The sequence below is a fragment of the Acartia tonsa genome, chromosome 5 (assembly GCF_053477335.1).
Source record: "Acartia tonsa isolate MP-2025a chromosome 5, ASM5347733v1, whole genome shotgun sequence".
NCBI classification, from domain to species: domain Eukaryota; kingdom Metazoa; phylum Arthropoda; class Copepoda; order Calanoida; family Acartiidae; genus Acartia; species Acartia tonsa.
This window is the reverse complement of record NC_137264.1, coordinates 1,846,666-1,918,754: the sequence shown is the minus strand read 5'-3', so window position 1 is coordinate 1,918,754 and position 72,089 is coordinate 1,846,666. Positions and strand designations below refer to the sequence as shown.

At 32.5% G+C, this 72,089-nt stretch overlaps 1 protein-coding gene across 1 annotated transcript; it reads right to left on the bottom strand.

The window, feature by feature from the left end:
• Window positions 1-24,888: 24,888 nt before the first annotated feature.
• Window positions 24,889-49,682, bottom strand: LOC145318512 (proton-coupled zinc antiporter SLC30A2-like). Its single transcript, XM_080159811.1, has 12 exons — window positions 49,552-49,682; window positions 47,952-48,054; window positions 37,820-37,898; window positions 32,205-32,358; window positions 31,490-31,542; window positions 31,062-31,123; window positions 30,804-30,888; window positions 29,660-29,761; window positions 29,089-29,165; window positions 28,055-28,144; window positions 26,265-26,431; window positions 24,889-25,753 (listed from the first exon to the last, which is right to left on the bottom strand). The coding sequence occupies exons 1-12, from the start codon at window positions 49,635-49,637 to the stop codon at window positions 25,669-25,671; spliced, it is 1,143 nt and encodes a 380-aa protein (XP_080015937.1). The 5' UTR covers window positions 49,638-49,682; the 3' UTR covers window positions 24,889-25,668.
• Window positions 49,683-72,089: the final 22,407 nt, after the last annotated feature.

Below are 72,089 nucleotides of genomic sequence, written 5' to 3'. Positions count from 1 at the left end.
GACAGAAAAAAAACACATGGACATCCTATCTTTTTTATACAGGGATATAACTTTTAAACAATAGCAAAAATTTTTTTTTAGATGATATTCCTTTCCCTGCTTTAAAGCACTATTTATGATACAAAATATATTGATGTCTGTTTGTCCATCTTTCTGACGCTTAAGAACTGATATGGTTCTTTTTTTGCTTTACTATGTAGCTTCTCATTGGTCCTTGGAAGGTTTATAACTTCTTTTGGGATGGTACCTCTACCTCCCTAAGAGAAATCGCCCCTTAAAAAAGGACCCCACAACACATAAAAAAAACCTTTTTCTTTTTAAGCCTAAAATAAAAATATAGTTGTTGAATTCAACCCCTTCTTCCCCTCTTAAGTGCCCCTAAAGGCCTCTATGGGCGTAGCTGCTAGTACCAAATAAATATATTCTGTATTGTTTTTATACAGACGGATGAACAAACAGACATACTCTGATTGTAGAGTTTCTGTGTATATATGTATCTTTATAATAAAGTAACAGGTTCTATGTGAGTCTTTGTGCACCAAGGGATCTCACTAACCACTGAAACGACATGGTTCTCCTTTACATGGTAGCTTCTCATATGTCCTGGTAAGGTTTATAACTATTTTGGGAAGGGTACCACCACTATCCCAAGAGAATTAACTCTCCAAAATAAATGTTTTTAACTTTTTCATTAAAAAAAACTTTAATTGTAAGGGGGGGTTCGACTTCCCCCCCCAACCCGAGGGCCTCATACGCCTCAAGTAGATTATCCCTTAATACAAAGTAGTAAGGTTTTTTGTCTGAATCTTAAAATTAGGCAATTAATTATGAAGAAAAAAATCACGCAACCTTTCTTTTAAAAAAAATCAATCTTTAAAGTTAATTAATGTGATAAGTATAAGTTTAAATGGAAAAAAACCTTTAGTAAGTGCTATTTATTTTTGATGATAAAGATTTTGCAAAAGACGTTTTATTGCTATGTTGATCAGAAATATGTTAGAATTTGTTGTTAGGTTTTATCTAAAAATCTTTATATTGAAAGTCTAAATTTAAAAATTGTGATTTTTTTAAAGCTTATAGTATTTATATAAGTTGTTTGTATCTTTTAATAAAAAAAATATTAAAAATTATTTTTTGTTTGTTTTTTTTTAAAGATTTTCATATTTTTTTCAATTTTTTTTCAGAACTTAAAATTGAAAAAAAAAATCAAAAGACCCCGCTGAAATATTTTGTCTCCACCTGGAATCATCAAGGATTTATGTCTATTTTCACCCTACATAGGTCCCAGGGCTCGGCACTTACTTTTGTCTTGATTCAATTGTAGCTCACAGTGTAGCAACTCTATAAGCATTACCAGAATGTCCGTACATCCATTTTAAACATTGATTTTTCTACTTTTTTGAAAACAAATTTTTGATGTGATTTTTGGTATATTGATTCCGATGACAACAAAGAACAATATTCAAGCGAAGCAACTCTATAATCAAGTCCTAAAAATGTAGGAATGTCCATAAACAGTATCCTGTATCAAGCAGTTTTTCAACAAATTTATTTACAATTTTGCGTTGCCTCTTATACATTATATTCTGACTATTCAGTTCAGACACTATACAAGTGTTAATGTCCGTTTGACCTACCGTTTCAGTTCTTCGCTTTTATGGATGTTGTCATCCTTGTTGTAGCAAAACTTCTTAAATACAGAATTCTGACTTGATTAATATATAGATGCTTCGCTTATAATATTGTACCTTTTTTATTAGGAATCAGTATTTCAGTCAATCGGATATGAAATAAAATTATATTATTAAAAAAGATAAAAATCAACATGTTTAAAATGAACTTACGGGCATTCTAGTAACGATTATAGAGTTGCTACGCTTTCTAAATCGTACCTAACTACTACAGGAATAATCATGCAAAGTTTGAAATCGATAGGACAATTATAACTTGCCTAAATTAACGGAAAAAGCTATCAGTTACTACGGACGAACTGACACTAATAATAGACAAGGTTTGCTTTTAAAAATTAAGTCAAGTAGTGCAGATATAATTAAATCTATTTATACATTTATGAACAATTTATCTCTAAGTAGTGAAGTTTTTTTTTGTCTATAAGATGTGCAGCTATATAGAACTAACTATTATATACCCTCCCCCCAAAAAATTTTGAAAGTACATTTAATCCCCAATTTCCTCCCCTCTGACCTTCGAAGGGCCTCATTTTAACCACCCTCCAAAAAAATAAAGCTTGGACGTCCTAGTATTGATGTCCTGAAATAGTCAGGGAACTTAATGGATAAGAGATTGATGTACATCTCCAATTTTAAAACACAAATTTGCCCCTTCTGTAGATTACAATTAGTGGTAAAAGTATTTGGACACTCAATTTAATAACCAACCAATCTAATTTCATTTAAATTTCTCAATATTGTTTGGCCAACGAAAAAGAAAACGTAAATATAAAACTTTGAGAACAAGTGTTTTAAACAGCTCACTGTCCTCTCTCTCTCTCTCTCTCTCTCCCCCTTCCCTTCCTCTCTCTCCCTCCCTCCCTCCCTCTCCGTCTCTTGAAGAAAATCTAGCTGACAATTTTATATTAATAAGGAAAATTATGATCATGATTAGCGAAGCAAAATATTTTAAATAGAATGTCTAATAAGAACTATGAAATCCTATCCATACTAACATAACAATAGCATTCTGTAATTATTTCTGATAGAAGAAATACCGCAGCAATATATGTTTCTTATTTTAATAATATACAGCTATGAAATAAAAGTGCACTTCAAACTAGCTATACTTATTCTAACCAAGTACAATTTCAACAATAAGTAGCACAGCAAAACCAGCCAACTATTTATCGTGCAAAGCTTGAAACTAATGCATTGCAATGGGACAGAATTTATTAAATACGGATGTACAGACCTAACTTAATTACCTCCTAAAAACTCGTGGTATAAAGGACGTCCAAGCTTTTTTTTTGGATAGGGGGGTAGCCATCCCTTTATAAGTAAAGTTTAATAAAATTATAGTATTTTTATCCAACGAATAGATCAACGTGATTTTAAAACTTTGGATACTTTACCCTCCTCCCTGAAGATATTTAAATTGATTCTCTAAGTAATATACTTGAAAAAATAGATTGACGATAATATGTCTGCCAAGGGTATCATTTTAACAGCTATATAGTCGAGTACTATACATATTAATTTGAACTTTTTTCCACTTCTATTTTTAGCAAAGCTACTCTATAATTATCCTTGTCCTTAAGTCTGTTCGTAACTCTATGTGGGCAATGCTAATGTTTAAGATAGACCGCTTAAATATTTGGTACTTAAATTTTTTTCCACTTCTATTTTGTAGCAAAGCTACTCTATGATTATCTTTGTCCATCAGTCCGTCAGTAACTCTAAGTGGGCGATGCTAATATTTAATATTGACCCCTTAAATATTTGGTACTAAAATTTGTTTCATATTGTTTTTCTTTTCTATATCAGCTGACCATCCTCTCTAATAATAAGTTTTTTGCTTTGTTTCTTGTGGATATTGTCATCCTTGTTATTAATGTTGCAAAGTCTAGTATTTACAAACTGGTTATTTCCCCCCTACCTATTTAAATATGCTTGCACGCCCTTGAACAAAAATGACAAGCATGCATCTTTATAAAATACTTGAATTGAATACTACGCTTCTTAGATCGTACCTAACTGTTTGAATTTGATAGGACAATTATGACATATCTAAATTATTCAAAAGAGCTATGCGTTTTGAACGGACATATGGAAAGACCAACCAGAATTATAGGACATTTAACAATTGTTACTTATGCATAGCTAACTTCTTTTCAGGGATCGAAAGGGATAAGACAATGGCCGATGATTTGATGTACATCCCCAATGATGGTACACAAAATTATCCCTTCTGTATATTACAATTATTGGTTGAAAGTCCCCAAAGTTTTCAACGAAGTTTGCAATGAATAAGAAAACATTATCATAAGACTTTGGGGACTATAGTAATAAAGAGCCCAATGTCCCCTCCCTCCCCAACTACTATACTGGTTTTTTTTTCAGAGAAAGAGGGGACAATGGGTTGTTTATTACACTAGTCCTCAAATTATTATAAAAATGTTTTCTTATTCATTGGCTTTTCAACTTTGGGCTCTTTAGTTAATTTTGATTTGTTGTTTCATTAAGTTGAAAGTTCAAACGTTTCAACCAATAATTTTAATCTACAGAAACGGTGATTTTGTGTATAATCATTGGGGAAGTACATCAATTTATCAGCCATAGTCTTATCCCTTTAGATCCCTGGTTTTTTTTAAGCGACTTTGTATAATTGGGGTCGGTCCGGTTAGCTAGAATTATCCTATTGATAATCAACAAGTATTATTTTTTTTTTAAAAATATGTTGTTGGCATAGAGTTAGCGTAAAACTTGTTTCTTGATGTAAATGAAGGGAAGTGGGTAATAACTGCAAAAAAAGGGGAAGGAGATTGTGGGGAAATTTTCACTTAGAATTGTTTGTTAGTATCCAATCCCTTTTCCCTGGTTTTACTACTTTGGAGCTTCGCTTTTGTATGTTTCCTCGTCAAAAGAGAAGCTTTTTATATAGTTAGGGTCTGTTTGTCCATACATAATTGTTATATTTCATTAATTTTACATGTTAAAATGTTCTTTCCATTTCAAACTTTTCATAATTATTCTATAAATGTTATCAGAAAGTCCACACATCCATTTAAAACATTTTATTTTTATCAATTAGTTCAAGTGTCCTTTGATATGTTTAGGTGAAATTTTGGAAAGTTTAATATAAGGGGGGGGGGGGGCTGTAGACTGATTTTTAGATGATGCTCTTACTTGAAGTAGCCTAGCTAAAAGATGACCAATATCCTTGGTCAACTGTCTATAATTAATACTACAATTAATCCTTCACAGCTTAGAATCCACCTGCTTTTCAGAGACGTATAACATTGTCAGTGATAAAAGGGATAAAACAATGGATGATACATCAAAATACCCCTTCTAAATTCTATAATTATTGGTTAAAACGTTTGGACACTGCTGGTATATTAATTGACTAATCAAATTTAATAAAAGTACCCAAAGTGTAGAGCGAATGAACTAAAACTTTGGTATTATTGTAATATACAGTTCAATGTCTCCTCCCTCTCTTTTTGACCAGGTAGGGATGTGACATTGGGCTTTAAATTACGCTGGCACCCAAAGTTATCTTCGGTTGACAACACTTACAGGTTTTTCTTATTAAATTTTGAATGTTTTTTTTTCTACATTAGAAGAGTGCAAATTTTTCAACCAATAATTTTATTCTACAGTAGGATTATCTTGTTTATCATCATTTGGGATATGAATAAATGTTTTGTCCATTGGTTTATCTCTTGAATTCCTGTTAAATCTTTAACGTTTTTTCATTCATTTGCACAACAACTTTAGGGACTTTTTTACTCATTTAGAGTCTCCAAATGTTTTAACTACTAATTATAATTTACAGAAGGGGTAATTTTGTGCATCATCATTGGAGATGTATGTTAAGGCGGGTTGATTTTCCACTTTTTTGTTTACACAATTTTTTTTAGTAAAAGTCCCTAAAGTTGTTAAATCAGCGAATGAGTAAACGTTATTAAAAAACTTTGGGGACCAGTGTAATAAATAGCTCATTGTTCCCTCTCTCTCTGGACAATGTGGTGATAAAACTTTGGGTACTTTCTTTTTCCCTACATTGGGCTGTTTATAACACTGGTACACAAAGTTTTATGATAATGTTTTCTCATTCGTTGGTTTAATAACTTTTACAAAATTATTATTGGTTGATTTATTATATTGAGTGTTCAAACGTTTCAACCACTAATTTTAATCTTCAGAAGGTGTAATTTTGTGTGCCATTGGTATGTACATCCATTTATCTGCCATTGTCTTATCCCTGAGTTTCATTACATATTGCTATTTTCTTCAGGGATCTAAAGGGATAAGGCAAGGGCCGATAAATTGTTGTTGTATATCCCCAATGATAATACACAAAATTAACCCATCTGTAGATTGAAATAAGTGGTTGAAACGTTTGAACACTCAACTTTATGAACCAATCAATAAAAATACAATAAATATCCCTAGAGCTGGCGAGACAAAGAACAAGGAAAGGTTATTAGAAAACTTTGGGGAATAGTGTATTAAAATGCCCATGGTTTTACCCTCCCTGTATTTTATTTCTAATTAGCGGCTACACCCCTAAAAGCCTCTAATGGGGGGGAGGGACGAATCAACTCCCCTTAAAATTTAATTTTAGTTTTATAAAGAAAGGTAAAAAACATCTTTTCAGGACCTATGAGAAGCTACATTATAACCATACTGGTTCAGCAGTTAGAGAGATCCCATTGTATTAACAGACAAGCTGACACTCTCATATAGACATCCTGTTACTTTTATATAAGGAGAAACAAATATATGAATTGTTACTTTCAATAGATAGATAGTAAAGTTTAAATTTTAAAAGGAAAAAAAATATATTAAAAAAACTATATTAAATTTAAACAGTTGGAGAAAATATTTTGTGTTGTATCTTTTTTAGATATCCTTTCCGGTTAGTTTTTTTTCTAGATAATCGTTTTTGTGGTTAAATTTTTGTGTTATATAACAATCAAGTTATTTGCATAAACCACAGAGGGAGTGGACATTGGACTGGAAATTATACTGGTTCTATAATCTCTAATTTGTTGGCTTAAAATCTTTGAATATTATTTAAAAATATTGATTGGATGTTACATGCCAAACATACAGACTGAAAGTTTTAAAAATTTTCATTAAAATTGTGTAAAAGTTAGAAGAACACTTTAGATTATAAGTACTGAGTCATTTAAAAAAAGGTTTTAGTAGGATTATAATCAATGTTACTTTGTGTTTCGTGCAAAAAAATTGGTGACAGCTAGGAGTAAAAAAATTACAGTAAAGGTTGCATATTTGTGTAATTTAAAAAGAAATTTTGTAAATCTAACATTCAAAATAAGAGACAAAAAAACTTTATGGGGGGGGGGGGAGGATATTAAAAAAATATAGAAACTACTTCAAAATATATCACAATATAAATCTTGATCTTAGCTACATTAACAAAAACAAAAAATATTGTTGCATATTCTGTGTTCTTTAGTTTTTTTTTTCTGATATATTATTATTATTTAGTTTAATGTATAATTTGTATAATTGAATGTTGAAATCAAATATTCATAGATATCTAATTAATAGTATTAAATTTTTCCTTATTTTTTGCATCAAAGGGGTAGTTACAAGAATTGCATTTAAACTTGAATTTAGTGAACTGCATATTTTTTTTATGTTCAATAGTTTATCTAGAGGACATACATTTGTAATAATTTCAATTTTCTACCAGGTAGTTTTAAAAATATCAAGACTTGAAAATTATATATGTTAGATGGTATTTTTGTAACTTATGTTTGCCATCAAACTTTTTTAATGCACTTTATGCAACTATCCCTTTAGATATTATATGTTGATTTGTAATCATTTCTAATTAGTATACCTATTGTCAAAAATTAATTTAACACAAAATTTTAGAATCACTTCAATGTCAGGTTGTTATTTTTTTTAGTCTGGTGTTGAGGTGGTTTTGAAAATCTTAAAACTACATCATAACTTATTTTTAAATTGTTGATGAACAGTTTTTGATGCAGTTACCACACAAACAAAGAAATGAGAAACCAAGAAAGAGAAAATTTTCAATAGAATAACTTAATTAAAAGATTGTTACATAAGTACAAAATCGTTTATGATAGTTACTTCTGTTGACCCATTTGCACAACTCGAACAACCAGAATCTTTTGAAGAGTACCATCATTTAATTTTATAGTTTTATATTTTTTAATTAAATATTTTTTAATTTTGTAAAATATCAGAATTATTATTTGTTTAAATAAAGAGTATGACTATTTGTCATTAAGAGTCAGATTAGAGTATGACTATTTTTCACTTGAATTCAGATTAGAGTATGACTGTTTGTCACTAAAAGGCAGTTTAGAGTATGACTGTTTGTCACTAAAAGTCAGTATGGAGTATGACTGTTTGTCACTAAAAGTCAATTTAAAGTACGACTATTTGTCATCAAATATCAGATTAGAGTATGACTGTTTGTCATCAAAAGTCAGATTAGAGTATGACTGTTTGTCACTAAAAGTCAGTTAGGAGTATGACCATTTGTTATCAAATGTCAGATTAGAGTATGACTGTTTGTCATCAAATGTCAGATTAGAGTATGACTGTTTGTCATCAAATGTCAGATTAGAGTATGACTGTTTGTCCTCAAATGTCAGATTAGAGTATGACTGTTTGTCATCAATTGTCAGATTAGAGTATGACTGTTTGTCATCATATGTCAGATTAGAGTATGACTAATTGTCTTCAAATGTCAGATTAGAGTATGACTTTTTGTCATCAATTGTCAGATTAGAGTATGACTGTTTGTCATCAAATGTCAGATTAGAGTATGACTGATTGTCATCAAATGTCAGATTAGAGTATGACTGTTTGTCATCAAATGTCAGATTAGAGTATGACTGTTTGTAATCAAATGTCAGATTAGAGAATGACTGTTTGTCACTAAAAGTCAGTTAGGAGTATGACCATTTGTTATCAAATGTCAGATTAGAGTATGACTGTTTGTCATCAAATGTCAGATTAGAGTATGACTGTTTGTCATCAAATGTCAGATTAAAGTATGACTGTTTGTCTTCAAATGTCAGACTAGAGTATTACTGTTTGTCATCAATTGTCAGATTAGAGTATGACTGTTTGTCATCAAATGTCAGATTAGAGTATGACTGTTTGTCATCAAATGTCAGATTAAAGTATGACTGTTTGTCACTAAAAGTCAGTTAGGAGTATGACCATTTGTTATCAAATGTCAGATTAGAGTATGACTGTTTGTCATCAAATGTCAGATTACAGTAGGACTGTTTGTTATCAAATGTAAGATTAGAGTATGACTGTTTGTCATCAAATGTCAGATTAGAGTATGACTGTTTGTCATCAAATGTCAGATTACAGTATGACTGTTTGTCATCAAATGTCAGATTAGAGTATGACTGTTTATCATCAATTGTCAGATTAGAGTATGACTGTTTGTCATCAAATGTCAGGTTAGAGTATGACTGTTTGTCATCAAATGTCAGATAAGGGATTAACTGGGCAAATTTTGAGGGTCAATTTAATCACAGATTACGATCTTAATCACCTGAACTTTGCTCACATTGAGTCAGATTCGTCAGATTATAATCTGAAATCCCCCCTGACAGATTAAAAATTTGGCGGCAAATCCTGAGTAAATTGAGTTTTAGTACCTTTTTGCGCAAAAACACAGGTTTTGTCAGATTACAATCTGACGAAATGTAATCAAATGTCAGAGTTGATTGATGAGGGGCGGGCAGATTAAAACCTGAGGAAAACCTGTCAAAACTCAGATTAGACAAGGTTTTGTCACTACTTGTCAGATTTAAAAACTACTAGGGATTATATAAAGTACTAAGCGTTTTTGTCTGTCCCGAAGGATCTTGCTAACCGCAGAACCGATATTGTTCTCCTTTACAGTGAAGCTTCTTAGAGGTCCTGGGAAGGTTTTAAACTATTTTTGGGGAGGGTGTCTTCACCCCCCTCCCCCCAAAAAATTATTTTTTTACATTTTTGAATCTCAATTTTAAAATGGGATGCGGTCGACTTTTTCCCCTCCTACCTTAAGTGCCCCTAGAGGCTTCTAGGGGCGTAGCCGCTAGTTATTATATAAAGTAGTAAATTTTCTATGTTTGTCCATTAAGATATCTCGCTGACCACTGAACCGATTGGGTCTTTCATTCAAGTGAAGCTTTACTTAGGTGTAGGTATGGCTTTAGGCTTTAACAAGTTATTCCTTAAAAATTTCAGGAAAAAAATTGGAAATGAATAAAAAACTTTCTGTCAAAAATATTATTAGAATTTTTAGCTTTATTCAAAATTACCTGTATTACATGATACCAAAATCTAAAATGTTATTATCAACTCATAATTCCAACTGACAACAATTTTAAAGTCATCTTGGGGTATTTAAAAGCTTAACACTATACGCTTTTGCAACATAGAGAAAAAAATAAAAGAGAGGAATCGAAGGAACTAGAAGACGAAAATAGGCAGTGGGCATAGAGGCCTACTCAGCGCTGTTGCCGCGCTAAAATTTATTGCTATTCCACTACTTTTCAAATGGGAGCATTAAAAATTATTTTAAAAAATATTTTTTTACTTTTTACTATTTCCATATTTAGGGCAAGAATATTAGATTAGATATTTTCGTTTTAATGTTTTAATTAAAAATTACATAGAATTTTATTTTTATTTTAAAAAATTTGTTCATGAAAGATAAATCCTCTTATTTCTAAAAAGGGGGAAATTTTTTTCATAATGAATATTCAGCTGATTCTGACCGCCCACGGCTGTTTGCTAAATATCGCTTTTCTTTTTATTCACATTATTATTTATGATTGACTTACAGAAAGCCCTGGGCGGCTTTTGATTTTCGTCTGCTTCTAAATTTAGGGATGGGGAAGTAGTATTTTACCATGAAAAAGGGGTGAGTATTCATCCTCTTATCCTTTTTCCTTATGTTTTGCAATTAGCAAAGCAAAAAAAAATTAGTTAACCAACTGTTGATTAGTTCAATTATATATCACAGGACTCTATAAATTACAATACTAATTAATTTCTGAAGTTGCCGCTAAAATGAACCAATAGTGTGCCTCCATAATAAATAACAGCCTATTATTGGATGCCTTTTAACATTACATTACAAGCGATTAATCCATATTAGCAGAAAATTATAGATTATAAATTCCAAAATTTAAAGTTTTATTATCACTAACGCCATTGACGCATTTTTTATTATACCGCAGCTACAGGTAAATTTCAAAACAGAAAGTTTGCAACACAGCCAGTAACACTTTTCAAAACCAGAAAATAGCCAAAGAATAGCTTTTATAGGATATTTAAACGTTTTTTTTGTGTAGTATACCTAAACCAAATTGAGAATTTTTTGTAAATATTTTAGCACAAGTGACTTTAATGATTTAGAAAACAACATCGTTAAATATTGAAACAAATTTTTATATGGAAGAATGAAAAATAAGTGTGACTGCTATGTGGTATTTAATAGATTATTCAAATTTTTAGTTGTAAAGCTACTCTATAATTCTAGATGTTCGTACAGCTGTCAGTTATGTTACTAAGGAAACTTGACCCATGAAAATAATCTATTATTTACTTTGTCGGCGGTATATATGTGTTATTTAAGATAGAAGGCTGATTGCTGATTTGACCAATGCACATCATCTCTTTAAAATAACTTTGTACGTACTTTGTACTAATATGGAAAACATAATTTTTTTTATTCTGATGAAATATTTTGTGTGAAGATTTTTTAATGTCTTATCAAATACTAGCGAGTTCGCCCCTAGCCACTAGGGGCTTTGCCCAATGATATAATTTTTAAAAGAATTTTTTTTTATCTTTTTTTGAGGGGGGGGGGATTTTAAATTTTGGGTTTGGGTTGGGGTTTCCCACCACCCAAAAAATTAGCTTTAAACCACCACAGGACCAATAGGTATATACCCTGAAGAGTAGAATCCGATCGGTTCAGTGGTTACCGCGATCTTAAGGGAAGGACGGACAGACATCATTCTACTTTGTATTATAGATTAATTTTGGTAAAGAAAAGTAGAGTTGTAACAATATTACCATTAGTTTTAAGGAGGCTTACCAGTGCAAATTTAATCACCTGACATTTCATGTATAGGGACAAAAGGACATAATTAAACCTTAAAGTAGTCATTTAGTCATTTAGTCATTTAGTAACCTCCTGAGTAGTAAATATATTGTTAGCATTAGTCAAAGTCAACCAATAACAGGAATTAAGGAAAAGGTAGTATTAGGCAGTATCATCTATAATACAAAGTAGCTTGATGTCTTTCTGTCCGTCCGTCCGTCTGTCCGTCCGTCCGTCTGAAGCTTAAGATCTCGGTAACCACAGAACCGATTGGATTCTTCTCTTCGGGGTATATACCTATTGGTCCTGTGGTGGTTTTAAGCTATTTTCTTGGGGGGGGGGGGGGGGTACCCCCAAAAAATTGTTTTTAGGCAGTTGCTTTACATAAATTGGCAGCACCAGAATTTTTTTTTAAATTACCTCTTGGGGTAAAGCCTCTAGAGGCTAGGGGTAAAGCCACTAGTATATTATAAAGTTATATGATTTTAGTCTGTAAGTTTGTCAAAACGACTGGACTGATCATCCCATAATTTAAATTAAAGCTATTAATTGTTCCATGACATATTTTTGGACGAATATTAAATACAAGCTATCTTGACCTTTTTTACCTAATTATAGAGCTGCTATTTCTATTATATATGTACTAGTGGCTTCGCCCCTAGCCGCTAGGGGCTTTGCCCCAAGAGGTATAATTACATCTTCTATTACTTACCCAGCAGAACGGATCACAAATCACAAGAAAATAGCTTAAAACCACCGCAGGACCAATAGGTATATACCCAATCGGTTCAGTGGTTACCGAGATCTTAAGCTTCAGACGGACGGACAGACAGACGGACGGACAGACATCAAGCTACTTTGTATTATAGATTAACTTAGCATATGAAATATTTTAATTTAATAGAATAATTCTGTCATATTTCGGCCTACCAAAAAACTCAATATTTCCATTTTTAATAATAATTAATTCCTTTTATGCCTGGCAAAATTAGTTGTTGACTAAATTTCCTTTGAAATCAATTTCAAGGGTAAATATAATGTTCAACTACATTAAAAAAGGTTCCTACTAGGGATAGATATAGGCATTCTAAAATCTATGATATACCGGATTATCTGTACTTATAATAAAGTAACAGGATGTCTGTTTGTTTGTACCGAAGGATCTCGCTAACCGCTGAACCTATTGGGTTTTTCTTAACAGGATAGCTTCTCATAGGTCTCGGCAAGGTTTATAATTATTTTGGGGGAATGCACCACCACCCTCATAATTGAAATCAGAGTTTTAAAAAAAATATTCAAGAGACTTGAACGCAACATAAAATTATAAATAAAACACGAAGTAGAAAAGTATTTAAAGTGCCACTAGAGGCCTCTATAAAATAGTTAAAATAGATAAAATAGTTAAAGCAAAAGAAAGCTTGAATTAGAAGAGTATTAGAAGTTATTTCTAAATTGGTATATTCTCAACTAAGACTAAAAATTGTAGAATCTTTTCCCCCATATTTTTTATCGTTTTCACTGTAATATAGTTTACTCCACCATATTTTTATGAATTAAAATCACACTAGCTGATCTCATTTCCCTAATGTTGGCCCAAAAATGATCTTGTCTTAACATTATCCAGAACTTTAAACTAAATTAAACAGAAGGGGATGCAGCTTTTCAATGCTACAAAAGTTTTATTTTAAATACTAACAACTTCAACCCCAGCTTCAGAATTATCATCAGAAAGTTCCAAGATAGCATCGACCACCTCCCTTCTCATTTTTGAAAATAAGAAGACGGGTAGTTTTTTTTACCAATGTTTTACCCTTCGGGTAGCGTTAACCCTTCGGGTCCTTTACCTACGTTGCCCTAACCCTGTAGGGCTAACCAGTATCCAATTTAACCAAACATGACCTAAAGTAATAAACAAGAAAATGAAAATCTATAACTGAGGGATCAGGGCTTTCTCTGCTCGAATGGATACTTTGAGGTAAACTACTTGCTTATTACAGGATGGATCAATACAACAGCCAGAACCTTTACAAGACACATATGAGGCTTCATTGAAAAGAACCATACTGTGCAAGACTTTAAAAAAACACTTTGAAAAGCGAAATTTTGCAGTAATCAATAAACAACTGAAAAACAAAGTCACACAGTTGTTTATTTATGACAAAAGTTTTGATACTGAAATATTAAAAAATATCAATCAAAGCGAAAAATCTAACAAAATAAGATTTACATATCAGACTTAATTACTTTTAAAACCCATGAAATTCTGCTTTTTGTATAGTTTGAAAACGATATGGAAAAGAAAGAATTGCGAATTTTTCAAATTGCCAGTATCTACTCCTTCCCAGATTTTTGTACATTTTTAGTACATTGTGTAATGACAAGAAGATATATTAATGACACTCCCTAACTTTGTTCACTTTTTTTATACTTTTTTTCCTCGATGGCAGCTAGCTTGAAGACCAAGAATGTACCATGTTTAAAGTACAATGGCAAGTAGATAATAGAATATAGATTATTAAAATTATGACGTCACGTGGCAGATTTTGTCCCCCTTTAACTACTTTTGTAAAACTACTTTTAAAATGTATTAAATATGTACAATACAAAATCTGACTATAATCTTTTTTACCTTTTTCCTCCTTGCAGAGTCCTTTTTAGGTTTTCTTTTTTTAGTTTGTCACGCGCTTAACATTTTTTTTATCCCTTTTGGAGCAAAGCAAAAATAAAATTCTAAACGTCCAAAAGTCTCTTATTTGCATAGGTCTTAACTCTTATGTATTAATTATAGTTTTAAAAGTTTAGATATTTTTAATATGAACCAACAATTCAGTATTGAATAAAAGTACCAATAAGGTTTAAGCTAACAAATAAGGGAACGTAATTGTAAAACTTTTACTAAAATTTTGAAGGAGACATGAAATGCTAAAAGCATAATTTTTTTTCTATGCATCTCTACTAATCAATGTTGTTTTTCTTGTTGTAATATCCTTTATACTTTCCTAAGCCAAGTTCATTTCAGTTAAACAAGGATGACAACATGCAAAGACGGGAAGCTTAAACTTTATAATCAAATTAATATTCAATACTAACTTTTTGCTCTATAATAGGTTGGTTTTATGTTTATTTTTACGAATATTATACAATTCATAAAAAAAATTCGGCGATAGTCCATTTTGTGTCAACGCCTTTTAGGGGGTGTTTCGTCGTATTTTTACAGTAGCTTTTGATTGGTTATTTTAGGTTAGGTTAGGTTAATTGTTAGATTAGGTGATTGCCCCGCAGGGTTAGGCATTTGGTCCCACAGGGTTATAGCTCCCCACAGGGGCTAGAAAGGGGAAAAACCACTCTGAAAATACGACGAAACGTCCCTTCAGAGGTGTTGCCACGAAAGGGACTATACCCAAAAATTCACCAAAATGGAATAATCTTAATGGCCCATAATGACAACAATTTGAAAAAAACGCATACATCAAAGCTTTTTTCAACAAAAAAATGTTAATACCAAAATAAATTGAACAATTATTCTAAAAATGTTTTAATAAGTAGATTACGTGTGTTCAAAAGAAACCGGCCATTACTTTTTCATTTTTACTTCAAAGACACCGTGAATAAAGCTTTAAACACCTATTTTGTCAAAAATTGACATTTTTCTTGCTTCGCCGCAAACGAATACTTTAAGTCATTTTTTTTTTAAAGCGAAGCTTTTCTATTATTAGGGTCGGTCTGTCCGTCCGTAACGGATAACTTTTTTTTGTTAATTTAGGCATGTTAAAATTGTCCTATCGATTTCAAACTTTGCATGGTGATTTCTTTAGTAGTTAGGTACAATTTAGAAAGCGTAGCTACTCTATAATCATTACCAAAATGTCCATACGTCCATTTTAAACATGTTGATTTTTTTACTTTTTTTAACAACAAATTTTTATGTGATCTAATCATCCGATTTATCAGATTTTTTGTATATTAATTCCTAGGGCAACAAAGTATAATATTATAAGCGAAGCAACTCTATAATCAAGTCTTAAAAATGTAAGTTTGTCCATAAACATTATCCTGTATCAAGCAGTTTTTCAACAAATTCACTTACAATTTTGCTTCGACTCTTATACATTTATATTCTGATTATTCAGTTCTGACACTATATAAATGTTAATGTTCGTTTGTCCAACCGTCTCAGATCTTCGCCTTTATGAATGTTGTCATTCTTGTTTTAATTGTAAATAATGAAGTAGTATATACTATCTTGATATTTGGTGGATTTTGAAAATTCTATGAGACTAGTAAGGCAGGGATCTAAAGGGATACGACCATGACCGATAAATCGATGTACAATGTACATACCCAATGATGATCCAAACAATTAAAACTAAGAAAAAGTACCTAAGACTGTTAAGCCAACAAATAAGAAAAAGTTATCATAAGACTTTGGGAACTAGTGTAACCCTCAGCTTACAATTTCAGTTTTAAAAATAAAAGGCTAACTTTTTTTGAGGGTGGGGTATTATTAATTTTTAGGGATGTTTCTTCTAGGGAGGGTGGATGTAATGATAGAGTTTAATTTAAAGTCAAGAAAACAAAACATTATTATAACCGGTTCTACCCCCTTCTTTATTCTCTTTATATAATAGCGAATTAAATAATCTTGCAAGCATCGCTTTTATCTTATGAAGAAAAATCAGCGAAAAACGAGATTTGAAATTTGCGTCACCCTTCAAATATGACACATGACCGCTACGACCGCGAGACGTAAATTGTCCACTAATTGTCCACTATCTGATGTAATAGATACATAGATTAGTGAGGTATTGAGCTACAACAGATAGAAACACATCCTGTTATTTTTATATAAGGACTAGGATTAAATCTTACTTCTGTAGGTTTATAGGGAGTAAGGAAGGGGACAATGGGCAATTAATTCAATTTAAGAGTATTTGCTGAAAGACCTTGAAATCCAGATTAATCCAGCAAGTATAGAGGAAATTTTAAAGGGAGAGTTAATACAATACAGAAAACAATAAAATAAGAAGAAAGTTCCAAGAAAAAAAACATTCATTTGAAAATTAAATTACCAGCACATCAGACTGACGTAACCATTATGTAATTAATAACTAGAAAAATCTCCCTGGAACCCATTCAACCCATAGCCCCATAACCCAAAATTTAATTGGATTCTTAGATCGTTTATTAAACAAATATCACAATAAAGTTTTTATCTGTGAATTGATATTTTCTGGAGAGAAAAAAATTGTTAAAAACAGCCACATCATAACAAATTAAGTTTATTAATACTTGTCTGCAATATTCAAAATTTACAAACGAGTTAGCGGCATTCTGTGCGCTAGTACCCAAAGTCAGTCAGAAACTGCTAAATTCTTGCACATTCCCTTTAAGCCAGTACCCAAAGTCTGAGACTCTTAAAAATTAAATATTCGATCCATTGTCCCCTCCCTTACTCCCTGGTAGGTTTATTTAGTTTTAATTGAGTGATATGAAAGATGAGTTTATCACGATTCTTAAAACCAGACCATGTTCTAAATAAAAGGATAGGTATGGTTTGAAAACTGATTGATGTGCCACTAGATAAGACCAAATGACTTTGCTACAAATGGGGTAGAATTGATTTATACCTACCTTTTTGTTGCAGAAAAAGGTATTAGAGGGGTTAGTAAAGTCAAGAGTATCCCTAAATAAAGGAGGAAGGATATATATCTGTCTGTATATTTCAAAAGATCTCGGTAACCACCAGAACGTTATGGTTATCTTTAACAAATGTTTTTAAAAAGAGAGATTGCCATATTTAAGTCAGGTTAAGACGAAGCCCAAAATACATAACTTTTGCACCACGTCGTCTTCCTGTGACGTCATATTCTCCATCTCTTTTTTAGGGATTTTCTTTCCCACTTCTCCTCTCATCTCCCTCATTTTATGACGTCACAGGAAGACGACGTGGTGCAAAAGTTATGTATTTTGGGCTTCATCTAGGTAAAGACTTCTAGCAGATTTTTAAAATTGCAGAAAATTTATTTCCCTAAGACTTAAAGGTGCCTGACGCGCGGCTGCAGAGCTCAGATAGAAAACTAACTTTTACCATATTACTTTTGTCTGGAAGCTCTAAATGAGTAACTTAAATAATTTCTACGGTTTTCCTTACCAAGGCATTCCCCGTATTCTTCCCTACTATCTTCAACTTCCATAATACGAAGAGATTAACTATTTCCTTTTCCTAGTATCTCAAACAAACAACAAAGCACCTGAAAAAATAATGATCTAATGAATATTCGTATATACCAGGGCTCAGCAGTGGCGCGTTAGCCGCCTGTAAGCATCAAGGAAATTATCCCTTTACAATTATGAAAAATAGCTGGAAGTCTAAACCTAGCCTAAATATGGTAATCAAATCTTTTTAAAAATTTTCAAAGCATCAAAGCATATACATACATCATAGACGTCCAAGGGGGGGGTAATGGGGCGATTACCCCTCCCAAACGTTTTTGGGGGTGCCGTAGGCACCCCCAAAAATTTTTTCATTTTACCCCCCCCCATTTAAAATTTACCCCTACCCTGGGGGTGCCGTAGGCACCCCCAACCATTTAGGAGGGGGTATTTACCCCCCCCAAATTAAAAAATCTCTAATACAAAAAAATTCTGCGCGCTTCGCGCGCATTTTTAATACTATATATCTAATAAAATTTAAATTACCCCCCCCAAAAATTTTACCCCGGGGGTAAATTTTGTTGGGGGTAAACTAAATTTACCCCTGCCAACAGATTTCAGGGGGGGGTAATTACCCCCCCAAGCAAATTTCACCCCCGGGGTAAAAATTTTGGGGGGGGGTAAAAAATTTGCGGCGCGCTTCGCGCGCCATTTTACCCCCCCCAAAATAAAAAGCTTGTACGCCCCTGACATACATTATGTATCAAAATGATATATTAAGATTAATATTGTTTACTGTTGCTGTCACACTTAGTGGTAAAATTATAGAAATATTAATTTCATAAAAATATATCAGCATTTGATAAGTAAACAAGGATGACAACATTCAAAACACAAATATATTAAAAGATGTCCAACTAATAACCCAAAGAGAAGATGCTTATAAATGTTGACAAAAAGTTGAATCTAAATTTTGTTCTTTAAAACAAGTTGTTGTATAAGACTTTTTTGCTAGACTTTTTAAAGGAAAGAAAGACAGAATATCAAGGATCATTATAAACATAAGTAGCTTAGCAATCATAAGTAACTATGTAAAGAACATAATATTTAGAAAGTAGGCACATGGAACTTTTAAAACTTCAATTACTTAACTCAAGTAATTTTTAGAAAAAGAAAATGGTTTAATTTTTTTTTTTGGGGGGGGGGGCTAATCTTTACCACGGATGATTTTTCTTCGGGAGGAGGAGGCAATCTCCTTCAGAATAGTTAAAACATTCTTTGGGACCTACACTGTACAGGAGAGATCTTTCGGTACAGACAGACAGACAAACATTACACTATTTTTATACCGTTTTATTCTATTCTTATGTATATCATACTTACATAATATAACTTTTGCTACATTGATAAATGGTAAACTACGACAAGAAATAATTGTAAATAAAAACTTAATATAACAATTAACAAAAGGTCTAAAAAGCCAACCCTGGTTTTTAATCTGAAGCTCAGTTATTAATTATAAGGTCTTACATAAAAGGTTACAGGGAAAAATAAATGGATTATTAATTATTATCCCCTCAAAGTTTGGGGGGGGGGGGCTGGGACCCAAGGTTTTATAAACATGCTCTCTAATGCGTTGGCTTAAAACATTGGGTACTTTTAATAATGCTTGATTGCTTGGTTTAAAATAGTAGCATACACACTTTTAAACCAATAATTTTAATAAGGGGTAATTCTTTTAGGGATGTACATGATTTATTATCTGATCCCTTTAGATCCCTAGTTTTTTCAAATAATTCAAATAATATACTTCACTTTACTATTGTTTTTTTTCTTGTTGTCGCTGTTTTAGAGCTTCTTATGAACATAATTGTTTTTAAATTAGATGCGTTTATAAAAACGCTTTACAGTGAATAATTAACTATCTGACTCTTCGTCTATTAATATTAATTAAAAGGGTTCACAGCAGTTTTTAAAAGGTCACTAATATCCATTTAATAAGATGTGCGACCACAAACGCAAAGTTTCATTAATAATTAATGTCGATTGTCTAATTATTGAAATAAATCCAACTATGTTGCGAGATAGGACAAATTATGTTAAATTGATACACATTTCTAATGAGGATAAACAAAATTTCCCCCTATGCAATTATTAGTTGGAAGTATGGACACTCGTTTGGGACCGTTTGATAGAAATGCAAAAAATGGCTAGTGGCGAAGCCGCTTGTACTTATAAAACAGAGTAAAATAAAACAATTAATTTTGGTAAAACATTATTGACTTTTTGACGGTATTTATTTTTTTTTCAATTTCCATACTTAACTGCTAAAACTATGGCTGTTATCATCCTTGTTATATTAAACTTGGTCAAAAGATATAATTTGGTAACCTCAAAAATATAACTGCAACTCAAAATGAAAGGTGGGCGTTCCCTTCCACATTTTATTTACACACGACTACGACTTTTAGTGCAAAATTAACTCTGATGAATTGAGCCATACTGATGAGTAAGCTTTAAAAATTGGAAAGAATTTTAATAAATATAATAGATTTGAAATTTGCATAAAATTTTAAGGATTTTTTATAAAATTCGTTTTTTATATAATTCATTATTTAAAAGCGCAAATCCAATTTAAGTTAATAAATTTTGACCAATAGGATAGGTGGATTGGAAACTACCTGCGCTCTAATTGGTTGAATGATGTACGTAACTTAAGCTTCTCCAATCAGGGCGCAGATAGTTTTCAATCCACCAATCACAGATGTCAAAATTATTTAACTTAATTTGTATTTGCGCTTATAGATAAAGAATTATACACAACACGAATTTTATAAAAATTCCTTAAAATTTTATGCAGATTTCAAATCTATTATACTAATTAAAATTATTTCCATTTTTTATAGCTTACTGATGAGCCCTAAAAGGGCGAAACAAAGTGTCTATGGATATAAAGTATAGTTTAGTCGTTCATATCGGTAAACAACTAATCAGTAAAGTTTTCCATTTAAGGGATGCTATACATAGGTATAAGTCTTGGGATGGTTTTAGGCTATTTAACTGCATTTCATTCCCTAGATGCTAGAGGCGCAGCCGCCAATGGCAAACAAAATAGAGGAGGTGTTTGATGATGAGATTAAAGCAAAAGGGAAAGAACAGTTTGTGCTGTATTACTAATATGTGGTAAAGATGATTTTATATCCATTTTATTTTATATCCGCGGAAGTGATGCCACCCCCCCCCCCCCCCGAAAAAAAGGCCAATGATTAATTTTAGTTCCTTACAAGCAAAGACAATTAATCCAAAAGTTAGAAAATAGATAGATTTATTGACACTGCCTACCTAAAAAAGTGACCGACACATTATTACTATGTCCTTCATAGTTAGCAATCTAAAATATGAACTGTTCAGTTGCTATATATAAGATAGGCATATGTATTTTGTATGTAGATTACTATACATTTAGGTAACAAAGAGACAGACATAAACTGGTAAAAGAATAACCTAATTTTTTATTCTGTTTTTTTTTCCAGACTAACACCTTTTAAAATTAGCTAGACACAAATCTATAGAAACCTATCATTGGATACTGTTTTTTAATCTTTTGAGTATCATCCTTGCATATATGTAGTAGCTGTTTAACTTGTGGTTAAAAGTTCACACATAATATTTGGTTTTAAGGACTTTTATTTACTCTTATTCACAGATTTACACCCACTTAGGAACTTTTCCATGAAATTTAGAATTATGAATGAAATTTTTTGTAAGTAAAACTAATAATGTCTTGTTCAATCTGTCATATTCAAGATGCAGTTATAATGTCCCTGGTATATGGATGTGTCGATGATGGATGTCACCCATGACCACTTCTTCCAAAGCCAACAAGTCGACATAACTCGTAGCTTTCCACAATTCCTTATTTGGTGTTTGCATTGTCACTCTATAACATACAAATTGCGTGCACAGGGTTTTGTCAATTGGGTGTGAACCAAGAGAGATAGAAAGATGGGAGGGGGGCGCGGGTGGGGTAAAGTTGGCCTTTCCATTAATGTGACACAACCCAATCTTTCCCGATTTCGTATAATTTTTACGGAACACGATTCCAATGACGTCATATTTTTCTTTTCCGAAAAAGGGAAAGGGGGAAGAAAAAAAGAGATGGGAGAAAAGGGGGTTTCCCCATCTCTTTTGAAGAGATTTTCTTCCCCCCTTTCCTTTTTCGGGAAAGAAAAATATGACGTCACTGGAATCGTGTTCCGTAAAAATTATACAAAATCGGGAAAGATTGGGTTGTGTCAATAATGTTATTTTTGACACACACTTATGTATGATTTCGTTCTTGTTTATAACTTCTGGTTAAAAGCACACTACGTATAATGGTAAATACAATATATTACTAAAAGGCAGGTTTCTTAGGAACATAGGTAAAATAGTTTTTGAAGCGAAGCTAATCTACAATTCAATAGTTTATATCCGTCTATTAGTCTGTTCTCGTAGGTAATGTTAAGGTAAGTATACATTTAGTTATTTCAAAGTAATTAAAACTATTCTCTATCCTATATATATTTGTTTGTTTGCTCATTAAGATCTCGTTCAATACAGAAACGTCTGAGCTGTCTATTTCAGTCTTGAGATGGTTTTAGGCTAGTTTACTAACTTTCTTTCTTAGAACCTAGAGGATATGCAATCGAAATAAGAGGAAGGAGGCAAAAATTTTATTAAGACATTCCAAGAATTAAATCTAAAAATAAACTGTAATGGGACCTATGTGAAGCTTCAATAAAAAAAACAGAAATGGTTCAATGGTTAGCAAGACAAACAAGACATACGGACATTAACGCTTGTATAGAGTCAAAACTGAATAATCAGAATATAAATGTATAAGAGTCAAAGCAAAATTGTAAGTAAATTTATTGAAAAACTGCTTGATACAGAATAATGTTTATGAACATACTTACATTTTTAGGACTTGATTATAGAGTTGCTTCGCTTATTACATTATACTTTGTTGTCCCGGGAATCAGTATACCAAAAATCAGATCAATCGGATAATTATATTACATAAAAATTTGTTGTTAAAAAAGTTTAAAAATCAACATATTTAAAATGGACGTACGGACATTCTGGTAATGATTATAGAGTTGCTTCGCTTTTTAAATTGTACCTAACTACTACAGGAATTACCATGCAAAGTTTGAAATCGATAGGACAATTCTAACATGCCTAAATTAACAAAAAAAAGCTATCCGTTAAGGACGTACGGACGGACGGACCGACCCTAATTATAGAAAATCTTCGCTTTTAAAAATGCGCACCATAAGAAGTAACCTATTGATCTTTATATAAAACAATCGGTGATCAATCAAACCTTGAAGTGCGGTTTTAAGTGAGTTTATGAGATTAATTGGAGGAATACTACAAAATGAAATATAAAAAACAAGAACGATACATTACACGCTTTGATTTCTAGATCATGGAACACAATTCCTTCCTTTTAATTTCTGTGTAGGTGTGTACACTTCCCTTGTAGTGTCCTATCCCTGCGGGCTCTCCACATACTTTATAAAATTCGCAATTTGAGGTAACGCACCCTAAACACATTTGACAAGTTTGTATTCAATAGAAGTGGCATGGCTTACATATTATCAGCATGATGTTCTAAAAAAAACATGAAAAAAACAGTGGATTAATAACAGCACAAAAGATTAAAAGATTTTATTATTTACTAGCAGATACGTCTCTACCCCTTGTGGAATTAAAGGGAAAATGGGGGTAAGTCCAATCTTACCCCCAACCTTTTTTTGTGGCGGGGAGGGATATTTTTCTAAAGGCGTTGGCACCAAAATAGAAATAAACCTTTCCCAGGACATATGAAAAGCTTCTTTGTAAAGGAGAACCATATCGGTTCAGAACTGGTATTAATTTTAATATTTGCCGAAAATTGGCTCTATACGATGCTATACATTCTCTCTCAGTATGACCGTGAACGGGTTCTAATCCAGCGGATATTATTCGGTTTCGAAGCCATACTGGAATAGTTATTTCTCGCATCGTATTATAAACGGCTTTCCGCGGATATAGTATAGTTTTTTCGTATGGATGAGAACCGGTTCCTATCCACCGGATTCGAATGAATACGAGAAAAAGTTTTAATATGATATTTTTGTAATTATATAAGTCTTGGTGAATGACTGTCCGTTAGAAGGGTTTCATATTTTATTTTAGGTTGGGTTAAGTAGGGGGTTGAAGGGATAGGACCAAAGGTTTTATAAGAGATCCTTTAATCACAAACATAGTGTTACTGTTATATAAGGATTGTTTGAATGCATGTTTGTATTTCCCAGAGCTGGATCTTTAAATCATTTCAATGGTGCGCCAAATCGGGGTGAGCCAACTTTCCACCAATGAGAGCACAGCATTTTACGAAATGCCGCACTGTGATTGGCTGAAATTCGGCGCACCATTGAAATGATTGAAAGATCCAGCTCAGTATAACTCTAACTAAAATATTGAAATTTATAACCTCTATTATCTACTGTTGAAAGAAAGGTTTAAACCGTAATGTTGACTTTTTATCATTTATTAATGCATATTACAACTAATTAGCAGAGATGGGTTTTTAAAAGATGCCGCGTTTTTTCTCGACATTTTTTACGCTATGAATAACAAGCGCGGCATTCGCGAAATCTAAACAGAGTATACAACTATTTATTTAATTATTTCGCTTTTGTTGGTACAGCCTTTTTAAAAGAAAAACAAATTATCTTAAATCCATTTTTCCTGCATATTAATTAATATATCTTTTTAGAGCTATATTAGACATTATACAAATGGATAAAATAATAAGGAAAGACAGACATACATTCACACAGAAGGACAGACACGAAATTTTATAGAGTAACTGCATATCTAAAAATAAAAAGTATGAACTAAATAATAATTTATTGGTTATAGCTCACAAGATGATGTGATATAGTCGAAATAATTACAAAGATAACACAATTAATCCATTTTTTTACATTTATAATTTTTTAAATTTCAATAATCAAATTTAATAACATCTTTTTTTACTTAAATAAAAGTCATTAAATATTAACTTAAAATTTTGCTTTGCTTTTTATTTAAAGTTTTCTAGGGGATTAAATGTTTATTCTCCAAAGACAAAGGGTAGTTTGTTTGTAGGAAAACTTATTGGCAGCTTAGAAGCAGCTTATTTTTCTATTTTAAGCAAGGTATTGTACAATAAGATGAAGAAAAGGTCACATTTAGATTTAAAATATTTTTCATTGCCATACTGAAAAATCATGTATAGCATGGGAAATCATATTCAATTTCCCTGCAAGAATATTAAATAAAAATCACAGAACTAATACAAGTTCAGTCTTCAATTTTTTATATTTTAATATCCGCGGACAGCTACCTATAATACGATGTAATAAATTAATATTTTCAGATTCATTATAACTTATCTTTGTTTTTTAATTGTTAACAGAATATCAGAAATCTTGAGAGATAAGACAATGAACGATAAATTGATGTCAAGCCCAAATTATTATATACAAAATAACCCCTTTTGTAGATTAAAATTATTGGTGCTGAATACTGACTAATGATATGACAAATAATTATTATTACAAATAAACTAAAAAATAAAACAAGTTTTAGGAGCAATGCCACTTTACAATTTGGATATTCGGTTGGTTATTTTTAGACTGGATCTTTACATTGATCGCAGCCGTTCATCTGCTGCTGGAATTCTTCAACCTGGAGTGTCATCTCATACAGGTTATACCTAAAAAGAGTCATGTTTATAAAGGGTGTGTAAAAAATCCGCCCGTAGCTACTAAAATACAAAATAGCACAGAGATGATATTTATATCTCCAAAAACTAGAGCTCAGAGCAGTTCTAACGGTATGTGTGATATTTTTCTATCATTAACACATACTGCGTTTTTTAACAATGGGTGCATTTTTTACACACCGTTATGTGCAACTACCGAGATTTGACTAGGTTTACAATTCAAGGACGTCCAAGCTTTATAATAGAATTATTACCCTAGATTGTAATACTGATAAAATAATCCGCCAAACTTAAGGTGGAATTTCTAGCATACGAAGATTTTTGTGATTTAATCCCATAACACGTTTAAGTTTGAATAGAAGGGGGGGGGGGGTTTAAAATCTTTATAGGAAATAAAATTGCCTAAACCCTTACCATTTCCTTTTTATTTGATTAAAGAAAAATTATACTCCTTTAACTACGTTTGAATGTAATTATCCTTGTCAAGATAATAAGTGCCTACCTTTCCCTAATTTTCTTGGTGGCATCTGCAAGCACGTGCTGAGTTCCATAGCCCTTTTCCACGGCCAGGTGAGCGGACAGGGCTGTCTTGTCCGTGGACAGGCTCCAGATACGCAGGTTGTGGATCTGACGGATTCCGTCCACGGATAGGAAGGTGTCACGTACAAGCTAGTGTAAATATGGAATTGTCATTAAGCAAATCCAGTTTTTTTTATTATTAAAAGCGAATATTTTCTATAATTAGGGTCGGTCAGTCCATCAGTCCGACCGTAACAGCTACCTTTTTTCGCTAATTTAGGCATTTTAGAATTGCCTTATCGATTTCAAACTTTGCATGGTGATTCCTGTAGTACTAAGGTACGGTTTAGAAAGCGTAGTAACTCTATAATCGTTACCAGAATGTCCGTACGTCCATTTTAAACATGTACATTTTTAAACTTTTTTAACAACAATTTGTTATACCCGTAGGTACATTTGAAACATGTTAATTTTTTTAAATTTTTTAACAACAATTTTTTATGTGATAAAATCATCCAATTTATATATTCATATTTTGTATATTCAGTTCTAATACTCTACATGAGTTAATGTTCGTCTGTCATACAGTTTCAGAGCTTCTCTTTTATGGATGTTATCATCCTTGTTACATTAAAATGGGACTGCAAATCTATACAAGTTTGGCTCTATAGAGTATATCAATTATTATCTCTTTTAACTACTTAATAGCTAAATACATCTTTTAATTTATTGTATTTCTATCTTTCCTACTATATGTATATTCAATATTCATCTATTAAACGTTCTATCCATCTATTTATCCAATAATTTTTCATTCTGTACATCTTTCTTTTTGTCAATCTCTCTAATTATTCATCCATATATCTATCAAAATAAATATTCATATATGTATCTAAAGGGTGTTAAAAAAATAACCAATCGCTCACAATTTGAACCACCACAAGTACTTCAAATTTTGGAGATAGACCCCATAATGTTTAGAGTTTTTGATGGGGCATGTAAAGACCTTTCTTTAGACACCTTAACAAGGTTTCTAACTCAATCTATGCCAGTTTGACATAAAAAAAGACATTCCCATCCAACTTTAAGGCATGAAGGCTCTGTCTATTCCTAGTTCTTAATGATTGCCAGGTCTTTCTTATTGATGCCAAATTGGCTAAGATTGTGTTAGAAACCTTGTTAAGGTGTCTAACACATACCCCATCAAAAACTCCAAACATTATGTGGTCTATCTACAAGATTTTAGTACTTATGGTGGTTCAAATTGTGAGCGATTGGTTTTTAAAAAGACAAATTTGTAATAGAAAATGCACTTTCGGCGTAGGGCAAATTTCTCTGCAAGGGCTAAGTCTTAAGCTCTAGGGCTCTGGAAGGGTGAGTAGATTCAAAATTCAATATTGATTTCTCATTGTCATTGCTTGGGCATGAATTGTATTATTTTTTATTAGTTTTGGACCAAAACTGTAAGGTTTATATTGAAAAAAGTGAAGCGATTGTTTTTTATTTTAACACCCTTTATCTATCCACCTATCTATCTATGTATAAATCTATCTATCAGTCCTTCTAACTATTCATCTATCCTTCCATCCGACTATCTACTAATCGAACCATCTATCCATCTACCCAACTATTTATATAACCTTCTATCTATAATCAATATTTAATTCATCTATCAATCTATCAATCCTTCTATCAATCAAGTAGATTTATAATTATCTAACTGTCGTTCTATTTATCTATTCAAGCATCAATCCATCTATTTAATTATCTCACCTCATAGCTGATACCAGGCGGTGTGGCTTCTAACAAAACTGACAATGTGTCTTTTAAAATTTTTATTGTTGTTGCAAGTACCAACACACTAAAGTTGCATTAATCATTATTTTTATTGTTTTTTATTGATCTTGGATATCTTCCAAAGAAGTATCAGAAATCCTTATATACTAAAGTAACAGGATGTTTGTCTGTGTGTTTGTGTGTCTGTACCAAAGGATCTCGCTAACCGCTGAACCGATCGGGTTCTCCTTAACAGGGTAGCTTCTCATAGGTCCCGGGAAGGTTTATAACTATTTTTGGGGAGGGTACCACCACCCTCCCATGAGAAATCATGAAAAATCAAAAACAATATTAAATATTTGAGAGACTTGAACGAAACATTGGCAGGTATCGTAGAGAGACTTAAAGGGATGAACAAAAAACACTTACAAGTCCCACTAGAGGCCTCTAGGGGCGTAGCCGATATTATATTAATAAAATGATATTCCTAACATGATATGGCTTCACAAGGAAAAAAAAGACAACATACATATTACATACAGACAAAAATGGTGTAAAATAAATGTTTAGTGGCTAATTCACAAAAAAATAAGTTCTCTATCTTTTACAGCAGCTGAAAAATTTTTAAGTCCTTAAGTGGAAACTAAGTGAATAAAAGAGAAGATGCTTATCAATTGGTCAGTAATTTCAACAGATAAGTAAACCACATTTTCCGATGCTGTAAGTATCGGTGCAAAAAATGGGGACGAATTTCAAATTGATTTGACAGGGCTGATTTTTTTACGTCACAAGTGAAGGGAAAGAAAAGGGAAGGGGGAAAGAAACCCCTAGAAAAGAGATAGAGTTTTCCCTTCACTTGTGACGTAAAAAAACCAGCCCCGTCAAATCAATTTGAAATTCGTCCCTATTTTTTGCACCAATACTTACAGCATCACATTTTCCCTTTAAGACAAACTAAAAAAGTTATAGAGTATCTAGAGTACTAAAAAAACAAAATTACATAGTTTTGTTAAAATAATGATCATTTTCCTGAACACAAATGTACAAATGGGATCAATAATAATCCAGGTTGGGTAGAAATATATCACAAGTGCTGCTATGAATACACCTAAATATACAAATTTTTATTAATTCTTTTCTCGTATTCATTCGCATCCGGTGGATAGGAACCGGTTCTCATCAATACGAAAAAACTATGTCTAGCATCGTATTATATCCAGCTTTCTACGAATATAAAAATGTACAATCATAAGATTTAAACCAGTTTTTTTAGCCGGTGCCTTCGGCACCTCGGGGCTAAAAAAACTAGTTTTAATCTCATAACTGTACATTCTATATCCGCGGAAAGCCGTTTATAATATGATGCGAGAAATAACTATTCTTGTATTAAATGGTGTAATATCAACATTATTGTATGGTAAAATATCTATTGCCGTGTGGTTTTATCATTGGTCGAAAATGAAGAGGTTCTTAAATTTCGTCCAATAAGAAAACATTGCGAAAAAATAGTTAGCCAATAAGATATTTCAAAATTTTACCCTTTACAGTCGGTGTTATTTATAAATCAGATTGTTATCACAGAATAAAAGTATCAAAAATTACCTAAAGATTGGAGAAAGTCTCCAACGACATGGATGAAAGCTGCTCTAACATTAATATTTTCCTCATGGCTATGACTGCCCCCATGGCTGTGACTTCCACCACCTACAATTAATTTATTAAGGAGGAGTTTGTAAATTACACTCTAATAAGCTTCCACGAGAATTATGAATCAGTTTGTAACGTAACATAGAATACACTAAGCCGTAGTGCGCAAAGATTATCCATCTAAAGGACACACAGAAAACTGTCCCGGATTTGTATTAATTTTGAGGAACAAGACTCCAGTTACGTCATATTTTTCTTTCCCGAAAAAGGGAAGGGGGAAAAAAGGGAAGGGGGGAAGAAAAAAGAGATAGGAGAGATTGAAGAGATTTTCTTCCCCCCTTCCCTTTTTCGGGAAAGAAAAATATGACGTCACTGGAGTCTTGTTCCTCAAAATTAATACAAATTCGGGACAGTTTTCTGTGTGTCCATCTAAAGTATACCACTTCCTATCGCGGTGTGAATCTAAATCAGAGCTGGATCTTTAAATCATTTTAATGGTGATTTAGATCGGGGTGCGCCGAATTTCAGCCAATCACAGCTTGACATTTTTAAAATGCCGCGCTGTAATTGGCTGAAATTTGGCGCACCCCGATCTGGTTCACCACTAAAATGACTTAAAGATGCAGCTCAGAACGACATACAGATATGACACTGTAACATAAGGCTCAACAACTAAGAAAAACTAACGAAAGTTTTGTATTTTTTTCAGTCTAAAACATGGGGTATTAGGTGAAGTAACGCCAAACAGACAATAAAACCTTAAAACTCCATAACCTTTGTCTGAAAGTCCTAACAGTGCATGGTAATGAAATGCACCCGCTGCTTTTGGACCAAGGCATTCCGGCACCTATTACTATTGATGTCACACGTCCTACATAGAAGAAGTATGTACCATTTATAACCTCTATAATATGGCGTGGTGAGGTGTATACTCGAACCTGACACTTCCCTAACACAACAAAAACATAGTTTGCACCATGAAGTTGTCTCTTAGCAACATAATAAACACAAAATCAACATTAAAATATGAATGGCTAAACTCATTTCCATGCCTCCCTCTCCCCTCTCCTTTCCCCTATCAGCTGATGTATAGACTGACCTGAATGGCTATGACCATGTTGGTGTAGACTGCATCCCATCACAATGTTAACCAGCACCCCAACACCACTTGTTATCAACATAATCTAAAAGTGGATAAAGTTAAAGGGGGAGAAGAAAAAAATGAGAGCTAAAAATATAATAAACACACAGGAAAAAAGAAACTGTTAATATAAAATTGAATTTGCCAGTCCATCTGACTGAATTGTTGTGATTGGCTTTTATGGATATTATGACCCTTGTTTTATACATATCTTACTTGTGCATCTATTTCATAATCTTGTGTGATAACTCTCTGTACTGCCATGTAGAATAGGATACCTTAAATATAGTTGCTATAGATTTTGCTGCTTTTATTATATAAATATTTGTTAAAGTTTAAAAAAATCTAGAGTTTAAATAAATTTTTAATACTATTTATTTTGGATAGATGAAAATACCTAAAACAGCAAAAAAAAACTATGCAAACTATTAAACCAAAACAATACATATTTATGACTTACACAAGGCGTTTGATTGTGTATTCTTTAGTGTTGCATAAATTCATTGAAAAAAAAATATACCAAAAATAAAAAAATATAAAAGAGGTACTAAAAGCGTTCTATAGTATATTCTTAAGTTTTTTTTATTTTATATATAAAATATCTACAAAGAAAACATCAAAAAGTTAATATTTATTGATAATACCTGTAACAACCCAAATCATAAGAACTGAAACAACTGCACCCAAAACTTCAGCTCTAAAAATAAGTTTTATTTTGATAAATAATTTTTCTATTTTTAGAGTCTGTATGTCAATACACCAGTGACAGTATTTAATATCAATACTTACTGCTGTTATGTCAGATACAGGACATTATTGTTAAGAGTATGTAAAAAAATGGTATGTACAGTTGGGACTTTTGATCTGTTGATCTATGCTTTTTATTTAGGAGTAAGAGGACATTGGACTGTTAATTATACTGACTCCCAACGTTTATAAGCTGATATTTTTTAGCGTAAAAACTGTAACGTCTAGGTTGATTTGTGATAGCCTTGCACTAATTTTCCTGTATCCAAACTCATTGACCTGTGAATTGTCTACAAAAAGGGCAATATTGTGTATCATAACTTGGGTATAGATTATCTCTTAGTACAAAGCCCAGGTCATTAGCTAATAATTGGAGTTGTTATCCTTGTTCATTCAACTTCAAAGTAGTAGCCAATTTGATCTATTTATCCTGTTCATAAGGGCTCGGCAGTCGTCTGTAAGCCACAAGGAAATCAACCTTATGAAATTTTAAAAAAATAAGCTATAAGTCTAAACCATACTCAAATATGGCAATCCCTCTTTTCAAAAAACGCATCCAAACGGGCTTAAATTTGAGGCTTAGTCGCGGCTGCCGAGCCCTGGTGTTCATACCTGTGCCAGCCAAACGACATGCGCTGTGAGCGGGGCTTAGATGACATGTAGATGGCGAACAGGCTGATCATGAATGAGGCGAAGTCGGTCAGCAAGTGGGCGGCGTCGGTCGCGATGGCCAGAGAGTTTGACAGCAACCCACCGATTATTTCACCTATAATAAAAGATCTTGTTAGAAAATTAGAGTTAAAATCTATCAGCTAGTTCTGTATGGCTCTAAAGACTGGTAAACAAATTAACCCCTAGTAAAAAATGAGCTGCGCTGAATAAAATCTAATGTACTATTTTACGAAGTTTTTTTTACATATTTTACAAGGCTGACTTTTAAAATTATAAGTAATGCAACTCATAAATATTAAATAATATATTAAAATAACTACAGATTGACAAACGGACAGACAAGGTGAGTTAATAAGCAGATGTTTATTGGTTATATGACTCTTAAACATCAAAATAACAAGGATGACAACATCTATAAAAGCGAAGCACTTAAACGGTAGGACAAACGGACATTAACACTTGTATAGTGTCAGAACTGAATTATCAGAATATAAATGTATAAGAATCGGAGCAAAATTGTAAGTAAATTTGTTGATAAACTACTTGATACAGGATATTGTTTATGGACATACTGACATTTTTAGGACTTGATTATAGAGTTGCTTTGCTTATAACGTTATACTTTGTTGTCCCAGGAATCAACTTACCAAAAATCAGATCAATCGGATGATTAGATCACATAAAAATTTGTTGTTAAAAAAGTAAAAAAAATAAACATATTTAAAATGGACGTACGGACAAACTGGTAATGATTATAGAGTTGCTACGCTTTCTAACTACTACAGGAATCACCATGCAAAGTTTTAAATCGATAGGACAATTCTAACATGCCTAAATTGACGAAAAAAGCTATCTCTCTGTGACGGACGTACGGACGGACGGACCGACCCTAATTATAGGAACGCTTCGCTTTTAAAAATTCAGCACGGTTATATTCAGGAATAAGGTAAACCCAACAAGCGAAATAAATCTAAAATAATGTTTTTTTTTTTTGGGGGGGGGGCAGATGTAAAGGTCGTCAATTCTATGGTATGTTGACCCCCAACGATAGTTGAAATTATGTATAGGTTTTGTGATTAACATAAGTTTGTTGTGATTTAAAGCAACACAGATAAACTGACGGACTAGGTAATTCGTAGAGCAGACGCTTATTGGTCACTAAACAGTATATCTCTAACAATCGTAATAGTTATTTCTCGTATCGTATTATAAACGGCTTTCCGCGGATATAGAATGTACAATTATAAGATTAAAACTAGTTTTTTTAGCCCCGAGGTGCCGGAGGCACCGGCTAAAGAAACTGGTTTTAATCTTATGATTGTACATTTCTATATTCGTAGAAAACTGGATATAATACGATGCTAGACATAGTTTTTTCGTATGGATGAGAACCGGTTCCTGTCCACCGGATTCGAATGAATACGAGAAACTTAATTACAATTCCCCTTTTGAATACTTCCAGACCATACCCGACGAACCAAAAAAAAACCAATACTTGAGTCTCCTTAGCAAGGGGAATAAGCAAACAAAACTTGTTGTAAACTGACAGACGTACGTAAAAAGTTAAAGTTAAAGAGTAGCTACGCCACAAATAAAGAAAAAATATTTTGAAATATAGAAAATCCATCAATTTAAAAATAATTTTGAAAGATTTTCACACATTATGACAATTCCGATTACATCTTATTTGAAATAGTTTTCTTGAAATTGAACAAATTTTAAAATAGCACAGAAACAGCGTCAAGTGCCTCTTAAAAATAACGTCATAAAATCAAATAACCAATTATAGGCCAGTGTACATTGTAATTGACCAATGGTTAAATTCATACTGGCCTCTTATTGGTCATTTTACTGTCTGACGTCATTTTTTTTGGTGGCACTTTGCGCTGTTGCAATAGTACAATAAGTAATAAAATCAAGTAGTGGATTTATTTGAACTAACAGACTTGTTATTTTTAAGAATACTTACTGTAGCGAAACTTTTCAAAATATTATAATTATAATAAAATAATTATAATAAAATAATTATAATAATATAAAATTATAAAATTCGAATTGTGCAAAACAACCATCCCTATGACCGATTTATTAAGTACTAGCGGCTACGCCCCTAGAGGCCTCTAGCGGGCACTTTTAGATTTTAAAAGAAAAAGTAAAAAAAAAAAATTTTGGGGAGTGGAAATTTTTTTTTTTTTTGGGGGGGGGGGGCTGGGAGTTCACAAACACACAGACAAACAAACATAAATCCTGTTTCTTTAGTATAACTATGTCCACATATAATTTTGTAGGGTATAATTGTTTAAAAGAATATAAGGCCTACAATACAGGAAGGGGGGGGGACATTGGGCTGTTTAAAATTCTTGTGTCTCCAAAGTTTTATATTAACTTTTTCTTAATCGTTTGCTAAAAAACTTTTAGGACTTTTATTGAATTTGATTGGTTTGTTCAATAAGTTGAATGTCTAAACGGAATTATTTTGTGCAGGGGCGTCCAAGCTTTTTTTTTGGGGGGGGGTAAAAAATTTTAGGGGGGGGGGTAATTCGTGTTTAGGGGGGGTAAAATGGCGCGCGAAGCGGGCCGAAATTTTTTTTTACCCCCCCCAAAATTTTTACCCCGGGGGTAAAATTTGATTGGGGGGTAATTACCCCCCCGAAAGTCTGTTGGGGGGGGTAAATACTCCCCCCAAATCTGTTGGGGGGGGTAATTACCCCCCCCAAACTAATTTACCCCGGGGGTAAAATTTTTGGGGGGGGTAATTTAATTATGTAAAAAAAGCACCTACCTAATCTATTAAGTTAATAAGTACTATCTTATAACATAAAGTAGTAAGTAAGTAAGGTTTATTTGACTATAGCTTCAGATTTCATTACTTTTAATACTGAGTTCTCCTTTTTAGGAAAGCTTCACATAGATCCCATGATGGTTCCACACTATTATAGGTCAATCCTTTGAGTGGTTTTAGGCTATTTTTCTCCTCCCTTTTTACCCTTTAGAAAACACGAGTTCTTAGATGCTAAGGGCGCCATTACTATTCAAATATATAGTAGTATCTCATTCTTTAGAACATAAAAATACAATAATTAACTCACTAACCAAAGAACCAATATGATTTTACTTTAAAGTGAAGCGTCTTATAGGTCCTGGTAAGTTTTATAACTAGTTTTGAGACACCCTGACATCCTCCCAAAAGAAATCGCCTATAGAAATTCTTTTTCATTATTTAATGAAATATTTAATTTAGTTAGGTATCTATTTTATGGAATCTTCAGTGCTTTACAATTACATCATAGATCCCCGGGATGGTTTTAGCCCTTATAAAGGCCCAAGCAAATAAAACATGATCAAACTATTAAATTTTTTGTTATCATGGTTAAGAACTGTTTTAACTGGTTGGACAGTAAAATTTTTTTTTTAAGAACATTCAATTTGGGGGGGGGGTAAATACCCCCCCCAAAAAATTTTTTTTTTAGAACATTTATTTTGGGGGGGGTAATTACCCCCCCCCCCAAAAAAATCGTTGGGGGTGCCTACGGCACCCCCAAGGTAGGGGTAATTTTTTTTGGGGGGGGGGTATTGTTCACAAAATTTTGGGGGTGCCAAATGGCCCATTACCCCCCCCCCCTTGGACGCCTATGATTTTGTGTATTATCATTAGGGATGTACATCAAATTATCACTCATTGTCTTATCCCTTTAGATTCCTGTCTATAATATGTAAACTTTTTTATTTTCTTGTTAAATTATTTGGCTGTTTTATACACACACCTTTTTTAACTCTCTTTCAAAAAAGACATGAAGTAGACAATTAAATTTTCACCTCTTTCAAATATTTTTATCATGGACACAAGGGAAATGGCAACTGACGATAGAATAAAATATTATTTAGAAGGGACCGTTTACCTATGGTTACACAAGGAGGAAGGGAACGTCGTGAATTATATTTACCCCCAAAATTTTGTTAACGCGTTCTCTCATTCATTAGTTAAAAACTTTAGGGACGTCTATGTTATTTTTATTTCCACCATTAGTTATATTCTATAGAATGGGTACTTTTTCCCCCATAATTGGGGGGAGTGCACCAATTTTCCTGTAAATCTCTGATTAATAGTCATAGTTTTCATAATTGCATCTTATCATTTTAACTCTGATTTCAAAATATTTTGTATTTGATGATATATTAAATTTTTCATCACTTTCGCTATTTAATATTCAACTCTTATTGATGGTGATATTTTATCAATACAAGACTACGATCAAAATGCCATAATTATGTCGAAACGAAACAATAAGGTTATATATAAGTGTGCTAGAGGCTAGGGCATAGACGTCCAAGAGGGGGGGGTAAAGGGGTGATTACCCCGCCAAATTCATTTGGGGGTGCCAAAATTTTAGATTTTAAATTTTTACCCCCCCCCCCAAATAAAAAAAAATGCCTCTATGAAATAAAGATTACCTCCCCCAAAATTTTTATTTTCAAAATTTTACCCCCCCCAAATAAAAAAATGATACGCAAATTCTGATCACAATTCTCACGTTTATCTAAAAATGCAACATATAATAATAGCTATTAAAACAATTTTCAAGCACAACTTTTATCTTATTAGGATAACAAGTAAATAAGAAAAATATTTTTATCAAATTTGTGATCAAACACCTAATTGAAAAAAAAATGCAAGACATAGCTTTTATTTTAAGAAAGACTAGGGGCAACGAACGCCCCCAAGAAGCCTCTAGGTGTTCTTAAGGTGGGAGGGGGATAAGTCAACCGCCCTTCTACTTTTTAATTTGAGTTTTAATAAGAAATATTGAGAAAAAAAATTGGAAGGGGGGAATTTAAATTGGGAAGGTTGAGATACGCTCTCCCAAAATAGCTAAAAACCTTCTCTGTACCTAAAAAAAAGCTTAATTACAAAGGAAAATTAAACAGATGTCATTACAAAAAAAAATTAAATTGGCACATTTGTATAAACACCTGTAGACTCAAGAATGACGCACAAAATAGGGAAAGGAAAAAAGAGAGAGGGTAATTCAAGTTTTAAGATATCCTAAAATAGTTATGATCGCCAATTTCTACCATCCTGATGACAACCCGGACTGGAAACGGACAAAGAACAGCCATCACAACAACATTCTCTCTCATAAGACAATTATAGTTGATACCCTGCCCAGAAGCATACAACAGCTTTTAAATAACATATATATTACCGACGGATATGGGTTACTTGTAAAGTTGTTTTACTGCTAAATAATGGTGTTCAATAACTTCCGCACATCACCAGAACAGCAATATTATTACAACAGCAAAAGTTCAGCAATAAGGTATAACAAACAAGCGGTTTTAATCTAAAATAATATATGTGGAACAGATGTAAAGGTCGTCAATTCTACTATGTGGCAAAAGATACTCCTTTCTCCTTATGTCATTCTCTTCTTTAAACATTCCCTCATATTTATTTGCGAAAGTGTACTGTTGCAAGTATAAGATTGCATATCTGATAATGTACAGAAGTGAATGCACATCTACCCCCCCCCCCTATTAAAAACAAGGACACGTACCTATCATGAAAACGACACAAAGAATGCTGGCTATAACTAATTTTCTTCTCGCCTTCTTGTCCATCCCTTCTTGTCTATCCTGAAAAAAATAGTTAGAACTATTATTAGTTATATATCGCATCGTATTATAGACAGCTTTGTGAGGACATAAAAAAAACTGGTTTTAATTTTATGATTTTTAATTTATTATTCATGGAAAGTTGTCTGTAATATAATGTTATACATGGTTTTTTTATGGGTAAGAACCGGTTCTAATCCAGCGGATATTAATCTGATTGGAAGCAATACTGTAAATTTGTTTCCACTGTATAAATACTGGTCCTGTGCTAAAAACATATGTATCATATGATTGAAATAATAGGATTTATCTTTCGTGTTCACCCGGGTCTTAGAAAGGTGTTAATCCTATAATCATTTTCCTTTCCGCGAACAACTGCATAAAAATATACGATTCCTGTATATTACTGAACCTAGTAAAAGTGTCTGACTCTGATTATGACGTAATAAAAAAATAGCCAATGAGAGACCAGTATACACTGTAATTGAACAATGGTAAAATTTATAGTGGCCTCTCATTGGCTAATTTTTTTACGTCATAATCAGAGTCAGACACTTTTACTAGGTTCTATATTACTATGATATTCAGCTGCTCTCTGAGGTATCGTAAACGGTTGGGCGTTTAGATGTTTTATAATAACTAGGTTTAAAATATAGGCAATATACTAATATACTATTGCACTAATTAAGTTATTTAAGCAAACAAGAACAAAAAAGCGCATTTATTAAACAATATCAGATTTTCGTTTATCTTAAGAATAATTTTTTACATCTTTACAATCAAAGATTTTCTATACTTAGGGTTGGTCCAGCCGTAATGGATAGGTCTTATCATCAATTTTATTATGACTGTAGAACTAATCCCTCTATTCGATTGTTCATCTAATTAGAATTTTTTATGCTTTTCAAGAAATATTCGAAATGACTATTTGGTATAATAGAAAAATATAAAAAGCAATTTTTTGCTAGAGGCTTAGGAAGACTCAGGGGCGTCCAAGCTTTTTTATTTAGGGGGGTGGTAAAAATTTTTGAAGGGGGGTTAATTGGGTTTTGGGGGGAGGGGTAAAATGGCGCCCCCCCAAAAATTTTTACCCGGGGGTAAAATTTGCTTGGGGGGGGGGGTAATTGCCCCCCTGAAATCTGTTGGCAGGGGTAAATTTTTTTTTACACCCCTCAAAATTTACATACGGGGTAAATTTTTTATTTTTTTTTTTTTGGGGGGGGGGGGTAATTTAATAATGTAAAAAAGGGAACCTACCTATATTCGTAGAAAACTGGATATAATACGATGCTAGACATAGTTTTTTCGTATGGATGAGAACCGGTTCCTATCCACCGGATTCGAATGAATACGAGAAAGATAATTAAATAGTGGCTACAAAACATTTAAAAGCTAAACTATCAAAAATAGAAAAGGATTTTTTGTTGTTTTATCTTTGCTTTAAATTGCATAGAAAATATTTTTTCTGCATTTGCGAATTTGATCATGGTATTGTAATTTATAAATCAGCTATTAAATTCAAAAACTATAACAAATAGTTTTTTTTCTTGAAAATAGTAAGGTGATTTGACATTCAAAGAAGAGCAATTTAGACTACTCTATTTATCAGGTGTTTAACTGAAATCTATTTCCTAAACACTGAAACCCTTCCTCTTTTTTTTATAAATTTTAATGGAAACGTATTTCTAGCCCCTGCGGTTGACTCTAACCCTGCGGTGCCCCAGCCATACAGAAACCTAGAGTGGATCTTCTAATTTTTACCTTACAAAACCTACCCTAATACTAGCATAATAAAAAGTTTTTCTTATATAATTTGGTCCAGTTGCAATTTGAGGGAAACTGCCAGCTTCTCAAAGGTATCCCAAACGCCATACTGTGATATGTGTAAATGAATGAAAGCTAAGCTCTAAAGAATTTAAATGACTTATTAGTCTTAAAAGTACAATCTACACAAGAATGAAAATATGCATGGTTTCTTTGTTTGATAAAATTATGATTTCCTTCTTTATATTGCCAGTAGATGCGCCACTTGCCATTTAGGGGCTTTACCCATCTAGAAATTAACGAGTTCTTAGCGGACAATCATGGCACATCCTTGTTGAAAGCAAACCTTTTCTATAATTATGGTCGGTCCGTCCGTACGTCCGTAACGGATAGCTTTTTCCGTTAATTTAGGCATGTTAGAATTGTCCTATCGATTTCAAATTTTGCATGGTGATTCCTTTAGTAGTTAGGTACGATTTAGAAAGCGTAGCAACTCTATAATCATTACCAAAATGTCCGTACGTCCATTTTAAACATGTTGATTTTTTTACTTTTTAACAACAAATTTTTATGTGATCAAATCATCGGATTGATCTGATTTTTGGTATATTGATTCCTGGGACAACAAAGTATAATGTAATAAGCGAAGAAACTCTATAATCAAGTCCTAAAAATGTAAGTATGTCCATAAAAATTATCCTGTATCAAGCAGTTTTACAACAAATTTACTTACAATTTTGCTTTGACTCTTATAAATTTATATTATGATAATTATTAAGTTCTAACACTATACAAGTGTTAATGTCCGTTTGTCCTACTGTTTCAGTGCTTCGCTTTTATGGATGTTGTCATCTTTGTTTTATTTGATAAAACCTGTCAATTTTGTTATCTTTTAATAAATACCTAGTAATTTTAGAAAAAGAAATTTATTCAAAATAATTATTTGCACATTTAAAGGATACTTGAAGTTTGCAAAGTGAAAGGATGGGCAAAAGATAGCCTAAAACCATCCCAAGAATCAAATCTAATAATTAAGCATAAAACCATCTCGAAACTTATTTGAAACTTTCCTCAAAAATGAGATCTAGCTGTAGTGTGCTTACCGAGATCTTAAAGGAAAGACAAAACATTCTATATTAAGAGGGAAATCAAATCTAAGAAAAGCTTTAGTTTCCATAAATAAATCAAGATTTCTAGTCCAAACGATTGTCAATATTCACTCCACTGTTTGTACAGCCTTGAATATGCACTTTATAAAGATTGTCATTTTGATTTATTTTGTTTGATTGTTGTTTAAATCTTAGCTTCTCTTACTCTGTATACAACATGTATATAAAGATTGCTTCCTTTTCTATAATACTATTCTAATTCATATTAAACTGTTTGTGTGTGCGTGAAGATCCAGTAACGGCTAGATCTCTATAATTTAGTCTTAAAATGTAAGTTTGCCTTTATTAAGCATTATGTATTTAATAGTTATTTCTCGCATCGTATTATAAACGGCTTTCCGCGGATATAGAAAGTACAAATATGAGATTAAAACTAGTTTTTTTAGCCCAGAGGTGCCGAAGGCACCGGCTAAAAAACTGGTTTTAATCTTATGATTGTACATTTCTATATTCGTAGAAAGCTGGATATAATACGATGCTAGACATATTTTTTTCGTATGGATGAGAACCGGTTCCTATCCACCGGATTCGAATGAATACGAGAAATAGATTTATTTGGAATCTTGGTTCAGGCTCCTAATTATTAAAAGCGAAGCTTTTCTATGATTAGGGTCGGTCCGTCCGTCCGTAACGGATAGCTTTTTTCGTTAATTTAGGTATGTTAGAATTGTCCTATCGATTTCAAACTTTGTATGGTGATTCCTGCAGTAATTAGGTACGAGTTAGAAAGCGTAGCAACTCTATAATCATTACCAAAATGTCCGTGCGTCCATTTTTAACATGTTGATTTTATTACTTTTTTTAACAACAAATTTTTATATGATCTAATTATCCGATTGATCAGATTTTTTGTATGCTGATTCCTGGGACAACAAAGTATATTATTATAAGCAAAGCAACTCTATAATTAAGTCCTAAAAATTTACTTACAATTTTGCATCGACTCTCATACATTTATATTCTGATTATTCAGTTCTGACACTATACAAGTCACTGCGGCTCGCTCACTTATAGAAATGGGAAACTTATAAAAGTTTTACTTAACACACAAAATCGTAACAATTTTCATGAGAAATACGCATTTTATAAGGCATACAAAACGCTCTAATTTTCGTTCTATTTAACGTAATTTTATAATTTTTTTTGCTGTTTATTTTATTTTACATATACTTTTATCATTTTATCAAAAAAAAATTTATCTTTTTTCATCATTTTTTGGAGAAATTAATGCTTAAACTAAGGGTATCTTTAGACGCAAAATTGACGCACTTAGAATAAAAAATGCGTATTGAGTACAAAGGGGGGATAATTTCAAGTCATGAATGTTCTAAAAATATCTTTTTTTCCATAAAATTTTAATGTTTAGTCCACCCCACGTCACCCCAAAAATTATATATTAATTTAGGAAGATAATTTTTGTAGAATAATTACAGAATTTACAACTTTATGGACTCTGAAAGTATAGTTAAGATCAAAGGCGTGCAAAAGGTTGGTATAGGGGTTGTTTACACCACCCTTGTAAAATTAAGGGGGATGGATACACCTCCTTAGGTGTCCACCCATGTCCACCCTCTTGACAAGAGCCTACACCCTCAGATACACCCCTCTATAAATTCCAAGGGGGTGTAAAGGAAATTATTTACACCCCTTAAAATAAAGTGGGGTTGGGGTTGTTTAAGGAGGGTGTATATAAGCAAGTCACAGATTCAGATAATTATATGCTATCTATTTTTAGATAAATTAATTACCAGACTTTACTAAAATAATCTTGCAATATTCTGTACAACTGTACTATACAACTTTTAATTAGTAAATTGAGACATGAGGAAGCTCTCATATATATGTAGGGGGGGGGGGGGAGTTAATGCAACCATCCCATAATCAATTAATCCAAATTTTGTTATGAAAATTGGCATGTGTAATCCTTGGTAGGTCTGTTTTTCAAAATTTAACAAAAAGTTAAGCTTAAGGGGGGGGGGGGGGTAAGGCAACCATCACGTAATCAATGCACAAATGGCACTTTTCAAATTTCATTACAAAACTTGGCATGAGTAATCCTATTTTCCCAAAATGGAACAAAAAGTTGGAAAAGTAATGGCTAATGGCTGTTTGCTCAGCTGTTTAGCCGTTTTTGGGCTATTTTCAGGGCAAATCCATCAATAATCATGTAGGAATCATCCATTAGGGATAGATTTTAATGGGTGCTGAGCTAAAAAAGGATATAAGGATATAAAAAATTGAATATTTCCATGGAATTAAACTTTTCTTAATTAACATTATAACTTTATGTCATTGACATATTACTAAAAGAACTTTTTTTAATTTCTAGATTTCGCTGTCATAACAGCTAAAAACTGCCAAAAATGGCTGAGAACAGCTGTCAACAGCCAAAAGTATATATTGTAGATTAAATCATCCTGCCCTGGAAAAATTTTGATAAAAGTTTTGCCCCCAGTAAAAAATTGGTTGATTTAAGCAAAAAAATGACCCATGCTAAATATTTTTTCTGTGATGCAATAATTGTGACCTCATGAGCACTGCAAAGTTTTTGAAATCTGCAAAAAAATGTTTTTTTAGTTTTTTTGTGTGATCTCAATTTTAAAGATTATTACAAAATTTCGATTCTAGTATGTCAATATAAACCTGAAATTTACCAAAAAAAACCTACTCCTAGACATGTCACAAGCCCTATCTACTCTTCATACTCTTAGCCGCTCCCAGCCATTTTCAGCCAGTTCAAGCCATTTAGCAGCTGGTAAAAGAAATTTTGAAAATGGATATTTAAAGCAAAAATATGTTTTAAAAAGTTGATTCCTATGTAATTAATGATAGTTTTGCCCTGAATATAGCCCAAAAACGGCTAAACGACTAAGCCGCCAGCTGTTAGCTGTCACTTTTCCAACTTTTTGTTTCATTTTGGGAAAATAGATATACCAAGGATTACTCATGCCAAGTTTTGTAACAAAATTCGAATTCTAAGTGCAATTTGCGCATTGATTACGAGATGGTTGCATTAACCCCCCCCCCCCCCCCCTTAAACTTGAATTAATTCCTTTAATGACCTTGATAGATATATGTTTATAACTTTTAATATATTTTACAATAGTGCTCAAAGTTAATGTTGGGAGGGAGATATATTCCAATCCTAGTTTTATAAAAAAAATTTGAAATGTAATAAATTTCTTATGTAAAGTAGTTTTGGTAAAACCTTAATAAAATAACCCTTGATTTTAGTTTAAGGGGACTGTTAAAAGTCATAAGTGATGTGTCAAAAAATTTAGTTGTTAATAAATTAATGGAATATAACCTGATATTATAAATTTGAAACATATTTTTGATGTACAAAGAGATTTAAGGAACATGTATTACACTTTTTTTCATAGAAGAAATTGAATAATTTTTTATTTGTTTTTTTTCAACACAAGGTTATTTGTGTATCTCTTGGTACAAGATACCACCATATTATTAGTTAAATCTAATTTTTTATAAATTAAGTGAATCAGTCTGTTAGACCAAGGGTAGAAACTCAGCAGATAGACAGACAGACAGGCAAGAAGAATTATCAAAGTTTGACTATAATAGACAATTAATTAGATAAAATCCAATAGGAACCTGTGAAAGATCAGACAGACAGAGGGATAGACAGACGGACAGACAGAGGGACAAGTAAATAGTAATAGACAGTCTTTGAGGCATTAACAAATTACAATTAGGCTATGCTAGATGATTCATTGAAATCCAAAAGAGAGGCAGTTAGACAGATAGACAGACAAGTGGTGGGACAGACAGACAAAAGGACAGACAGACAGAGGGACAGCCAGGCAGACAGACAAATGGGTATTGCCTAAAACAGTTTGGCTGCTATATGAATCATTAAAACCCACAATAGAAAAGAAATTTACATTAGTTTCTTTTTTCAATACTCAACGCCCCCCCCCCTCCCCCACTCAAAGGGGTTTATTATTTCTTAAAATCAATAAGTGACTTCTCAGCATAATAAAATTTAATATACTTTTTATTTCATCAATTTATCTTAAATAGAACGAAAGTTATAATCATTTTATTGTCTACAAGAAATATGCGTTGAGTAAAAATCAACCTAATTGTCAGTAAAAACGTCATATTTATGCATATTTACACAGTAAATAAATTTTAAAATTGTATTTTATTGTAATGAATAACTTAAGGGTGTTGTATGAATTATCAAAAACCTAAAAAAAAACTAATTTGGTTAAATTAGTCCAAGTAATGATTGATTTAGTACAGCACATATGAATATGTTGTCAATTTCCTATCAGAGTCGCAGTGTTAAGTGTTAATGTCCGTTTGTCATACCGTTTCAGTGCTTCGCTTTTATGGATGTTGTCATCCTTGTTTTTGAATTCTAAATGTTGCTTCTCTAAATTTGTTAATGTTCGTTTGTCTGACCGTCTGATACAAATACAGTACAAATATTTGAAAGAATTGTGTATGTCCAAACAACACTAGCACGCCCACGCCAACGTTCTAACAATTATACATCTATTTTATAAATGGTTTTATTAGTCAGCAAGCTTCTCTACATTTTGCTCTTACTTTATTTGTTTAATACTCCTCCAATAATTTCGTGTATTTATCATTTCAATAATATTATGGGTCCTATGACAAACGCAGGAGTCCCAAACGCAGGAGTGGACACTTAACCTAACCTAACCTATTTTAGACCTTCTTTAAGTTTTTTTTTTAATGCCTAACCCCTGCGGGGGGCTTATTTGTACATTCATATCTTAACCTACCCTAATCTGTATTGAAATACCTAATTAAATTAATACTTTAACACTCCTGCGTTTCGGACTCCTGCGTTTGTCCCAGAATTATATTATGTAGATAATATTTTAGCCATGACTATATAAAAAAACATTTTAAAATATTTAATTTGGAATGGAATCACGTAGATTATGTGTCAGCCATTATCTCATAGTCTAATGGCGAAGTAATAGTAAAAAAATAGCAGATTGTCTGTCTGCCTGTATGTACCGAATGATCTCGCTAACAGCAAAACAATATGGTTCTCTTTAAAAATGCAGCCTCTCATAGGTCCAGGCAAGGTTTATAACTATTTTGGTGATGGTACCACCAACCTTCCAAGAGAAATTGGTCAACTTTATTTAAAAAGAAACTGAATGAAAAATTGGCAGGGAGCGACTACCCCCCAACCCCCCCATTCAAGTGCCCCTAAAAGCCCTTTAAAAATGTTTTTATATTTTAAAAATCTTATTAGTTTTTAAATTTTTCATCCTTGTTTTGGACATTCAAACCTAAATATTTTTATAGAAAATTTGAATAGATTAAGAATAGTTATTTCTCGCATCGTATTATAAACGGCTTTCCGCGGATATAGAATGTATAATTATAAGATTAAAACTAGTTTTTTAGCCGCGAGGTGCCGAAGGCATCGGCTAAAAAAAGTGGTTTTAATCTTATGATTGTACATTTTTATATTCGTGGAAAGCCGTTTAAAATACGATGCTAGACATAGTTTTTTCGTATGGATGAGAACCGGTTCCTATCCACCGGATTCAAATGAATACGAGAAAATTTATTACTAGTTCTTTCCATGTCGAAACTGGAAGAATTTTACAATTTTCCAGGTTTATGTCGACTTTATGGCATCATAGTGGCCATGGCTGACATTTCGTCGAAATGTTAATTTATTAACGATTAGCGTTGGTATTGTTTAAGTCTACTAAGTGACACAATTCTTTCTTAATTATTTAAAGTTTCTTGTTTTACGATTTTAATATTTTTTGTCACATTAATGCACAATAAAATTTGTTATCTCTGATTTTGAATTAATTATTAAAACAAGGATGACAACATCCATAAGTAGCGAAGCACAAAAAATTGTGGATGGGAATACGTAGAAGTAGATTTAAAGTGTATTTATTAAAATCAAGAATAGATTTATTGGAGAAAATAAACACAAAACCTTGTTTTATTTTGTATGATGAAGACGGTTAAAGTAAATTACATACTAGATGCACATAACAATGGGGGAAAAAAATTTGAAACTGTTAATGCAAAAAAGTTTTAAAATTGGACCAAAAATACCAAAGATATGGGGAAATATGTCAAACATATGAAAATAGCCAAAAACCTGCTAAAAGGCAGTTTGGCCGCCATTGTTTCTTTTCTTAAAACACCAGAAATTTAATGTTAATATCTTTAACTGAACAATTTTTGAAAATTGGACTATAAACACCAAAGATGTGGGTAAAAATGTGATAAATACAAAAATAGCCAAAAACCTGCAAAAAGGCAGTCTGACAGTCATTGTTGTTTTCTTCAAATGACAGGAAATTTAATTTTGATATCATTAACTGAAAAAATTTCGAAAATCGGACCATAAACACCAAAGATATGGGGAAAAATGTGAAAAATATAAAAATAGCCAAAAACCTGCAAAAGGCAGTCTGACCGTCATTTTTGTTTTCTTCAAATGATGGGAAATTTAATTTTGATATCTTTAACTGAAAAAATTTTGAAAATCGGACCATAAACACCAAAGATATGGGGAAAATTTGGAAAATATAAAAAATAGCCTAAAACCTGCTAAAAAGCAGTCCGACCGCCATTGATGTTTTATAGTTAATTGTGCTCCTTAATGATGGTAATGTTGTCAAAAAATTTCAGCTCTCTATCTTTTATAGGAGCCGAGAAAATCACGTTTCCCCCAATTCATTAATTACGGACGGACGGACGGACGGACGGACGGACAGACGGACGGACATTGTGAATTATAGAGTAGCTTCGCTACTAATAATTTTTTTAATCAATTTTTTTTAGAAAAAAGATATGATTTTAAGTTTTTTATCAAAGGAAAAAAGCTGTCTTTCTTTGACATGGATAAATAGACCCATGAAAAATATATGAGATTATTCGAATACATGCATAACAAGATGTTTAGTTGCTATAACCAAGAGGAGAAACAGACAGACGGACAATATAAAACAGTATATAGACTATCTGCACTAAAAATTTCAGTTGTCTATCATCAATAGCAGCCAAGAAAATCACACTTATCCCATAGCTTTACGGAGTAATTGACGTACAGACCAAATGAATTATAGAGTAGCTTCGCTACTAAATAAGAAGGTTGTACCTGATGACAATGCACAGACAGCCTGTCCTCTTCCACCAGGTCCTGACAACATTCTGTCATTCCCCATTTGTTACCATGCACACAAAATACAACTGGCGACGAACTAAAAATTATAGCCATTGATCAATCCCTGGCTACGAAAAAATTACCTTCCTGAACCCCCCCCCCCCCATCCCCTAACCTTATTTTAAAATTAAGTTGAAAAAAAGGTTTTTTCATATTTCTTCTCGTTTCTACGATACTGGCGCCGCCCTGAGGGAATATTTTAATATGTTTTGGTATTTTACGGCGATTTCTCATCGGGTTGTGGTGGTACCCTCCCCCAAAATAGCTATAAACCTCCCAGGACCTATGAGAAGCTTCCCTGTCAAGTAGAACCATATCTGTTCAGTGGTTATCGAGATCCTTCGGTACAGACAGACATCCTTTTACTTTATTTCAAGGACGATAGGGCAAGTTAGGTTAGGTTTGATTGGGCACTTCGAGGAAAATTAAAGAAAATAAAAAGTCTAAAGACTAAAATAATAAATTGAGTTTAAAAGTTAAGCAGCCTGTAAGTCTCAGAGAAATCGACTTTTTACAATTGTAATTATCAGACAGAAATAAGGCTAAACCTGACTCAAACATTGCAATGTCTTGAAAAAAAAAATTCAAAGTCTCCAAATTAAGCTTTAGTTAAGGCTTAGACGCGGCTGACGCGCAGCTGCCGAGCCATACTATCTATAATACAAAGTAGAACGATGTATGTCTGTTTGTTTGTAGCGAAGGATCTCGCTAACCGCTGAACCGATCGGGTTCTCCTTTACAGGGTAGCTTCTCATTGGTCCCTGGAAGGTTTATAACTATTTTCTTGGGGGATGGGACACCCCCAACCCCCCAAAAAATTTAAAATCCCTTCCCCAAAATTTTTTTTTTAGATTTGTTTTTTAAAATGTAAATTACGAAAAATTGGTTTGATTAAACCTCTTGGGGCAAAGCCCCTAGAGGCTAGGGGCGAAGCCGCTAGTTAAGAGAAATAGTAGCAGAGAAAAGAAAACCCCAAGCGGAAATAGGAAAGTCAAAAATTTAGTGTCTTGTAGGGTTATCTCAACACTTCGTATTCAGCCCAAGGCTGATTTTAAAACAGTGTCCAAACCCAGTTTTTTCCGAAGGCTGTGAACACTTGAGGGGATAAAAAATTGTGAGACAGTCTTACCAAATTTCAATATAAAGAAGGGGGGGGGGGGGTGTTGGCAACCCCTTTTTCACGCTTATGCATTAGACTTTTTTTCTCTAACTCTATCTATAATACAAAGTAGAACGATGTCTGTCTGTTTGTTTGTCTGTTTGTTTGTTTGTAGCGAAGGATCTCGCTAACCGCTGAACCGATCGGGTTCTCCTTTACAGTGTAGCTTCTCATAGTTCCTGGTAAGGTTTATAACTATTTTCTAGGGGGGTGGGACACCCCCAACCCCCCCCAAAAATGTAAATACCCCCCCCCCAAAAAAAAAAATGTAAATACCCCCCCCCCAAAAAAAAAAAAAAAAAAAAACATTTTCTTTTTAAAACTAAAATTAAAATAGTGGGCGAAGCCGCTAGTAAACTATACTTTTCTATTTACCTGATATTATCCAAACTTTGGTATCTGTCATTGTTAAATCTTGCTTTGGGTATCAACATTGATTTTTCTTCGTCATGTTCAGACATTTTCTTAAGCTCTGAAAAATGTTAATTGTAACTTAACGGCCTTGATGCTGTTTCTGAAATCTTAAACATCATCTAGTTTCAAGTTAAAGTAAAAATATTTAAATTGGCAACACTTTTTTCTATTGGGCATTTTCTCTTGGGAGAGTTAAGGTACCCTTTCAGAAATGAACCATTCCTGGACCCATAGACGTCCAAGGGGGGGGGGGGGGTAAAGTGGGATTACCCCCCCCCCCCCTCCAACACCCCATTTTTCATTTTTTTTTCATTTCATCCTCCCTCCCATTTAAAATTTACCCCTACCCTGGGGTGCCGTAGGCAACCCCTACTATTTAGGAGGGGGTATTTAACCCCCCACCTCAAAAAAAATCTTCGACGCCCCTGCCTGGACCTATAGAAGTTTCACAATGAAGGAAGCCCTCTGCTACAGATAGATAGACATCTTAATCCTTTTTTTTTTATAGTGGATGGATATTTGAACAAGTTGAATTAAATAAACCTATATCTAAAAAAAATACCAAGGGTCGGCATACATTTTGGTTCTATAAAAATTTGTACTGAACGGATTGCTATGATAGAATATGTTTAGACATCCAGCTGTTTTACATAAAAGAATATTATTTGATAAAAAAAAACACTTAAACTATAAAAAATTAAATATGCAGGAGAGGACTTATTCATTCTTGGCCTTACAAGTATTACGCAAATCAAATAACAAAATATATATTCAAAGTTATTTACTAAGTATATTTGCGATTACTTTTATTTAATAGATTTTTCCAATTTTTAACATTTACAAAAGGGCCTGCTTTATTGCTTCAAGATCCATGTCAGATCTATATAGGAAATAAATGTCTATAAACGAGCTCAAGTTTTCCAAGGAATAAATGTTTAAAACTCATAGTGCTCCAATAATCCATAATAAACTCTCACTGCCCAGAACAATAAAACCCAATATTTTACTTTATTAAGAATAAATTCATTTTTTTTATTTCATCTTGCTATTTACATAATATTGAAGTATTTTATTACTATTCTTAAAAAAGAAAATTTAAATTCATAATATAGTAAATTTAAGAAAACTTAGTTTTAAAATGAGTTGATTCTAGCGCCCCTCCCTAATGTGTCCAAATTTTGAAACAAAAATTAAAAACATTTTAACCCTTTCCTGACGGTTATAAAAAAATCTATATATTGGAAAATAAATTCCGTAATTTAAATTGCATTTTTGAAAGAATGAAAATGGCTTTATTATAAATACGTATTTGAAGATTAAATTAAGAAATCAAAAGAAAATGGAAGAAAAAGCAAGTTAGAGAGAGGTTTATTTAAAAAAAAAACAAGAAATTTAAGGCAGAATGTTAATACGTTCATAGTATCAAAGGCTTTTATTATAAAATAAATAACTAAAATCAGCAGGACAGAAATTCTAACGTAAGTAGTTGAACTTGAAGTAATCTTTATGTGTAAGTTAATATATTTATCTCTTTCTATTCTAAATGCATAAGAATATTTTAAACTAGCGGATGTGTACCTAGCATCCAGGGGCTCTCAATTAAAAGGGGCAGAAACAGGCTAGAAAAAATAGCTCAAAATCATCTGAAAATGAAAGAACCTAATACCATAATTGGACCTATTTAAAGCTTACCTAAAATAGAGAACACAATTGCTTCAGTAGTTATTGAGATCTTAACCTTCATAAAAAAGTGGAAAAACATATTTTTACAGACAGACTGACGGGCCAATTGAGATGCAGAGTAGATGCTCATCACCCTGTAAAATTTTACCAGAGCTGGATCTTTAAATCATTTCAATGGTGATCTAAACCACCCCGCGCAAAATTTCAGCCAATCACAGCGGCGCTTTTTAAAAATATGCCGCTGTGATTGGCTGAAATTTCGCGCGGGGTGGTTTAGATCACCATTGAAATGATTTAAAGATCCAGCTCAGGGAAAAATTCATCTTTCTTTCAATCAAATAACAATCAGAGCATTACTGATAGACTGACAGACCAGGTAAATTATATAATGGATGCTTATTTGTAAAGGAGAACCATATCGATTCTGCGTTTATAGAGATCTTTTAGTACAGACAGACACACACACACACCGAGATCCTTTTACTTTATTTTAAGGACTATAGGCTAGACTTCTATTTTCAATAGAAGAAAAGGCACATTTCCCTACAGAAATTTGATAAATAAAACTTTTACATTTTAAATTAAAAGTCTTGCAGGGTATTTCCGACAGGCTGATGGAATAAGTAAATAACATATTGGATGCTTAAAGGTATAGGATATATTCTCAAAAATTAAAACCGTCTATCTTTAATAGCAGATGGTGAATTATGTTTTACCCTCAGACGGACATTTCTAATTAAAGAGGGTCTTCGCGTAAAAAATATTATATTTAATAAAAAAGCAAGGTCAGCCAAAGTGAGGATTAGGGTGCTTTCCCATATCGAGTGCATATCGAGCATTGAAAATACACTTCCATATTTTAGAAATAAATTGTAAATTAGAAGGGATAGTTTTTTGTGCATAAGCCTAACTCCTGCAGGGGGCCCTAACCCACCAAGGTTTACCCTTGATGTGCCCTTACTCTTGATAAGATATTAATTATAGAACATATAGAATTTCTTAGAAATTTTAAAGCAAGGATGACATCATTTATAAGTCCTTAGTAAAGCTAATAAACATGGAAATCTTTACAATAAAATTTATATAATATCTTTGATAGTAGATGCATATTAAAGCATTCCAACAGACGGACGGACAAAGTAAGTTCATCAGTATGGGGATGTTTTTAATTCCAGCCATTGATCTTTTATAACTGAAGAGAAATTCACGTTTACTTCTTTACGGTTTCTTTCAGACAGACAGACATTTCAATTAGAGTACCAAGAAACATATGATAACATCCATAAACTTTGTGAAGTTCATAAAAATCTAATAAAATAGACGGACAATATGGTTAAAACATTAGATGTCAATAGAAATATATACAGTAAACTTAAAACATAAAATACCATAAAATCTAATTACTAAAACTTTAGCATAATGGACGGACTGACTGACAAAGTTAATTATATATATATGATGCTTTTTAGTCAGTAAAATCCTCACAGACAAATTTGCTTTTCATTTTTAATTTTAAGTAAATCATAATTCTGATTTTGTACCAGACAGACATACAAAGTTCAAGTAAGATTTTCTGCTAAAATATTTTTTAGTAGAGAAGCTACTCTATAATTTATAATATAATAAGTTTTCCTAATAACTCGGACCCTAAGACGGCCTGAAGCCGCTTCGTCATATCTTAATAATTGCATTAGCCTTTTACCTTTCCAGTAAGGATATTTAATATTCTCAAGAGCATTACAGACCAGCGAACAACGTGAGCTGTAGGCTAGTATGATATATGATAATGATAAAAAATGTATTTAACTAGTTTTGAATAGCCAAATTACTTAACTCTTGTTTAAAAATAACTAATTCTATCCATTTCAGGAAATCTTTCTTATTCTCGTCTTACGTCTAGCTGCTTTGAAAGGAGCCGTGTGATTATTTTCCAGGTCTAGAGAACTGGTGGCTTATTAACCCTCTCTAAATAAACTTTACTTTAACGTCCGTACGTCCGTAACGGATAGCTTTTTTCGTTAATTTAAGCATGTTAGAATTGTCCTATCGATTTCAATGGTGATTTCTTTAATAGTTAGGTACGATTTAGAAAGCGTAGCAACTCTATAATCATTACCAAAATGTCCGTACGTCCATTTTAAACATGTTGATTTTTTTTACTTTTTTAACAACAAAATTTTATGTGATCTAATCATCCAAGTGATCTGATTTTTGGTATATTGATTCCTGGGACAACAAAGTATAATGTAGTAAGCGAAGCTCCTCTATAATCAGGTCCTAAAAATGTAAGTATGTCCATAAACATTATCTTTAATCAAGCAGTTTTTCAACAGTATATTTTGCTTATTGAGTTCTGACACTATACAAGTGTTAATGTCCGTTTGTCCTACCGTTTTAGTGCTTCGCTTTTATGGATGTTGTCATCCTTGTTAATATCTATTCAATATAACATTGTTATAAAGTGCTAGTATTACAATTTTAAAATGAGCTTCTTTTCATTTCAATTCCTCCCCAACAATCAAGCATTTAATTGGGCTTAAACCTTGCAGGACCTAACCTTCTGTCAGAGAGAGAGAGGGGTCTGTAAATTATACTGGTAGCCCAAGTTTTAAAATCACGTTGACTTATTCGCTGGTACAAATTAATTAGTTAAATTTATTGCACTTTAATTGGTTGGTTTAAAACTTGAAGTGTCCAAACTTTTCAACCAATATTTTTAGATTACATAAGGGTAGTTTGCTTATCGTCTATTGTCACCTAAGTTTCCTCAATTTTGTCGATTTGAAATATCAATGGTTTACATCCACTTTACATCTTTACCTATCTATAATACAAAGTAGAACGATGTCTATTTGTCTGTCTGTCTGTCTGTCTGTCTGTCTGTCTGTCTGTCTGTCTGTCTGTCTGTCTGTCTGTCTGTCTGTCTGTCTGTCTGTCTGTCTGTCTGTCTGTCTGTCTGTCTGTCTGTCTGTCTGTTCGTCCGTCCGTCCGTCTGTCCCTTAAGATGCCGAAGGCACGGGCTAAAAATACATTTCTATATTCGTAGAAAACTGGATATAATATGATGCTAGACATAGTTTTTTCGTATGGATGAGAACAGGTTCCTATCCACCGGATTCGAATGAATACGAGAAATAAAATTATCATTTCTAGCAGGGGGAATGCCTTGGTAAATAATCAGGCCCATCTACAACTCCAATTCCGTATATAGAAAGTTTAAGGGCCTGCAATCAAAGTATTACAATATCATTTCAATTAAGCGTTGATAGTTGATACTAGGGTTGGGCCGGATACTTTTTTGGCCGGATACCAGATACCGGATATCCGGCTGATTTCAAATGCCGGATATCCGGTAACCGGCCGGATATCCGGCAAATATCCGGTTATCAGGCCAAATTACCGGATATCCGGCCGGATAACCGGCCAAATTACCAGATATTAAAGTAGTAAAAAAAAATTTGTTCAGAAATCTTATATAGATTTACATAAAGTTAAACTTATTCAGAAAAATGTTCTTCTATCTTCAATAATAAGAAAATTATAGCCATTTAAGATTTTAAAAAGCAGAGATTTTTGGTGCAAAGTATAAAAAATTATAGAGCTGGATATCCGGCCGGATAGTTTCAATATCCGGTATCCGGCCGGATATTTAAAATGGCCGGATATCCGGCTGGATATCCGGCCACACCGGATATCCGGCCCAACCCTAGTTGATACTCAACAATATTAAATGTAATACTATAACATATTCATTCTTGATTTAACCATACTAGCCTACAGCTCACGTTGTTCGCTGGTCTGTAATGCTCTTGAGAATATTAAATATCCGTACTGGAAAGGTAGGAGGCTAATGCAATTATTAAGGTATAAAATCCGATTAGTTAAGAATTTATAGAGGGCCCGATCTTTCAGGGTTATGACAGAAGACTTATTTTATGTTTGCTGACCAATGCATGTATACTCTAAGTATAATATTGTCAGTCGGTCTATCGGTAATGCTCTTAAATAATTTTACCAGCTTTTATCGAAGATATTTTTTGTGTAAAGATTCACTATGCATCATTACTTTATACGTCAGTCTGTTGTGCACCCTTTTTGCTTTCATTTGCTTTGCCTTTTGTTTTTTAAATTCTAGATCTTCTATAGTTATGGATGTTGTCATCCTTATCTACCTGTTAAATTTTAGTAGCGAAGTCAATTAATTAAAATTTTAAAAGTTTTATTCCACACTTAGTCCGTTATTCTTTTTTTTTTTCCTTGTTGGGGAATAGAATAGTTGGTGCGCGTCCTTTTTATGAATATACTGCTTTGAACCTGTCGCGTTCCTGTGAATCACCGCTGTGATCCTATTCCAAGCTCCCTGACTGCTGTAGCTTTAGTGTCGCCTTTACAATGCCAGCCACTCTGTCTATAGTGCTCTGAAATAAAAAGAATTACTGTAGGGGAAATGTTTTTTTTCTGATATCAAAGACTACTAATATTTTGTGTGAAGATTTGTATGACAACTGCACTTATCATTGTTCGTCTGTCTGTCAGTTATGCCGCGTTTTCTTCTTTTTGCTTTTGTTTTTTTACTTTTACAATTTGGAACTTTGCTACTTATGGATATTATCATCCTTGTTGATGATTTTGAAACTCAGGGATCTTAGGAAATAATGTTTTATATTTATTTTACATCCCCCATGATGATAAACAAAGGTAAGCCTTCTGTTGATTTAAAAGTTTGAACTCTTCTTGTTTAGAACTGACGAAACACTGATTAAGTTTTTTAGTCAAGGTGGTTACTAAACTTTGGTTAACAGTGTAATTTACAGTCATATGTTACCTCCTTCCCTGAGGAAAAGAAATTTTGGAATTGAAATTATCCTTCTTACTCTATAATTCACTCTACAATATTTGTTTTCTCAGCTGCTATAAAAATTAGATGGCTTAAATTTTTAATCAAGATAATTGCTTATTGCTTATTTATAATTCAAAATGTCCGTCCGTTCGTCTGTTGGCTAGGATTAGAGGAAAGAGTAATTTTCTCATTTGCTATTCAATGGCTGAAAATTGTGTTAATATTCCCTACATAGCTTGCCAGTATAGACCTTAATTATTGGCCAGTTCGTTCATCCAGTAAGAGGGAAGGAAATGGGGTAAAAGAGTTGTATAATGTTAATGATCTATTTCTTGTTAAAAGCCAAACTTTTCTACAGTGGGGGTTGGTCTGTCCATCAGTATGTCCCTAACAGATTGTTCTGATAGCCTTATCACCATGACGTTAGTATGTCCAAATAAAATAACTTTTATTTAAGCTATTAAATGACATATTCACTTAATTTTTTTGCTGAAATCTAAATATTTTTTCTTTTAAGTGCAGTTACTCTATATTTCTTAATGTTCTTTAGTAGAATTGATTAATGTTTCTCTTTTACGGATTTTGTCATCCTTGTTAATGTTATTAATTATCAGAGATAATTACTCTTTTTAAATACTCTCGCTCTTTGCCTTACAAAGGGGGGGGGGGGGGGCGAAAGTGACACTTTTTGAAACCAAAACTAAAAGTCAACAAAGGTTTTTGGCGGTTGCGCCGCCGTTTCTTCACAGTTCCATATTTTACCCCTATAAAGCAACTGCCATGCAAAATCTCAGACCTGTAACTCTTTTTTTAGTTGAGTTCCTTTGTTGACTTTTAGTTTTGGTTTCAAAAAGTGTCCATTTCGCCCCCCCCCCCCCCTTTTATTCTCTTATTCTTCAATTAAATGTTCATTTTTATTATCTCTTCAAATTCTGTATACCCCTCTCTCTCATTCCCCCGTTCTCTCTCGGTCTCAAACCCTTTCTCATTCTATCTTTCTCGCTCCCTCTCTTTTTCTCTCTCCTCTCTCTTTCTCTCTCTTCATATACGTTACACATAATAATTCGATTACTACGACTTTAACATCTTACGTTAGAATATCTGTTTAATATATATTTAATCAGTAATTATTAGTTTTATATTTACACCCAATGTAACAATACACGATTTAAAGTTTTGCTCCATTTTTTTATCATATTTTAAAGATTGAAATCCTAATATTCTTCATTTCAATTTATCGCCCTCAAAGGGTTGAAATGTTTAGTTTAATATCTGACCACATTACGGGAGTGTCGCATGAATCATTTCATTTTAAAACTAAGTTTTCTTAGATTTACTATATTATAAATTTAAGTTTTCTGTTTTATGAATAGAAATCAAATACTTCAATGTTATCTAAATAGCAACATGAATTAAAAAACTGAATTTATGATGCTAAAAGTAGAATAATGGGTTTTAACGTTCTGGTCAATGAGAATTTAATAGGGATTATTGGAGCACTATGAGATTTATACACTATAAGCTTGGAAGATTCGAGCTCATTTATAGACGTTTATTTCCTATACAGATCTGTCATGGATCTTGATGCAAAAAAGCAGGCCGTTTTGTACATGTTAAAAATTGGAAGATTTCATTAAATAAAAGTTGTCGCAAATATACTTAGTAAATGATTAAGTTGTAACAAATTGTAATTTTTTAAAGCTCACAAGGATAACAACATCCATGTGTCAATAATATTAAACCCCTACACATATTCTTCAATCTCATGATGAATATTTCATTTTATTTTTTATTATTGTAAATTAGCGTTGCGGAGCCGTTTGATTTTGGTACGGCTCCGAATTAAAATCAAGAAAAACTCGACATATTTTTTCCCCACGTCTATTTTTTACTTTTGAAGGTTTTAAAAGTTCAATTTTTGATAAAACTGGACTTGAAAAACTTAAAAGGGGCATTTGCACATGACAAAACAGAGTTACAAAATTATAATTTATAAAAATCTATTTATCTAGTCCGGAGCCGGAGCCGTTTTTAACGAAAATTACGGCTCCAGCTCCGGCAAAATATGGTGGCTCCACGGCTCCCGGCTTCGGCTCCGCAACACTGTTGTAAATAATTCTTTCATTTCTTTCATATTCTATACTAAAAATTTGAAATCTATGTTTAATTTAAATAATCAAAAAATTTAAACTTGACATAACAAAAGGCTCGATCTCCTTTTCACACTTTGAAAGACAAACAAGCAAAAAATAATTGCAGAATATCTGCACTACTTAGAATAACGTTATTTCATGATGAATAATGTTCTAGAACTATGTTAAATAAACTTTTCATAATAAATCTCTTATCACAAACAAATTAAGAAAATAGGTTAGTTTCAAAAACAGTAAAAAATGACGATTTTTAAAGAATGATAACGTTATATGTTTTTTTGAGCAAACAATTATTTTTGCAGCTTCACAACCCCAAAAACTATTATTAAATCATTTACTTCAATTAAGGTTTTTATTATATATGATTACAATTAGCTATTTTGAAATCTACGCAGGATTTAAAAAATACTACCCTTAACCCATTAGTGACGAACCGGCTTTTAACGCCCGGTTCCAGAAAATGCCGAAAAAAAACGGTTTTCAGTTTCAGGATTGCATCATGCTCGCATGAGCCTATTCTTTACTGCGCTGTTTTTCAATTCCCCCCAGAGAGAAGCGTTTCTATCTATTAGGTCGGCCACAATCTTTCATCGAAAATGGGTGAACCAAGAAAAACAAGGTGATTTAAAATACCCCTCCTAACTTTTTTGTTTATGAAGTAAAGTTAGTGATTTTTTTCGTGAAATTTAAAGTTTATTGGCAACTACATTCATTTGTGAAATCGTTTTATTCAAATTATTATTTTTTATATGATTTTTTTATCGTTTAATTATGTTCTATATAACTCCGGTTCGGCGAGAGTAAAAATACCCGAAAGTTTTATTGCCCTGCACGGCATGAGTAAAAATACCCGGTTTTAACTTTTCAACCATTAGATATATTAGATATTTTTTTATCATTTATTATTCTCTTCAAATGTAAAAATTTCTTTATTTCCCAATGATAAATATAATTGATAGATAGATAAATAAAAGGATCGATAGATAGATAGATAGACTGATATATAGGGATAATACAAAGGCCTATAAATTTATGTAGATTCCCAATGATAATCAACAATTGTTAGATAGATAAATAAAAGGATCGATAGATAGATAGATAGACTGATATATAGGGATAAGACAATGGCCGATAAATTTATGTAGATTCCCAATGATAATCAACAATTGTTAGATAGATAAATAAAAGGATGGATAGATAGATAGATAGACTGATATATAGGGATAAGACAAAGGCCTATAAATTTATGTAGATTCCCAATGATAATCAACAATTGTTAGATAGATAAATAAAAGGATGGATAGATAGATAGATAGACTGATACATAGGGATAAGACAATGGCCTATAAATTTATGTAGATTCCCAATGATAATCAACAATTTTTAGATAGATAAATAAAAGGATGGATGGACAGACAGATAGATATATCTTGGTTTAGACTTTATTACATAAATATTTTTAAGGGGTGGGGGGGGGGGGATATGTTTTTTTCTCTCAAAAAAAACAATACTATTTTAAATTTTTAACTAACCAGTATTCTATGCAAATTCGATGGTTTTATGCCATTTTTGTTATCTTGATATTACAGTATTATTCTATTCTTTTGTTTGTGATATTTTTAAAATACTTTAGGCCAAAGATATGTGAAAAGTCTTTTCTAGTCTTTCCTTTATCAATAAAAATTATATTTTTTTATATATTTGTCAATTACTGATACTAATAGAATAGTTGCTACTCTATAATTCACTTTGGACGTTCAAAAATTACATTATCAATATCCCTCCCATTATTAACAATACAAATATTAGCAAAAGTTTTAAAACTTCTTCGAAATGGGCTTTTTTAACCGAAAACGGCGGCACCTATAGCCAAAATCTTAAATGTGATATAAATCGGTTCGTATTTTACTTGTAGCTCTATAGATTACATGAGGTTGTGTAGTTTTCAATTACGGATCGTATCAAAGTTCTAAAAAGTGTTCATCTCACTTTGGGCGTTCAAAAATTACATTTTTAACTTTTTGGGCCAAAAAACCGGGTATTTAGGTCGCAAACGGGCTTTAATGCCGGGGGAAAGCACCAAAAAACGCCAAAAACGGTTATTAATGCCGAAAGGTTTTTTTACTCGCGCCGAACCGGGTTTTATTGCAACTTTCCTGTGCACGCCACTAGAGCAAAACCAAAAAATTGGAATTCCGTTTTGACCATTATAAAGCTTCCCTGAGATTTTCAGCTCGATCGGCCCATAAAAGTGGCGCTCGGCACTAATGGGTTAAGAAAATTAGGTATGATACACAATTCAATTTTCTCTCCTTATCGCATGTCAAATAACGATGGGGTTAGAATAACACAGTTTTATTGAGCTATCTATAATACAAAGTAGAATGATGTCTGTCTGTCTGTCCGTTTATCTGTCCATTATGATTCTACTTTTCAGAGTATATACCTATTGGTCTTGTGGTGGTTTTAAGCTATATCTTGGGGGGTAGAACACCCCCAACCCCCCAAAAAAACAAAAATATCCCCCTCTTATTTTTTTAAAAACTACTGGCAGCACCAGTAGTACTAGTAGAGGCTAAGAGCGAAGCCGCTAGTATTAAATAGTTCAACCTAATAGAAATATAAAAGAGAGAGAGATAGGGGGAGAGAGGGATAAAGATAATGGAAAATGAGAAAGAATAAGAAAGAGAACAAAGGAGAAAGAAAGAGAAGTATATATAAATATTAGGCAAAACGGGAGAAAAATGAAATAGTACAGAGATAAAGAAAGAGAGAGAACGAAAGAGAGATAGAGATAAAGAAAGAAAGAAAGAAAGAAAGAAAGTGAGAGAGAAAAAAGAGAAATAATGTGAGAAAAAGGGAACGAAAGAGAGAGAGAGAGATAAGAAGAGAGAAGGAAGAGACAGACAGACAGACAGACAGACAGACAGAGAAATATATAAAAAGAGATAGAGGGAAAGAGACAAATAAATAGAATCCTTATACTAAAGTAACAGGATGTTTGTGTGTCTGTGTGTTTGTACCAGACATATGTCTACTTGAAATCTATTCAATATATCTTTGACGATGGAAATTTGAAACTCACAGGTCAATATTTCTTTAATATTCCCCCTATTTTCGAACTGTCCAAAGTCGTTTATAATAATTAGGGAAAGGGTTGAATTTGGACATGAAACATAAATATTAAAATCTTTTCTAAATTTTTACGATCCTGAAAGTTAATATTTACTGATATTTTCCAATAAATTTTTTCGTTCCGTCAAAATTTGGAAAAATAGCCAATATGGCTGTCTAGAAAGAACACGAAACCTCTACACCTAATATTTTCTCAGTGTTTTTTTTTACTTTTTATACAATTTTTTTTTAAAAATTAAATATTGATGAGTTTTTTATTTTTATAGAATGAATTATAAAAAAAAATAATATTGGTTGATTGGTTTTTGTGATATCAGAACCATATTTTGTATCATTGTTGGGGATGTACATCAATTTATTGGCTATTGTCTTATCTCTTAAGATCCCTGATTTTTCTTACTTTTAATTTTTATTGCAAGATATTTTGACTTTTAGACTATAAGCCATAAAGAGAGGCGGAAAAATTAATATCCAGGGAGGGAGGGGACAATGAGCTGTTGATCACACTATTCCTATGTTCAACCCCTTCCTTTCTTTCCCCCCACCCCCCATTAATTATTTATGATGATGATAATCCCATTTTATGGGGGGGGGGGGGGGAAATGTATGACATGTATATACTCAGTCATGGAAAATTTTAGAAAGGATTACAAGATCCATAAAAGCGAAGCACTGATACAGTAGGACAAACGGATATTAACACTTGTATAGTGTCAGAAGAGTCGAAGCAAAATTGTAAGTCAATTTGTTAAAAAACTGCTTGATATCTCAAACATGCCTAAATTAACAAAAAAAGCTATCCATTTGTGACGGATGGAAGGACCAACCCTAATTATAGAAAAGCCTCGCCTTTAAAATGTCTAAGCTATGATGAACATAAGCCTCCCCCCTCCCCCCCCCCCCCAAAAAAAAAAAACAAACAAACCTAATAATAGACTTCAGATGGACAACTCATATCATATTACCTTAGATGGGGGGGGGGGGGTGGAGGGGCTGTAGTCCTGTATTCTTTATATGAGATCTAAAGGGATAAGACAATGGCAGATAAATTGATTCACATCCCCAATGATCATACACAACCCCTTCTGTAAATTACAATTTTTAAAGTTTAATAATTATAAGTTTAACACATAATACATCTTAAGACAAAGATAATAAAAAAAACATGTATAGAGTCATGAAAAATTAAAAGTATATTTCTGTTTTCAATATCTATTAAAATGTTTAAGTTTTTAACCATGCATAATATTAGTAATGTTATAAGCGAAGCATCTCCCTAATCAAGTCCTAAAAATCTTATATGTCCTTATATCTATTTATATTCTGCCCTCAGTTCTAACACTCTACAACTTACAAGTAATTATAAAGTTTATTTGTCCTACCATTACAGAGGTTCGCTTTGATATATGTTGTCATTCTTGTATTAGTTCTAATTTTTCTAAATGTTAGCGCCTCTTCTTATTGTAGAAACTCTTTCTCATTTGTATTTTGAAGCTAGGGAAATCAGAAAATTGCTTCAAAACATCCCAAGACCTAAACAATAAATTGAATTTTGATTGGTTGATTCATTTAATTTAGTGTCAAAATGTTTTAAACACCAATTGTAATCTACAGAAGGGAAAATTTTGTATATCATGATTGGGGATGTAAATCAATTGTTCGGCCATTGACTTATCCATTTGGATTCTAGATTTTTATCCTTTTTCTTGAACTTTGTTGGTGTTCTCTTAAACCAACTGATTTCGGTTGGTCGCACTTTTGATTTAGGCTGTTTTAAAAGAATATAAAGATAATATTGACATATTAACTTTTTTATAATATAACTACATAGGTACTTATGTTGACATAGTACTGACAAATTTATTGCAGGGTCTAGACAATTATGAGATCTTATTGGACAATCACACATACATTTGCCTATTGTAGAAAAGGATATATACGTGGATATTATGACAAGGGAGAAATAGTGGTCTATTTAGATTGCTAACAGTGAACTCCCTTGGTGGTTAGTTCGATAATTCATTAGGAGGGGAGGGGATGGGGTAGGGAAGGGAAGGGGAAGGGAGAAATCATTACTTAGACTGCTGCGTAATTGCAACCTAAATTCAAATTAAAAAGCTGAAATGTTATATGAGTCATTATAAAAGGCTTGAAACAAGAAGGACGTGTCTATCACCCTAAAAATTAATCTGTTATGGGCTTTATGGACAAACAAAATTATATATAGAAACAAGGATGACACCATCCACAAAAGCGAAGCACTGAAAGTGTAGGACAAACGGACATTAACACTGATAGTGTCAGAACTGAATAATCAGAGTATAAATGTATAAGAGTAAAAGCAAAATTGTAATTAAATTTGTTGAAAAACTGTTTGATACAGGATAATGTTTATAGACATACTCAGATTTTTAGGAGGACCTCATTATAGTGTTGTTTCTCTTATAATATTGTACTTTGTTGTCCCAGGAATCATTATACCAAAAATCAGATCAATCGTATAATTAAATCACATTTGTTGTTAAAAAGTAGAAGAATTAACATGTTTGAAATGGACGTACTTACATTCTGGTAATGATTATAGAGTTTCTCAATCTTAACTAACTACTACAGAAATCACCATGCAAGAAATATATAGGACAATTCTAACATGCCTAAATTAACGGAAAAAGCTATCTGTCTTGGACAAATGGACCGATTCTAATTATAGAAAAGCTTCGCTTTTAAAAATCAACTGATGTTTAACATTATATTAAATTATATGAAAATAATTTTGTCTTTAAAGAAAATGAACAATAATAGTTATTTCTCGTATCGTATTATAAACGGCTTTCCGCGGTTATAGAATGTACAATTATAAGATTAAAACTCGGGGCTAGTTTTAATCTTATGATTGTACATTTCTATATTCGTAGAAAACTGGATATAATACGATGCTAGACATAGTTTTTTCGTATGGATGAGAACCGGTTCCTATCCACCGGATTCGAATGAATACAAGAAATTATATTAAACTAACTAAGAAGCATGGAAAAATAATCATGGTGATAACTTTAGTAGTTAGGTACGATTTAGAAAGCGTAGCAACTCTATAATCATTACCAAAATGTCCGTACGTCCATTTTAACCATGTTGATTTTTTTACTTTTTTAACAACAAATTTTTATGTGATCTAATCATCTGATTGATCTGATTTTTGGTATTTTGATTTCTGATTTTGATTAATGAAAAAAGCTATCCATCTCAGACGTACGGACGGACGGACGTACGGTTCAACCCTAATTATAGAAAAGCTTCGCTTTTAAAAATTTAAACTTATAAAATCATTAGATTAATTTAATATCCCTCCCATATTTCTTTAATAATACAACAACAGGAAGTTGAGGTTTTGATATGAGCAAGGGGTCCAGCCTTACTTTTTATAAAGCAGGGCTTTTCTATACTTAGGGTCGGTAGGTCTGTCCTTTTAACATTATTCTGTATTTAACAGTTTTACAAAAAAAATAACGTATAATTTTGTCAAAAATAATCCAAAAATATTATGCTTAATTTGTTCTGACACTCTACAAAAGTTAATATCAGTCATTCCATTTTAGAGCTTCGCTTTTATGGATGTTGTTATCCTTGTAATTTTCTCAAAGTAGATAGTGTAAAAAGTAATGATAAATAATTGGAGGGGGGGGAGCAGTATTTTTAATTATCCTATTATATAAAGTAGTAAGCGTTTTTGTCTGTCCCGAAGGATCTCGCTAACCGCTGAACCGGTATTGTTCTCTTTTACAGTAAAGCTTCTTACAGGTCCTGGGAAGGTTTTAAACTTCCCCCCCAAAATATTATTTTTTTACTCTTTCAAAACTTAATATTAAAATGGGATGAGGTCGACTTTTTCCCCTTCTACCTTAAGTACCCCTAGAGGCTTCTAGGGGCGTAACCGCTAGTATATGTATATTGTAAAACTACAAAAACATGTGTTAGGTGTGATTGGGAGAAGGTTGGAACTTGCCCTGATTAGTTCTGCTAACAAAATATCACATAGGTTTTGGGGGTTGTTGATGGTGTCCCCCCCCCCACACAATACAAATAGCCTATAACCACCACAGGACCAGTAGGTATATTCCCTGAAGAGTAGAATCCAGCAGTTACAAAGATCTTAAGGGACAGACAGACAGACATCATTCTACTTTGTATTGTAGATTGTGGGGGAGGAAAACTTTTACTTTTATTTATTATCCCTTCATTCTTCTGGGTTAGACTTAGGAGTTGACTTTCCAAACTTTCGAAGCTACTCTATATTTTGAAATGTCCTTCTGTCTTTCTATTTTTGGTGTTTATGGTCGGAATATCAAAATAAGCATAATTTAAATGTACAAGTGTACATCTAAATCACATTAAATGACCCGTGTATACATGTCATTCCCCCCCCCCCCCCCCCCCCCAAATAGACGTCATATTGTAATTTGATAATTATAACATGACCTCCCCTCCCCTCCCCCATCCTTTCATGCAATAATAAAAACAAGGTTGACTAGATCCAAAATCATTGATAGAAATACATACAACAAGATTATTTGTAAAAATGGTGGTAAAAATGTAAATTGGTAGGGGGTAATGATATATATATGATATAAATATATTTATGGGGATAATTAAAGTTGACATTTTCTCCAAAACACTTTTCATGTGTGGTGTGTCTATATTTCCCCAATAGTTTCATTTTTGCTAGTTGTTAAAACAGTCTAAACTATACCTTATACTTTGCCTCTCTTTCATCATTGTACACTCCTACTTTTTTGTATTTTGTTTATTATCATTACTTTAAGTCTGGTTAGGTTAGGTTATATCAGTTATATTTGTAGCCCCGCTGGATTAGAATTATGCCCTGCAGGGGTTAGGTATTAAAGAAAAACCTACCCCAACCTTATTTTCAATTTATCATAAAATTAAATGGCGCCTCTCATAGGAAAGCACTCAATGCAATTGATTTTTATTTTTTAGAAAAAATAAGTGGGATTGTAGACACAATTGATGTTGTCATCCTTGTTTATAATAAAGCTAGCTTGAAAAAAAACAAGGTTAAATATCTCCAAAAGTAGATCAGGATGTAAACTTTAAAAATAGTTGTCAAAGAAAAGACAAAAGATAGTTAAATATTAAATATACAGACATGTTTGTCTTGTAAGATACTAAAACAGGACCTATGAGAAGCTAACCAGTAAAGGAAAACCCAATGCCTCTAGAGGCACTTTAGATGAGAGGCGGGAGGGAAAGCAATCAACTTATTCTCAGTTTAAGTTTTATAAAGAAAAAGAAATGGAGGGGTAATTTGTTTCTTGGGACTGTGTACATAACCTCCCCCAAAATAGCTACAACTCTTCCTCAGACCTATAGGAAGCTTCATTGTAAAAGAAAATTGGTTCGGTGGTTACCAAGATCCTTTGCTACAGACAAAAAAGCTTACTACTTTATTAATATTAGATAATGTAAGGAAATTTTTGGGCAGTGATAAAAAAAATTGATCGTTAGATAGATAGATAGATATCTGGAGAGAGAGATCATCATCACATATGAGTCAATATATGTGTGTGTGTGTGTCTAATGGTATAGATAGATAGAGAGAGAGAGAGAGTTTAGGAGAGCATCACATATGCGTCAATATGTGTGTGTGTGTGTCTATAGGTATTTTGACGGTATTTTAAAAGCCAATTCCAGGGTAAAAATCCTCGGAATTTTTACTAATCATTTATTTCAAATATTCTTCAAAGCTTAGCTTTTCAAAAATAAGAGTGTTTTTTTATGTCCATTATAATCTATGATACAAAGTAGAACGATGTCTGTCTGTTTGTCTGTTTGTTTGTTTGTTTGTAGCGAAGGATCTCGCTAACTGCTGAACCGATCAAGTTCTCCTTTACAGGGTAGCTTCTCATAGGTCCCGGGAAGGTTTATAACTATTTTCTTGGGGGGTGGGACACCCCCAACCCCCCCCCCAAAAAAAAATTTAAAATACTCCACCCCCCAAAATTTTTTTTTTAAACTAAAATTTTAGATTTTTAAAAAAAAATCATTTTATCATCAATTGTTCTATCCTTACATAAAAGTAACAAGATCTGTGTTTGTTGAACTTTGTGAATTAAAAGTTATTTATTTCATCGTATTATAAACGGCTTGCCACGGATATAGAATGTACAATTATAAGATTAAAACCAGTTTTTTTAGCCCTGAGGTGCCGAAGCCGAAGCATTATCTTATGATTGTACATTTTTATATTCATAGAAAGCTGCATGGATATAATATGATGCTAGACATAGTTTTTTTGTATGGATGAGAACCGGTTCCTATCCACCGGATTCGAATACGAGAAAGGATATTACTAACCACATAGCTGATTCGATTCTTCTTAAAAGTGTAGCTTCTTATAAAGTCTTAAAATAACATTCATTAGGTTGAGTATTCAAATATTTTATCCACAATTTTAATCTACAGAAGGAAAAATGTGCGGTATTTGGGATGTTCATCAATTAATCAGCCATTGTCTTATCCCTTTAGATCCCTGTGAAACTCTATACGGAAGTGATTGCACATTGTAATCTGGATAAGAAGATAAAAGTAGCTTTTCAAATCAATCAAATGAGAAAGAGTGGGAGATATATTATGACAGACAGACAACCTAACAAACAGACAAACTATTTTGGAACCACCATTTTAGATTATCAATAAACTTTAACAAATTTTCTCGTATTCATTCGAATCCGGTGGATAGGAACCGGTTCTCATCCATACGAAAAAACTATGTCTAGCATCATATTATAAACGGCTTTCTACGAATATAGAAATGTACAATCATAAGATACGAGAAATAACTATTAACTCTCTCTCTCTCTTTTCTTTCTCTCTTTCTTTGTCTTTCACTGTCTTTCTCTTTTTTGGGGACTTTTATTGTATTTCAAATGTTTGGTTCATTAAGTTGAGTGTCCAAATTTTCAACCATTAATTAAAATCTACAGAACGGGTAATTTTGTGTTTTATCTTTGGGGTTGTACATTAATATATCAGTCATTGTCTTATCCCCTTAGATCCCTGCTTACAAATACAAATACACATCACAACACATAGAGAGAGAGAGAGAGAGAGAAGAAAGGGATGGTAAAGAAAGATTAATAGGGGAGGGGGGTACATATTAAAAAAGAAAAGGGTTTTATAATTTCTAGTTGGATGGGGGAAGACATAGAATAAATGATGAACGTGAATGAACTTGAAAAAAAATGTGTATATTTCACCATAGAGCCATGCCTTATAACATAAAAATGGGGAGGGTTTGGGGGACCCTAATACATGTCAAGTACATACTAGGTTGATGTATTATTTGCATATGTTTGATATCCTAATGTAATTTTCTGACATCCTGTTAATTGCTATGGTGTTTTCATCTTAAAGATTGAGTTTAATTTTGCTTTTTTAGGAAGCGTCTCAATCTGTTCATGGTTTTATCCAGTAAAAAATACTTTTTAGATAATTTGATAAGATGAATTAAGATAAATTCTTATTTTTTTGTCTTATCTCCTTTCTTGAAATTACACATTGTTATATTCTCTAAATTTATCACTTTTTTCAAAGTCTGCTTTATAAGTTGTTAAATACAATTTTGTCTAAATATTTCAATAGTATATTTATTATTTATACAACTTTACAAAATTACTTTTGTAAAAATGATAAAGGGAATGATTATTAATGTGAATGATTTTCACAGGGGAGATACATACATGGCTTCATTTAAAACTTGATGGCTTTTAAAATATATTTCAGTACTTGATTTTAAAACTTGAGGGCTTGATTTAAAGTTTTAAATTCACATTTTTAAAATATATTTCAGTTATTTCAATTTATAATTTTACCCTCTCTAAATAAAAAACCAAGGATGTCCTTGCATGTCTGTATTAGTTTGTCTGTCTGTTTGTGGGTACCAAAGGATCTCGCTAACCGCTGAACAGATCGGGTTCTCCTTTACAGGGTAGCTTCTCATAGGCCCTGGGAAGTTTATAACTATTTTGGGGGAGGGTACCACCACCCTCCAAAGATAAAATTAATTGTTTGAATTATAAATGTGCACCAGGATATCAAAACTGAAAAGGATAAAAAAATATTTTTAAGAGGATGGGTATAATTCAGGAATCTATGGGGATAAGACAATAAGCAATAAATTGATGTTCATCCCCAATAATGATACACAAAATTACCCCTTCTTTAGTTTTAAATTAGAAGTTGAAACGTTTAAACACTCAATTTAATTAACCAACCAATCAAAATTCACTAAAGTTCCCAAAGTTTAAGCCAACGAATAAGAAAACCTTATTATAAATCATTGGGGACTAATGTAATAAACAATGTTATTGTCCCCTCTCTCTCTCTCTGGCCAACCCAGGTTATGAAAGTACCAAACTATGCATAAAACTATGTATATATGTGTAATATATGTGTAATAATAATATTATCATTTTGTATGCTTATGTTGAAATACATATCTATCTATCTAATTATACCAATTAGTGCTTAATGTATGTTTGTGTTCTGATATCCTTTTTATAATGCAAATCTAAATGCTAGTTTTCAAAATTATATATGTAAAAATTACTTTTAAAATAATAAAAAATTGTTGAATCTAAGTAGTAGAATCTAGGAAAGTTGGTAAACTCAAGTTTTTACCCCCCTTCCCACTTTTTTTTATTTTCTATAGCAACAAATATTTTTCAATATTATTATACTTTCAACGATTCTTTCCTTTTTTGATTTTTTTTATGAAAGGCTCACAAAAAAGGGAAATTTTGAAGATACCAAATATCTTTCTTATATTAAAGACTAGCGGCTAGCCCTAAACTAGATATAAACCTTACCAGGACCTATGAAAAGATAACCTGTAAAGGAGAACAATATTGATTAAGTTATTAGCAAGATCCTTTATAACATGCACACACAGACAGACAGAAAAATGTCCAGTTGCTTTATTATCAGAATAGTTTTACATAATTAGTGTCAGGGATATAAAGGGATAAGACAATGGCCGATAAATTGATGTACATCCCTAAAAATTAAAATAATCTATAAAAACTATGTTGATAAGGTCTGTATGCTCCGACACACAGCATGTCTGATTCCATGCACAATTTACTTCCTTATAATCACACCAGAGCTCAGTACAAAAACGTGCTGTGATGTTAAATCAAAAATTGTTCTAAGAACCTGGTGTTAACCAGAGCTTGGGTTGTGTGTTGTAGGTAGGGATGAGGTATTAGTCGCAGAAGGGTGGGGGGTGTATGTTTTAAGCTTTAACATCTCTCAGAGGGTTAGAGGGAAAATTTTTTAATGTTAAGGAGAAGAGGCGAAGGGAAAAGGGCATTTTATTTCACATCTTCAGCTGGTAGGGGGAAGTTTGGGGAGGGGGGAGATTTTATATATTTTGTACTTTGAGTTAAAGTCATTATTATTATGGGGGGGGGAGGGGTAGGAGGGGTGGCTATGAGAAAATTATATAAAGGTGGGTATACATTTCAATACTACCCTCTAACACATTTCTTGACCTAATAGTAATAAATAAAATAAATTTGTGTATCTATCTATCTATCTCCCTCTCCCAAACTCTCTTTTTAAACCCCTAAACATTTCTGACATCCTGTTTGAAATTAAGAAAATTTTTGGCAATTTTATGCATTTCCAAGGTTTTAATGGACATTAATGAATTTAAATTTTTATATCATTTATATAATTTTATGATATATATAGAAAGAACCTAAAAGTCTAATTAATATATTTAGTAAATTTTATTTCGGAATTGTTTAACGAACATTTAAGATTGCGTGATTTATTTCGAAATAGAAATATAAAACGTAAAAATTTATTATTTTTCAAAATCTTCTATTTATTTACGAAGTACTTCGTAAATAAATATTAAGAAATTTGAATATTTAGAAAAATAGAAATAGGGGGGTATTTTTGAACGAACGGAGAGGGGAATAAATATCCTATTTTTGAAATAGAATTCTTGCACACGTAAATTAATATTCCCCAATTTCAATATTTTCATATCTCTAAATTCCCTTCCAAATTTTCTCGAAATACGATACGTTTAGGGTTTAGAATACTTAATATTTTAAATATCTAGTAGACACATCATTGGTTTGTACCGAAGGATCTCGCTAACCGCTGAACCGATCGGGTTCTCATTAACATGGTAGCTTCTCATATGTCCCGTAAAGGTTTATAAATATTTTGGGGGAGGGTACCATCCCCCTCCCAAGTGAAATCACAATAAATCCTAAGTAACATTGCGAGGTATCGTAAAAAGAGACTCCTACGCAACCTTGAACGCAACAAAAAAACTAAAACATTTAAAGTGCCACTAGAGGCTTCTAGGGGGTGTAGCCGCTAGTGATAGATAAAGAAATAGAGAGAAAGTATATTAGAGCAAAATTATATACAAAAGAAGGACGGACGGACATAAGAACAGACAGACAAGGTAAGTCATAGATTAACTTCTCTTCTGAAAATATAAAGCACTAAATTTGCTGTCTGAATTTTGTTGTAAAATAACCACATCCAACTATATCTTAGAAAATTATCGTAAATATAAATATTATCTAACTTCTACTATTTAGAAATCAGGTAATTAAAAACATTATGTTATTTATTTATTGTATTAT

Bases quoted from the DNA above. Each gene is read 5' to 3' on its own strand.
- LOC145318512 (XM_080159811.1), bottom strand. From the start codon at position 49,637: ATGTCTGAACATGACGAAGAAAAATCAATGTTGATACCCAAAGCAAGA. The intron at 30,889-31,061 runs GTAAGATATGTA...ATCCACTTTTAG, and splicing joins ATTATGAAATAGATGCACAA to ATTATGTTGATAACAAGTGG. The intron at 29,762-30,803 runs GTCAGTCTATAC...AATTAATTGTAG, and splicing joins ACATGGTCATAGCCATTCAG to GTGGTGGAAGTCACAGCCAT.